General features: G+C 34.1%; 4 protein-coding genes and 1 long non-coding RNA gene across 6 annotated transcripts; 2 read left to right on the top strand and 3 right to left on the bottom strand.

Annotated features, from left to right (window-relative positions):
• Positions 1–2,346: 2,346 nt before the first annotated feature.
• LOC145610117 (uncharacterized) lies at positions 2,347–10,782 on the bottom strand. Its single transcript, XR_014106216.1, has 4 exons — positions 10,554–10,782; positions 9,748–9,847; positions 5,734–5,856; positions 2,347–2,674 (listed from the first exon to the last, which is right to left on the bottom strand). It is a non-coding gene; the product is annotated as an uncharacterized LOC145610117 (long non-coding RNA).
• Positions 6,115–7,080, top strand: LOC145610107 (non-specific lipid-transfer protein-like). Its single transcript, XM_081665374.1, has 2 exons — positions 6,115–6,562; positions 6,807–7,080. The coding sequence occupies exons 1-2, from the start codon at positions 6,216–6,218 to the stop codon at positions 6,814–6,816; spliced, it is 357 nt and encodes a 118-aa protein (XP_081521500.1). The 5' UTR covers positions 6,115–6,215; the 3' UTR covers positions 6,817–7,080.
• Positions 10,783–20,380: 9,598 nt separating the features above from the next.
• On the top strand, positions 20,381–21,133 carry LOC145610098 (non-specific lipid-transfer protein-like). Its single transcript, XM_081665362.1, has 2 exons — positions 20,381–20,850; positions 20,950–21,133. The coding sequence occupies exons 1-2, from the start codon at positions 20,480–20,482 to the stop codon at positions 20,957–20,959; spliced, it is 381 nt and encodes a 126-aa protein (XP_081521488.1). The 5' UTR covers positions 20,381–20,479; the 3' UTR covers positions 20,960–21,133.
• A 145-nt stretch (positions 21,134–21,278) lies between these two features.
• Positions 21,279–26,665, bottom strand: LOC145610087 (uncharacterized). Its single transcript, XM_081665353.1, has 8 exons — positions 25,769–26,665; positions 24,348–24,962; positions 23,992–24,141; positions 23,710–23,856; positions 23,168–23,491; positions 22,813–23,007; positions 22,441–22,646; positions 21,279–21,767 (listed from the first exon to the last, which is right to left on the bottom strand). Exons 1-7 carry the CDS (start codon positions 25,895–25,897, stop codon positions 22,467–22,469), a joined length of 1,740 nt encoding a protein of 579 aa, XP_081521479.1. The 5' UTR covers positions 25,898–26,665; the 3' UTR covers positions 21,279–21,767; positions 22,441–22,466.
• Positions 26,666–32,338: 5,673 nt separating this feature from the next.
• LOC145623679 (regulatory-associated protein of TOR 1-like) lies at positions 32,339–57,471 on the bottom strand. Of its 2 annotated transcripts, none has more exons than XM_081676530.1 (23): positions 57,209–57,471; positions 55,333–55,435; positions 49,723–49,805; positions 49,420–49,578; positions 49,220–49,336; positions 48,963–49,114; positions 47,355–47,509; positions 47,107–47,251; positions 44,734–44,812; positions 44,466–44,567; positions 43,431–43,514; positions 43,192–43,302; positions 42,690–43,043; positions 42,410–42,590; positions 39,932–40,477; positions 39,271–39,597; positions 39,050–39,173; positions 36,363–36,487; positions 36,096–36,241; positions 35,906–36,007; positions 34,325–34,410; positions 33,557–33,641; positions 32,339–33,170 (listed from the first exon to the last, which is right to left on the bottom strand). In XM_081676530.1, exons 1-23 carry the CDS (start codon positions 57,404–57,406, stop codon positions 32,832–32,834), a joined length of 3,903 nt encoding a protein of 1,300 aa, XP_081532656.1. In that variant the 5' UTR covers positions 57,407–57,471; the 3' UTR covers positions 32,339–32,831. The 2 variants fall into 2 exon arrangements, with proteins under 2 accessions (XP_081532656.1, XP_081532657.1); XM_081676531.1 differs by having other exon boundaries at positions 49,723–49,825; positions 57,209–57,350.
• Between the last annotated feature and the right edge of the window lie 4,109 nt (positions 57,472–61,580).

The raw sequence follows: 61,580 nt of genomic DNA, 5'->3' as shown, positions 1-61,580 counted from the left end.
CTCCAAAATTTTAAATCTCATATACGGATGAATTGACAGACTACACAATAACAGGGATGTAACTAACATTTGTGGCCAGAAATAAGAGACTAAGGCGGTAAAATTGGGTTTCATTGGCCTCTTTGACGTTAGACTCCAAGCTAAGCATACTAGTATTACACTACAACCTATCTAGAATGGAAATGTACCCTTGTCGTCCAAATTGAGTATGAAGTAGATATACATCGTAACTGAAATTCTATATTCACTGGTTTGCTTGACCATAATTTTTCCAATTACCATATCAAAAACGAACATAGTTCAAAACCTACAAACCTTAGTCCACAGATAACTTAAGGCTAAAAGAAGCGGACATCTACACATTGGATAGACTAAGTTTTTTTTCCATATAATAAAAGAAAACAATAATAAAAAGAACTTGGAACTTGACATTGATGCAGAAGGTTTATCATCATTTATAATGCATTGAAGTCTTAAAAGACTGAATTATATGAGCCAACTGGGACCACCAGAGCGTTAGAAGCCCTTGCATGTAAAGAAAATGAAATGGTCCAATAAATACTTCACACAGAAAACTTAAAAGAAACATATCTCAGTTCATCAGCTACTAAGCCTACTATAATTAATTAATTAAATACGAAGTAGAAATTTTCGTTTTAACTATTGTATGTAACAATTGACAGCTGATGGTAAGCAAAACTTTCTAAGCTTAGGATAGTCCAAACACAAATTTGATTGAAGTTTGAATGAGACATCAATTTGAATTTTTGAAACTGAAATAAGTCAAAATGTTAGAGGTTGGATTTGTGTGGGAATGTTTTAAATGGTAATTAGGCTTAATATTCCAATGTTTTACAAGTATCCAATTTTGACAATAAGCTACTCCGATCCCTCCGTTCCCCGACCTTGTAAGATAGTTATATTCACCATTTTGGGCATTCCAATTTGTTGGTTACCTTTCAATTTCTACCTAGATTAATATAATTATTTCATACATTTTCAATTCTCTCATACATACCCATTTTCTATGCACGCAACTATTCCATTTTACCAAAATCTATAACTACACCCAAAGCAACTATTTCTATTTTCTCCAAATGTAAAGATTTTTTCCGTATATGACATTAAGGGTGCGTTCTATTCACCTGATTTATACTTATCTAAACTTATCTGAATTTATCTGATCTTATCTGAATTTATCTAAACTTTTTGATAAATTGAACTTAGGTAGCGCTAATTAACTCTTACTCTATACTTATTAACCCTTATATGAACTTATGTGAAATTATTTTTCCAAAAATAAGTGGAAATAAAGTGAACAAAACTGGACCTAAGTCATTGTTTTCCACTATCTTATTTTCCTTAATGAATGCATAAAATCACCAAACGTAACGGCTGGAAACATTACCTTTTCGTCTCTAGATAGAAACCTCATCTGATCCAAAATCTTATCCAACTTAAATCTTTTTCCCCTAGTGTCATTTTATTCGGCACAAATTTTTATACGTGGCTCGTCACACCGTGTGCCCCCTATAAGTAACTCTCAATTGAGTAACCTCTATAAGTAACCTCTCACTGAGTGAGGTTCCCGTGAATGAGTAACCCTTATAAGTAACTCATGACCAACTGATTAACCCCTGAATAAGTAACTCCGACCTCAGAAAAAACACCGTTTATTCAAATTTTATTGGTTAAACTAGGGTTGTTTTTTTTTTTTTTTTTTTTGGATGTTTATCATTTTGTTTTTGGACAATGATATATTAAACCCTTAAGGAAAAGATTTCCTACAATAGAATAAAGTTGAAAATTTGACATAAAATCACGCGTATATCAGTGTAATTAATACATTCAAAATTAGAAATGTGAAAAGGAAAATGAGTAATATAAGGCCTTTAAAAATATATAAATTAGTTGTTTTGTACGTTGAACAAAAAAAGAGGAAATGAAAATTCATGGAAAGTTAGAAATGGAATGAAATATGTAATAATTGCAATTTGCAAATTCAAAGGAATTTTCAATGCCAATAAAATGTAGGAATTACACTACAAAGGTTCCTTGGTAACTCAAAATTCTCATGGATTAGCAAATACCTTGATAACAACTAAACGAATTTGTGCAATTCATAGAAAATTGAATGTATGAATTTAATTCCAATGAAATGCAATTAAAACCAATTGTTAGAACTTTTTTATATGTAGAACCAGGATTGTCAACTCTTCACTAAAATAATTAAAAAGATAAAAACTATTCCATATAATTAAAAAGAAAAAACTATGTATAACATTATGCTCATTGACTTTACAAATTATAGCACGAAAATATACAACAAAAAAACTTGTAACCATATCTAACCCAAATTTTATGTCATTAACGACACAAAAACAGCTCCATATCTTCAAGAAATCTATATACAGTCCAAATTATATAATATTTTATGTCAGACTTACACAATTAAATTAACTTGTAACTCAAGACTTGCTTTCGTACGCTTAAAAGCTTCACTAATATTCCAAAAAAAAATCACCGAAGTCTTACAAATTTAGGCCAACTTCGTAGAAGAATAATGAATCAGCCCATCAATGAAACAAGGACAGCACTTTTATCAACTGAACAAGTAACACGGGTATGCCACCAACTGTATTGGGCCAAATTTATACAAGTATCAACACTCCCTCTGTCCACGGAATAGATAATGGTTTATGATTAGATTTCTAAACATGTCATTATTTAGTTTAAATAATTCATGGAACACGTATATATATGGCTCGACTAAAAGCATACAATATACTTCTATAAATTTGTATAGTATACGCTTTAAAAGGGTTGAAACAATGTGACAACTAATTCCTAACAAAATAGTTGATCCTATAATATATCCAATAACTTTTATATAAAAGTTTGTTTAAGGGTTAAGGTTATACTCTCCTATCTAATTCCAATCAAAGATGATCTGAATCCAACACAAGCAACAAGAAACTACCAACTATTCCTTATTTCCTTGCTGAAGTTACCAATCAACAAGACCTGTTAAACTCTCCTATAAAAACAACCAACAAGGTACATATCAAAACATCAATTGCCAGAAAGATCCTTAGATATCTCCATATTCAGCAGATAATCCCTTCTCTATCTCTCTTCCCGAAAACCAACCAATGGCTAGCTCCGCGTTTATCAAGTTAGCTTGTGCAGTCTTAATGTGCATGGTGGTAATAGCACCTCATGCAGAGGCAGCTTTGACCTGTAGCACAGTGACCAAAGATATTGCACAATGCATTTCCTACTTAAAGGGCGGCGACAGCCCATCAGATGCTTGCTGCAGTGGGGTTAAGACCCTAAAGAGCTTGGCTTCCACCCCAGAAGACAAGAAAACTGCTTGCAACTGTCTGAAAACAGCAGCTGCCTCCGTGTCCGGTCTTGACGCAACGAAGGCAGCAGCTCTTCCAGGCAAATGTGGCGTCAGCATTCCTTATTCCATTAGCCCCCAGACTGACTGCTCTAAGTATGGTTCTAACTTTTATTTCTCTCTTCCATCCCTCATCTACTTTATAATAAATGACAACACCTCTAAGTAAAATGATATGTCAACAAATCGAATAAAATCCACTACATTTACAGTCTTATTATGAAAATTTTCAGTACTTTCGGCTAAGCTAATAGAAAGCAACTATGAAAGAGAACCTAGATACACTTAGAACATCATGTTCCCAAGTGATATGACACTCTCAAAAGACAAAATGGTCTCCAATTTTATACCCATCTTTGATTTTTTTGCTAAATTAATCAAGAGTTAAGATAGTTGTGGGTCGTGTCTCATGCCAAGTCCACATGTCTTGGGCTAGGCTAGACCCATGATTGAACCTAGTCACTACGTGTTGTGTGGTTCCAGAAACTCAAAAGAATGGCCCGTGCATCGTCTAAGCTCACGTGCCAACGTTCTATGTTTGCGTGTCAAATAAATCTAAACTCAACTTATTTTAGAGTGTCTTGTCATGCTGGTTTACAAAATGTGTTTATGTGTCATGTCGTGCCTACCACAGGATTTACTCAGGAGCATGACTGCATGTACAAAAAAATTTAGTTGAGAGATTTGGTGTTGATTTTCCCATTCAATATACTAACTTTCATGTTCCATATTTCTCATGCTGCAGGGTGAACTAGAAGGATGATATTCCAGCTAAAGTTATCAACATTACCTACCTATTTGCCAAGAAGCTTGAAAAATAAAGAGATGGAGTTCTATCTTGATCTACATGTCCATTTAATTTTATGTTTAATGCAGTACTTTACATTATACTTATAATTATCATTGTTGCCTATAAACTATTTACTTATTATAAATGAGAATATTGTGCACCCCATTTCTACATGACTACATGTGATATATCAACAAGTAAGTACATGAATCCAAGTATAACTCACTCTAACCAGAGTACCAGACACAGAAAACCCACTTTGGCTGAATAGAGATTTGTAAGAGGCTAAAAATTCCATCAATGTATCCAATCAACACGCCTACAAAATAGACAATTCTTGGTATGCCATCAGTTTTAAATGAGAGGTATTTACATTCATCCGGATTAAATCACAGAAAAATTTTAAGTAAAAATTTCAATAAGCAACTCTATGAAGCTTAAGGTACGATATTCCTTATAGTCCAAGCAGGCCAAAAATGCAACATTTTATTTTGATACATATATCAATTCAATTTTATGCTCTTGCATTCATTGAAACAGGTAAGAAAATGACCGCTATGACTATAAATAAGATTTTCGAGCATTAATTCTCCAGGCTATAAATCATTCATAATCAATGAGCCTACTCCAATGGTCCATTACTTCATGTGTGCTAAACGCCCTTGTCTTTGTTGACATGAATCTCTTCACAAAATTCACACCCACGGAAAAAAACTTACCCCAAACATGGATTAAAAAAAAAAAGGGTAACACTAAAGAAAATTCTAGCACAAGCTTGTAAAGGGGGCTCAAGAATCGGGTGGGCGAGCTTAAGGGCTTATGCAAAATGGGTTCATACTACAAGATCTTAAGTGGAACTTGGCACTGCAAATGTTTGGATGACCCTAATTTTCCAAGTTCCAACCATAGTAAGGGAGAGGCAGTATAAGCAATTTCTAAATGTAGCCTAGAATTAATCACAAAATAATGGTTGCTAACCATCAAGATCAATACATTATTGCCCACCTAACGGTTGACACCCATGTGCATGTTTGGCCAATTGGCTCATAAATTATACTCCTTTGGCCCTACGTCCTAATATAAATAGCATATTATTCTAACAATAACAATACATCAAAACTAATTATAATTTACTATATTTGAGTGTAATATTTCATTCAGTTACAGAAGAAAGCCTGATGTAGGTGATGTGGAAATTGAATAGAAGCCGTACTTCTAGGTGAGATGTTATTATGTGAGGATAGAGGTGGTTGGCAGAAACTTAGATAGGTAAAATTCTAAGAAAAGCAGAAAACAGTAAATCAAAATTTCAGCCAACGTATAAATCACTGTACTCTTCAATCAGTACATTCTTTACTTGCCCATCAGTAAGGAGCACAACAAAGTAGACAGAAAAGATAACAAACACGGGACATATGAACATCAAAGAGAATGTGTCTATGTCAAATGTGTTACGTTCCTCTTGTAGCAATGTGCAATGCAATAAGCATAATAATTTAACACTTTTCTTTTCTTTTCACGACAATTATAATTTACTCACCCAAGCGACTTTTTAAGCAAGTGATACTCGAATCGCAGATTAATTTGTGCTCATATAATGAAACTTCAAAGGAAGGAATTTGAGGCGCTCAATAAACCTGAAGTGATTGATCCCCTAGGGGTCCTGTCAAGCAAGAATACATTAAAGTTCCACATTTAAGCATCAGACATAAGATCTCAATTTCTCAACCAGATTGCACATTAGGGTTTTTCTGAAGTGAACAAACAGTTCAGCAAAGAAAATCAACCAGAAAATAGTAGCAATTAGAGCTGTCATTCAATACCAACTGCAATCAAGACTCAACTGCAATCCCCTGACCTAATTATTCCCCATTGAGAACTTCCCTGCTCTTTTTACTCTTCTATAAATAGACCAAATGGAGGGGTACATACCATCTACTTCCCATAAAACTCTTTACCTCTTTCTCTCTCTCCCTAAACCTCTATCTTAAATTTTGAGATCATTTTAGCAGCAGTCTGAATATGGCTAGCTCAGCTATCCTAAGGGTGTTATGTGCAGCTATTGTGTGCATAATGGTAATTGCACCATATGCAGAAGCCGCCATTAACTGTGGTATGGTCTCTCAGCACCTTGCACCATGCATTGGATTCCTAGAAAATGGTCAGGGACCAACAGCAGCTTGCTGTACTGGTGTTAGAGCCCTCAAAACTGAGGCTACCACAACCCAAGACAAAAGAACTGCTTGCAGATGCATGAAATCAGCTGCAACAGCCTTTCCTGCTATCAACCAAAAGAACGTAGCTGCACTTCCCAACAAATGTGGAGTCAGCATTCCAGGAGCTGTTGGCCCCCAAACAGACTGCTCTCAGTACAGCTCTTTCTTATTTCTGTTTTATTTCTTCCAAGTCAGACATACAGAGCTAATATAATCACTCCATTTAATAAAATTATCACGTCCAACACTTAACAATAATAACAAAATTTTTACTAGCTTACAGTCACAGAATATAGCATGCACTAAAAATAAAAAGGGTTCTTTCAAGGCTATGAGTAATTATCATTTGATTATTTTGATACATCTAACCTTTTTCCTTTCATTTGTTATGTTGCAGGGTTCAGTAGACCTAAAGTCTCCAGGAGTAGAGCACTTGCAAAACCAAACATAAACCTAATTGGGCTCTGAAATCATAACAAAAACAAGTTCACTAGTATTTCTCTTCAAGTACAGGCTTAGGGAAGCTTAGCTTTCAGCTTATCAAGTGATTGTTACACATACATTATGTATGTTATGTATATCTTGAGTGCCACATATCATCTTATATTCTATATTTCTATGTGACCGATAGAGAGGAAGATTAAAAATTTAAATAAAATATCTTTTTTTTTAAGTTCTTACTAAATGATTGCCTAAAACAAGTAACACTGCTGCAATCTGCATAACATTTCCAGAGGAAAGAATTATACAACTCTTTGACATGCTAAGATTGGAGCTGTCATGATTAAAAAGTCGAAACATCTTCCTAAATCCTAACATCAATACAGTCTTTAAAGGCAGAGTTAATACACTAACTATCAATAAGATACAAATTGATCTAAGATTGAGGGCCACAGAGCCCACAAGAACCCCTAGAGGCAGTTCTGTAATGACTATCTGTCATAGGCTTCATCGAATGCAAAAGAAACAAATGGATGATTTCAAATGGTTAACAGGATTCTAAGAAGAAATTCAGAACAGAATCCAATCTAAATAGCTCATGGTGAATTTAACACCATGGAAAACCCACTCATTAGTCATTACATCTCAAAACCAAAAAGGATACCCACTTCAAAGGCCGAGAAATTTCTCTGAACGCTTGTGATAAAACAAAAAATTACTTCTTACATTCTACATTTTAAAAGGAAAATATTCATGATAGTTTTGAGCAAAATGGATCTTAACACCCACAACAAAGGTCAAATATGATTCAACGCAGCATGGTCAGAATTAATGAGTGTACTCCACATAATATCTGAATTGATCCATCGGCTCCTCTCATTTGTCTAACGAATTGAGTACAGGCTTTGATACAGAAATTCATTGTGTTGCCTAACATCCATGAAAAATTGTTTCAACACATTTAATGGATTAGCTATAGGATATTGATCCTCCAAAATTCTTAGACCAGCTAAGAGAGGGTTGAAGAACCCATGTCGGAAGCTTCTAATGATTCCAATTACAATGTGTCAACAGAGTTCAGTGGAAAAAATTGTACGGAAATAGAAGAAATAAATTCTACAACTCTTATTCACTCCACTTTTCTGGTAATCATTAGAATTAGTAGGAAAACATTAAAAGGAATTAAAATACTTCAATTTACGAGATGGAAAAATAATGTGAGAGAAAATCTGAACCCCTTGATCAAAACTCTGATGAAAAGAAATACAGTCTTTATTTATTCGTGGTTTTCATTGTATGAAAGAAAAGGTGATCTTAAGTTCAAGCCTCTCCCATACTTCAATTTAATTTTCACTACAAATTCCCTTAATGAACCTTCTGCAGTTTTGCTACACTCAGTCATGGCTCCATCTTCTTTACCCCACCAAAACCACCATGTTCAAAGCTTATTGAATTCTTGTGCATATTTTTTTTTGATACAGCCATAAGTAGAGTCAATTCAGAAGCAAAAGATGCTTGGTTTAGGTCATGACATTCTATCAAATTCAGGTAAAAAGTATAAAAAGGGATTCCCATGTTTCATCTCCAGTGCAACCAAACTATTTAGGATAAGTAACAATTTCACCTTTAACATAAATTTCAATGACTTTTTACGGCTGCATCTCCAGCTTAACTAATATGCATATTTGTTCCCTCAATGAAATCTCCATGGACTCCTAGTCTCTCCACCATTATCAAACAGAAGATGGATCCTTTATCATATATCCATATTCCATACAACATCATTTGTCAGTTTGTCATTTAAACATTTCATCTCCACCAAACTAACAAGTGATCAAGGATGCACTTTCAGCTTCTTCAAAGGGTTTCAGGCCTCTCCACCATAATCAAATGGAACCACATGTAAGACCAGCAAGTCATTAAGAGACTATCTCGATGAAACCTGGCTGCCATGATTAAGACTAACAAGCAAAGGTTGGCTCAATTAGTAAACGTCTTACCTTAGTAACTAGAGGTCCTGGGTTCAATCTTACCAAATATGGTACTTACAGGTAGGAAATCCCTTACCTCCCCCTCTTTATATATCACTCCTCAACATATATGCTTCCATTACAATTCACTTATTCTTTCTTTTGGTACAACTAAACCACGAACCAATCTCAAGAGTTCCACAAGCATTGCAAATCCCTGACATTAAATGTTAATCCTACACAGTCAACCATCAAAAGCAGCAGGCTCACGAAAGTTATTTGGCATACTACGATCTAAATGGCACATGCATGCAGAGGCTCCTATAACGATGCTTTAGCACATTTGAAATGGAAATCGCATGAATGGAGATGACAGATCATCAGGTTTGCGTGTTTGCCACAGAATTTGTCTATCCACTCTATGTCACAGGGTGATGGTTCCATTAGAGACCTCACATTATAAAACATTGATAAGTTACAGCAAGTAACCGATGATTTTACCCTTCAACTAACTCTTCATGCCTCATGAACTCTGTGACTAGAATAGCTAGATAAGCAACCAACTATTTGGTGAATCCTGGCACATTCAGAGGGGTGCCACAGAGGTAGCCAATCCACTCCGTTATACAGAGTGAAAGTTCTAAAAAGGACCTCATACAGGTGAGTTTTGTCCTTGAAACTCAATAGACACTATGTACAATATAAGCAACGAACAATTTGGCAAACACTAGAACATAACACCAGCATGCACTCAGTTTTAGATGGAAGATCTAGGAAAAACCTATACTCGGATTCTTTAGCATCAACATATCTCAATTGTCAAAGCTTGCAAGAGAATAACATACTCATATCAAATACGCTCAATAATAAAATAACCAAATGAATGGCACAAGTTGTAAAATTGCAGTATCCAAAACTAGTTCATACCTGGAAAGAATCAACAATATCATCATCTCTTTTAACCCAGGCAGTGCTAAGTATTCAGTTGGCACCGTGCTCATCCAAAGCAAAAGTTAATTACAGGCATCTGGTAACAACAAGAGTCGCAGGACTTAATAAAAATAATCATATATCAATAAACAATAAAAAAAAATTGAACACATAACACAAAATCATGATATACAGCTCTAGTATCCCAAATTTCATGGTATCAACGCTCCGGTGGACAAAGTAGACACATCACACATGTATACATATAACATACTACCTCCGTTTCATATTATTTGCAACGATTAAGTACTTAAAAGCTGCAAGATGATGCTAACCACTCTAGCGCTCACATAAACTCCATAGAGAATTTTGCCATTACCAATAAAAACATGAATCCGAACATACAATGCAATGTCTCAGTAATTGATTCAAAAGCAATATAACGTACAATTCTACCACAAAATCGTATCAATTTTGCTTAATAATTCAAAATAACAAACACAATTTCAGATTGAAAGCATAAATTATCCAGTAAATTCTAAAACAACTAAAAAAGTTTGCAGGAAAGAAGCAAATTAGAGCCATACAAACTAATTTCATTGCATTTTCTGTGGCATTTGAACATATTTTCATCAGAATTTCCCAATTTTTTTTTACATAAAATCAACAAATTCAAAGAATTTAGAATTCAAGTGAAAGTAATTTCTAGTATAAGAAATTCATTTTGCATCAATCCTTCGCAAAACCTAAACATGATCAACAAAACAAACACCAAAAAAATCGAATTAATAAAGAAAAATTACTTGAAAAATAGCCGAATGTTGCTTGCTCCTGCAATTTGATGATGGAAACTGACTTCTCACGACATAAAATTCGGGTGACAGTTTTTTCAGGTAGCAAAAAAGGGACGTCAGATGACGATATTTTTTTAGTGTTTCTTCAAACTTTTGGCGCTTCAAAAACTTATACAGGTGAATTCCGCTTGAATTAGCAATCTCAACCCTAGGGAGATCTCACTTCCTTATAGGCTAGTGGGTAATAAACCCCCGGCCCCAATCAAGTTCGAAGGGCTAATATTTAGGGTCTGTTATGATTTACTGAAAATAATTGAATGAAATTGGAACTAAATTGAACTGAATAAAGCTGGAATATATTGTTTATGAAAGAAGGAAATTAGGAGTTGAATTCAACTGAATTGAAGTGAAATTAAGCTGAAGAGAACATGCCCTTAATTATCATTTATCAAGTCATTTTGTACACATTCGGGTGCATATAGAGTTATATGTGATCAAAAATGGTTTTTTTTTTACTCGTTTAGGTATTTTTTTTAATCCAAGCAATATATGTATTCAACACTAGTTTTGTGCCCCGTGTACCCGGGTTGTTTATGGACTTTTAAGATGAAAGAATATTATGATTCAATTTAATTGAAAATAGAATTCTGAATTAACTTTTTTTTACTACAAAGTCTATCTATATTTATCCAACGTGGTACGACACTTGGTGCGTGAAAAATTAAAACACTAAATGATGTTGTCTTGTGGCCTAATTATAAGTTTATTATTTGGTATTTTATCGAAAATATAACTCTAAACTAACAATCTTATTCTAAATTAACTTTTTATCTTATGAAGTCTATCCAATTATATCCAATGTGGTGCGACACTTGGCGATTTTCATGTATAAAGTCTATTAAAATCTATCCAAGGTGGCGTGACACTTGGCGAAAACTTGGAATGCCAAGTGTCACTATTTCGTGATCTGACTAAAAGTTTAGCTTTATATATTAGTTACTTCCTCCGTTTTCTTTTAGATGCAACTAACACACACTTTTTCACGCGGTATTTAAGAAATGTGGGGGTTCACATGATATAATACACTTTAAAATGGGATGAGTGGTTGTTAGGAGTGTAATTTAGTGGGACATGTGCTTTAAATAAGAGAAATAGTATAGTTTTTCCCTAAAGTAACTTTCCTTTTATAGTGTGTTGCAAGTATTGTGACATTTCCTTTTTAGGAAAGTGTTGCAAGTAAAAGAAAACAGAGGAAGTATATAATAGGTAGTGGGTAAAATTTTAGGTGGACATAGGCCGGTATGGGGGAGGGGGCAGTGGCGGATCCAGGAATTTGAAGTAGGGGTGGCACTAGAAATTACCAAATAAAAAAATTCCTAATAACTTGAGCCTCAAACTATTTTTAAGCTAATTATAACACATGTAGTTAGCTAGCATAAATCAAATTAATTTTTTTAACACAATGTATTGTATTATCATTCAAAAGTAACTACAAAATCTAAACAACGATTAATTTCCCAGGCCCATGAGGTTTTTACGGATAAATTATATACTCCATACTAGTTACAAAGTATCGAATACTCAATATGACAATCAAATCAATAAATAATAGTCAAAGTAATATAGAGTAAATAGTAATATTTATCAAAATACTCATGTTAATTATGAAATATTGGAAGTCATTTTAATATATATACGTAAATGTCAAGAATGGAAGGGAAAAAAAGCACCGATAATTTAAAAAATAAAACAAAGATATATACGTAAATGTCAAGAAGCTAAGGCAGGAAAGGGAAAAAAATCATAGATAATTTTAAAAAGAAGACAAATACTAGAGGCACAAAAGGGAAAATAATGTCAAAAAGGGAAGAGAAAAAAAAAGCATGGATAGTTTTTAAAAAATCCAAAGACTAAAAAAAACATTGATGAAAAAGAAAAATAAATACTATAGCCACAAAAGGGAAAAATGAATGTAAAACATTGATGAATGGAGAGAGATTCGACCCCTTAACCAACCAACATATAGCAAATCAATTGCACTCCTTAGTTACCATTGCAGCAACTTACCAATTCTTGAAACAAAATACAGTGTAAAATATATATACTTCATTAAAACAGGCTATTTTATAGAATTTTTTTTTTTTTTTAGGGGGAGGCACGTGCCCCCCCAGGTCCCAACGTGGGTCCGCCAATGGGAGGGGGTATGGGTATCTCTACCCGCACATCCCATTTGTTATCCATACACTTAATTGGTTTTGATAGAGGGAAATTCACCCAGAAAGAATAAATAGAAAATCATATTTACGAGTATTGTATTCCTATATTTGTTTCAAACTAATGTTATTCTCTCTATAAATACTTCCTTATTTTTTTATAAGATGCATCTCTTTATATAAAAGTTTCAACTTGGATGCATCACATTCCCTTTGTCAATAAGTTAACCTCTCTCATATCACATGGACCCTCTTTATTTTTTTTTATCTCCATCTCTCTCAACTCTAAAAGTTGCCTACAAGTTCGCAATTTCAAAAGTGATGCATCTAAAAAAACGGAGAAAGTAAATGTCACACTTAGACTTTTTTGCACTATTTACATTAACCAATGTTAGTGATCTAAACAAAAACAAAAAAAAAATTATGTGGGTATTTGTTAATTAGAATCGTCTCAATGTATTATTTTAGAATACCAATCTTCTATTATTTATAGATATTCAATTATATTTTTAGTTAAATTTTAGCATTGGCATACGTGTCTGTCAACTTGTGTATTCATTTTGAAACAGAGGGAGTATGCTATTGGAAAAGGATTAGATATTCCAGAGTATTTCTCTCAAAATCCCTTTTTTCCTTTTTTAACTTACTTCCTTTCATGAAACTAAATTAGAAAATTTAATATGTTTGTTGAATCATAATTTCTACAAATACCACATAATAACCTAATCATTAGGTATGTACAAATGAGAGTGAGGGATAGCTCAAGTGGTTAGAGCTCCCCTCCCGGTCCCAGGTGATCTTAGGATCGATTCTCATCACCCGCCCTTGTGGCTCTCTAAACACCAAAAAAAAAATTAGGTATGTACAAATCTCTTGTGATTTCTGTATTCCAATAGTGTCCCTTCTAGCCCTGATATAACCTACATTGAGAGGCTTACTCTGTATATTGATCTCCTTGTTTACTTTAGGTTTTTCCTCCTTTCTCAAATGAAATAGAGAACCTCTATTTATAGAGAGAGAGACACTAGGGTTAATTAGAGTTTAACCCATTTACAATAGTTTAACCCATTTTAATAGGTTTTCACTATTAAATAAACAAATTAGTTAAAAATAATTAAAATGGGCTAATTTAATTTATTTCACCCAAAATAATTAAGTTTAATAAATAATCAAATAAATAGGAGTCAATACTTTGACTTTTGACCCATATAATATCCGATGTGGCACTTATATAAAAATTTTAGTGCCTACACGTGTATCTAAGTATCTTCATTTAAAAGAATGTTTATTCTTATCTGACTAAATTATTCTTGTTTTATTTTGCCTAATAATTCATGTGTCCTCTCTTTACATGTATGATTTTATTTTAACATTATAATTAAATGTTTTTCCATCTATTTTCCTTTCCTTTTCTTCCTCTTTCCTTTTTCCATCTAGTTTCCTTTCCTTTAGTAGGTAAGAAAAAGAAAATAAACCAACTACTAATTCATCGAAAAACTTTTTAATTGCTTTCAATAAATGAATCACATCTTTAAAATGCTGGTTATTCTGTTTGGTTTAATTTCTTATTGGAAATTTAGGATCTCATAATCTCCGGAATAATCTAGAAAACCATATAGTTACTCAAAAAATTATTCATAAGTGGATTTCAAGCCAAATTAGTACTAACTCACACATTCTTGTTTCGGATAAAGTTTTTTTTTTATCAAAACGATCGTTGATCAAACCTGCTAACTCATCCCATGCCTAAGTGGAGCAAAAAATTAATAGTAATTGTTGTTTTGTTTTGGGTTTTATTAACAAAACAACGAAATAAAGCATCAAAATGTATATTGTTAGGGTATGAGCACACAGCGAAAATGTAAAATAGAAAGAGAAATTAAAGGTAAAATGTAAGATAAACAATAAAAGGAGACACGATTTTTAACGTGGGAAAAAATCTCTAAATAGAGGTAAAAAAACCCACGATGACGAGCACCAGAAAATTCCACTATAATAAAATGAGAGTACAAAGTTACCCCAATAATACGGTATTGAGATACAACTCTTACAATTAAACTCTCAAAATAAAAGAAAAGAAAATAGTGGAATAAATTACAACGAGGAGATTAACTAGGGAGACTAGTGTAAATGGATGAGTAATTTTGTGAGTGGGTAAATTTGTGTAATGGAGGTTGAATGTATATTGGTTGGATGTCTCAATATGAGCCAAACTCCAACTATTTATAGTTGGTTAAGTCGGTGGAAATGGATGCCCCAAAATGTATGAAGAATTCTCTAGATTTGCTTGCATGATAATATTACTTCTAGAAAGTTGACAATTTTCTAGAATAATCAACATAATTGTAGAATATTTGACATATTATAGAAGCAAGAAGAATTGTGTTAGGCTTCTTCAAAACTTGGTCCATATGAAATTTTGGGCCACATCTAACATATATTGGTTTAACTCTTTGTTACTCAACCTAAGAAGTGGATTTCAAGGAGATACATATCAATATATCATGCACTAGCTAGGCACGTAACTCCTGAGGAGGGAGAGGACCTTCAACAGTCATGGAAATCAACTCTTCACCTCTAAGGATGACAAGGCCAAGGGTACGACGTTCTTCTCTCTCTTTGCTAGGATTGGGTTTGCTAGCTTTTGTCGGAGGCAGCTTCCGAAACTCCTCACAATCGCCGAGGACAACATTCATGTGACGATCAAAGGCCATGAGTTTCCCGACGAGTTGACGCCCATCTTGCGTAGTGACCCGCATGCGATGATTAATATTCTGGCGCATCTTCGAACCCTTAGCCTTAGACATCGACATGTTGGTCGATTTTTCTAAGCTCTACGCACCAATATGACCTGCACATATGCCTCACATCCTTAGAATAGGAGCTGAATTGAACTGAAATTATTAGAGTTGAACTAAACTGAAAATAATCGTATCAGAACAGACCCTTAGTTATCTATGTAATACTAAATGCACTATCACATAATCACGTTCAACAAAGCAAAAGAAGAAAAAAAAACACAAACAATTAAGAGATCAAGGCTTAGGGTTTAGGCAAGCTCGACTCGAGCTTGAAGCTAAATGAGCCTCGAATAAAAAGCCTTAAAAATCTTCCTCGCCCTAAGCTGGTAGGCAGTAGGCTCAATTAGGGTCGAAAAATGCAACTCATAAACAACCAAATTTGAACCAATAATTATCAAATTAATATAAAAAAATCACATTAAATTGTTCTAGCTTAAAAATATCAACTTAATTATTGCACACATCAAAATTGCAGCGACAAATTTGCACGTTATATATTAATATTTCATATAGCTTTAGTAATAATGAACGATAGTTCAAGAATCCTCCTAATATGAGCCCTAATATTTTTTTTTAAAAACCCAAACCCTGAATTGACTATACTAATAATTAGATTAGAAATAATGGTATGAAACTAAACCCTAGATTGTGAAAAAACAACATACCTCAGAATCTGGTTCAATGGGATAGAGAAAGCTCAGAAGGCGCTTCAGTGGCTGTACGGCAGTACGCTTCAATGGAGGACTGAAGAGAGAGCGCCACGGTGCCAAAAAAACTACCAATGTACGTAGTTTGATTCATACTCCTTTCATTTTTTTTTTATAGTGTTTCCAATAAAACCCTGTTCTCTTCACCTTAAAAAAAATAATATTAAGTAAAAATGATTTTAGTTCAGTAAAAATAATTTCAGTTTAGTAAAATTAATTTAAGTTCAGTAAAGATAATTTAAATTCAGCAAATATAATTTTGTTTCAGTAAAAATAATTTCATTTCAGCAAAAATAAGGTGAAGAAAACGGGGCTTAATATTACACGGACTTACTTTAATTTTATTGCAAGTCGGTCCATTTAAAGGTTATTTTAACAATTTTTACGGTAACTTTAGTTCTAAAAGGGTAACTTTTAATTTATAATGAATTAGATTGTATTCTAATATGTAATACGAAGTATACAAATTAAAGATAACTTAAAAACATGTACTTTTAGGGTAACTTTTATCCGTCTTAGAATAAAATACTCTTTTTCGGCCTTAATCATGAATTTGTGTATACTTTTCTTTTGCGGCCTTTTTTTAATGTCACACTTTTTTTTTTTTTTTTTTGAACGGATAATGTCACACTTTCTATTAGAAAACAATTTCATTTAAATATTAATTAATTCTCTCACTTCGCATGATGTTCACTCATACTCAAAACTACTTTTATTTCTTTCCCTCTCACATCCCTGAATTTTCAATAACATATTAACTCCACTATTTTTCTTATAAAGTTTTAAAATCCCATATTCAAATCGATTAAGTTGCCTAAAACTATGTATTTCTATAGTGAAACACTTAAAAAGTAATCGGATTAAGTAAAAAAAAACCAAAAAAATAAAAGGATATGAATCAATACTTTGGCATACGCTCTTATTGACTACTCGGTCGTAGATATTAACATGGCGGTCCATACATGACCTATACGTCTCCTTAAGATCAGTGGTCACAAACTCACAACTCCCGAATTTATCAACATCCAAACAAAACTTCCATTCATAATACGTTAGCAATAGATTCAGAATTAGTTATGTATACAACGTTAATTACAACAAAATCTGCAAAAATTGACACGTAAATGCCCAAAATTTAGCAAAAATAATCCCTTAGCATTAAATTATAGCTTAACAACGTCCAACTACCTAGATCAACTCTATAAAACCATGCACGTAGTTACACTCATACTACACAACTTCATAGAAAAAAAAAATACAAAACAATCAACAAGAAAAAAAAAGAGTTGTGAAAATGGCTAGTGTAATGCTAAAGAAGTTGGTATGTTTCGTGATGGTTAGCATGGTGGTGCAAGCCCTTGTCATGCCGAATAGAGTCGAGGCGGCCTTGACAACATGTGGTGCTGTGACCAAGTACCTAGGACAATGCATGACGTTCTTGAGGGGCACGGCTGGGGGTGTACCGTCACCTAAGTGTTGTGCCGGAATTGCAGGTCTTAAGGCCGCGGCTCAAACCACGGCTGACCGTAGGATGGCTTGTAATTGTATGAAATCAACAGCATCTAAGACTAAAGGTCTAAACTATAACCTTGCTTCTAGACTTGCTTCTCTGTGTAGGGTTCCCGTCAGCTACTCCTTTAACCCTAAAATCAACTGCAACAGGTAATATACTTCGTATTACAATTTTTTTTTTTTTTTTTGCAATTTAATTTGTACTCCCAACTTGTTTTCGTATATAATAAATTTAACAAGTAAAATAAGCTATGTTTAAAATTATATCGATTTCAAAATGCTAATTCAATTTCAAATATAAAAACTTTTTTGACACAAATTTCAAATATTAATTAACTTGCACATATCACTTTATAGGATCATCAACAAAATAAATAAACACTCTACTAGGTAATACGAAGTAGATATTACTTGTGTAGTTGTGTCATAAGATGGACATTTTTTTATATACAACGAGATTTTAAACATACTCTACTATAGATTGATATTCAATTAAGTTATCAATCAATTTCTTAAAATTGACCCTGGATCAAAGGCATATTAATATTTCCTAACGAATGGAGTAATCAATAATCATAATTCAGTACGTCTTTTTTATTTTAGTACCGAAAAAAGTGAGTAATTTAAGGAGTATGTACCATTTTTTTTCATGTTTTGCAGCATACAGTGAAGCCTTGTGGAAGAATAACCAGGAAAGAATTAAGCAGGGAAATGAAAAATAAAGCAGTCTTGATCGATGTCTCATCATAGTGTTACTCTAGTTTTGTAACTCTAGATATGCATTCATGTATGAATGATGCATGTCTGGCTTATATGTATTTTCAATAATCTATTATGATGTGAAATCCTTATGATTTTATCTACATGAGAGGTTATTTTTCACTTTGTTACATCTAGTTTTGCTTAGATGTATCACTATATGATATAGTAGTATAAAGGACTTAATAAATCAGAATTTGAAGACAATAATTCAATTCTAAGTTTAATATGGGGAAATTCAATTTAATACCTAGCTCCTAAGATGGGGTTCAATAAGCTTGTGGGATGGACAAAGACTGTATCGCGATCTTAACTTCTGTTGCACATCAAATTCGGAGATTATATTGATGCACTGCTGTAGAGGCTGCAAAACTTGGCTGCAGACTAGTATGCCTAAGAACAATAATGCCAAAATAAAGGCATCAAAGAACTATGATCACATTGTTATTATGACAGTTACCCTTCAAAGTTCACAGCATATACCCCTTAAGCCCTCTCAGAAACTTTCCTCCAGTCTCAAAAATACTGCAGATCTGCAGCCTCCAATACATATTTTGATGCACCAGTTGATACAGTGCAAGGTGCAACCATACAATTAACATCTGCATGAACCTCTTCACTAGTTCACTCCAACAATGTGATTAAAAACTATTTTTATGAGGTGTACGAGTGTTACCTACATCCGAGATATACCATCATGACAGGTAAATTATCAACTCAAATATAGAGCTTCGGCCTTCCTTGCAAAACATTACGGAGTAACACAAAACCATGCGCCATCTCATTTCCATCTCTCTATATAATAATGGCTTAATTATATGATCATATTCCTTAAATAATTATCATTTTATCAATACACTACTTGTATACTCATTAATGACTAATAATGGCTGAATTATATGATCATATTCCTTAAATAATTATCAATACACTACTTGATATAGTACTCTCTGATTTACCAAGAATAGACCACTAGACCCAAATCCTTATTCAAGGACGGACTTCCTCTGCACCATAAAGGTTTTTTTTATCATGCATCACAAGTTCACAACTGCCTGCAATTACCTGTGCTTTGTTAAGAATGGCTATCGACTCATTGACCCCAAAAAAATGGCCAAGACCCTCAGACAAAATCTAAAGCTTTGATATGTACTACGAATGTTGAATTTCCTTTACTCATCAGGGTTTACAATCTTAATTACAAGATACTCCTCTTTTCCTTTTCAAGTTTTTTTTTTTTTCCTTTTGGTTTTTAGTTTACATAATTCTCATTTTTACACTTAACATAAAACTATTATAACAAAAAATGTAATGAAAGTAAAAATCAAGACGAATTTTATAAAATCACACGTATTACAATGCTAATAACGAAAAAGTATGAAGTGAGTAAACTAGAAAAAACACAGGGAGTATATGCTTGTATTTATCTTTATAGCTCTCTCAATGTTTCAAGTTTCAACACTTGGAATCATAAATCTACAATTTTTACTTTCACAAATTTCTACTTAATTGAAATAAGAAGTTACATCCAAAATTGGCAAACAAACAGAAAAGGTAACAACATCAACATTAGAAATTTTGTAATATTTCCATTAAAGCTAGGGGATTTTGACACCAAGCTTGCATTTCAAATTTTTTTGATGCGTCTTCTCAGTATTTTTCCGTTGAAATCAGCTAAGAATGCCGACTTCAAGATGTTAACTACAAGTTTCCTATATTCAAGTTCATCCAAAAAGTTTTATTCGACAGACAAGGACACCAATATGGATATACACACACAAAACAATTTCTCAGCATTAAATTTGATCAACCCTCAAGTCCCCAACCACATCAAACTAAGCCAATTTTCTATTATCATGCTGATGTATATATACACATACATTTCTAGCATCAATTTTTTAAACCAGTTCCAACAGCAAAATTTTGTACACTAACCAGAAAAAATGGCAGCTATCTCACTTCTCAAACTAGCCCGCGTCATTGTGGCCATCTGTATGGTATTGGGAGCCACCTCCCGTGCAACAGAAGCAGCTTTATCATGCAGTGGAGTTAGTGACACTCTGTCACCCTGCATGCCATACCTGAAGGGCAGTGGCCCTACCCAGGCAACTCCATCAGAAAGCTGCTGCGCTGGGGTAAGGTCACTCAAGGCCACAGCCGAACAAACAGGTGAGCACAGGGCCCTCTGTGAGTGTATGAAATCAACTGCAGCTAGCATCAAAGGACTCAACAGTGACCTTGCAGCTAAGCTTCCTGCACAGTGTGGGGTTAGCATGTCTTACACCTTCAGCCCCAACACTGACTGCACCAAAGTGTATGTTTCATGTCTCTAAACTCAAAGATTTCTTAAAAAATTTTGCTTGATTAGCTGTACAAGACATCTAATTTCTTTTGTTGTCTTATGTTAATGCAGAACGGGTTAGAGCTACAAGGAAGATGGAAAAAGTTTCACTAATAAAGTTCGTGGATGAGACTCTACCTAAGAGTCTCCTTGTTTCATTGTAGTGAAGTTTATATTTCTCTGTACTGGAGTTTGATGTCCTAGAAAACTTATTCTAACAATAAATTGCAGTTTGATGGAATCAAAATGATAAATTGACAACTTCACACAAATAAACCTTCTAAATCCCTGGCTGATGAAATTGTTCCACTTTACAAATAATGTAATGAGATTTTAGCCTTAAAAAACGGATTTCTTCAACTCTAAACTACGCATTATGTTATCAAGACCAAATAAGCATATCATAGTCCTCTTCAACTAACAAAGAGGCAAAGAGTGTAAATACGATCTCAAAATTGGCCCCAATTATTGTTCATAAAGACTCCAAATGATGACACAAATATAAATACACACATGAATATTAGAAAATTTTCTTCAAATTATATACACTAGCAATGCTACTGCAACTGCAGCTTATACAGACAAGGCTATGTAACAGAGTTTTTCTAGACTTTCATACATCGAGTTTATTTTCCTATAGATGATGTGAAGATAAAGGAATTTTCCTATAAGGACTACAACAGTCTCTAATTGTTTAACTCGTAAATTGGATCACACTCTATAAACTAGTACTTACAGCATGGGACTATAGTCACTATATAATGCAATCATACCAGTACACATAATTACTTATACCAGAGAGCAGAAATCAGATGTTGAATGTATGCACATTTATCCAATGATAAACAATCAGCTGATGCCCGCTTCTATGGCATAGGAATTGAATTCATCTGCCAAAACACAGTAATAAGATAATGAGGGGAAATGGTTCACATTGCTAAGCAGATGACAAAAAACTGACTACACTATAACTTTACCATTTAACTCCATAGCAGTTCATATATCAATGCACATCTTATCTTGTGCCCATAAATATTTGTTTATTCATAATCGTATTATAATATGCTGAGAATAACCTAAACCCTCTTGTATTCACATATGCAAGGAGAAGGAAAATAAGGAAGTTACTTATGATAAATGGAGAAGATTTCAGGAGTTTGTTGTGTGTGAGGGGAGGAGATTGCATAATTAGTTATGCTTTTTGCTAGAAGAATCTGTAGTAGCACTAATGCACTATTAGAAGTGGTTTAGTGGTTTAGTCTGTGTAATAAGGTATTCAGAAAGATAGTGAGGAAATACTTTGGGAGACTTCCTACCTCTTGGAGTAGGGAATTGTGTTGATTGGATTATCCTGACTTGATCAACACTACTATCAGTTGCCTTAATTGTGTGCTTTAATTTGATTCAGTGCCTAATCTATCTGATTCACAGCATAATGAACTACTATTAACTAATTGATGAAGAATAGCTGGCGGTGGCATTTAAAAAAAAAAAAAGAAGCAAGCCTGGGACTCAGCATTAGACACACAAGGATATTATTAGTGCATGACTTCATGATCTTACCGAAAACAAACAACTTCCGAAGCAGCCTAAACTCCACCAAAGTATTCATCAATAAGCCTTTCTATATTATCAGCAAGTGCAGGAGGAGCCCTCAAGCGTTGGTTATCTTCTTTCAGCTCAGCATTTTCCTTTCTTAGGTCTTCAATTATCTTCCTCATAACAGCATTTTCTCTCTTAAGTTTCTCATTCTCCAAAACATACTCTTCCTGTACATTATTAAAATTGTCAGTTAGAAGTTTGAAAAGTACCACATTAATTTGCTTTAAATTTACTTTGTTAAAATCATATTTCCAATCTATAACCTACTCCTTCAAAAGATGACAAATAAGATCATAGTACCAATATATAAATTGACAACTTAACAGTAATCACCTTAGCATTAAGGGATGTCTCTGCACTCTGGTCCTCTTGCAAACCATACGATGAGGAACATTCCGCATAATCTTCAGTCATCACTGACACATCCATTGACTGTCTAGAATCCTCTGGTAAGTCTTGATTATCATGCTTGCTTCTTTCTGCACCTTTGTCTGGCTTCTTATCCAATATAGCATGTTGGCTTAAACTCTGTTTAGCAAACAAATAAAAGATTACAATTTAGCAATAAAAGTCATTTCAGTAGAGCTAAAAACCTAACATCACAATTGTCCACCAGCTGCCAAAATTCAGATTTCCTCTACAATTCTCATAATCATGCACACATGGATATTTGTGCATGCTTAACAACCTTAGGTGGGAGACCAATTGCCGCAGATGTTGTGGCTCTTGTTCTAGTTGACAGAACCTCTTCTCTCTCGAATCCTTCTGATGATATTCCTGATATTCCAGAATTCTCTGGAATATCAGCTCGCTGATCATGCTTAGGTGGGAGCCCAATAGGCGCAGATGTTGTGGCTCTTGTTCTAGTTGACAGAACCTCTTCTCTCTCGCATTCTTCTGATGTTATTTCTGATATTCCAGAACTCTCTGGAATATCAGCTCGTTGATCATGCTTGCCTCTTGCCACCCCTCCCTCTGGTTTCTCATTTGACAAAGTCTTCTGGCTTAAACACTGCAGGGAAATTGACAAAAGAATCAAATTTCAGCCCAAAATGTATCATAAATTGAAATAAGTTTAATCCCACCCTGCCAGTATTGATCAGTAACATGATACGGAGTAGTATGTTTTCTTTATTCATACACATAAGCAGATAATATCCCTGAAAAATGTGTCTTTGCATTCCAATCAAATTCCAATCTAAGTTGCAGGCTAGTTTCATCATGTCTAACCTTTGATGGGACCTCTTTTGTCTTAGATGTTGTGATGTTTGTCCTAGTTGAGAGAATCTTTTCTCCTCCTGCAGCTTCTTCAGTAAGTAGCTCTCGTATGTAATCATTATTCATCTCAGTTGCTGTTGGTTGCAGCTTCAATATTACCTGAAGGTACAATGTTAACAATCTTAACACCAATGTGCCGTTGAAAGTAAAATACTAGTTCATGGAAGATTGAAACTTCTAAATAGTAGATATATAACAACTAGCAATGGCATAAACCAAATAGAATTTCCTCACCTGATTCTCTTCAACCTCATTGAACTTGGAAGTGAACCAATGCCTTGGGCTGTTACACCTACTACTTTCCCAACGGCAAGCTCGAGGGAAGTCCACCGAGCAACTAATCAGAATTGGACGCCCAATGTCTATATGTTCGTAGGACCAAATCTGCTTACATCAGAAAGTTGAAGACCAAATCCTCATTAGAACCAGAAAGTCTATGTGTGCAACTGCAAGTCAGATACTTAAAAAATGGACAATTCCAGTAGTTTGTAAAGCATATGATAATGTGTGTTATTAAAGCTTAACGGTAACATCACTAAAAGCATATGAATTCAAGCCGGCTATCCAGCATAAAGATGACAAGAACTTACTTGGAGAAGAATAAGGCAACCTTCAATGCTTTTTATTTGTTCCTCTTTCCTTCTAGATAACCAATTGAATAGGTCCTCAACAACAGCTCTACCCCAAGCATACTTGGACACTCCCTCAAGGTCTTTAAGAAAGGACAGATAGCGCGAGTCTAGTTTAGCATTTGAACTTGGGAAAAGAATCGTCCCAAACATAAATAGCAAGAAATTCCTTACAAAATCTTCACTGGCATCATCACCAAGGGATTGTAACCTTCCCTCAATTGCAGACATACTGATTTTTCGATTAATTATGGTAGCTCCATACTCCCTTTCCATTTCAGATAATGGATCTTCTTCACTCAAACTTACAGGATTACCAACAGTACGCAACCCCAAGATCAATGCAGCATCCATATCAGTAATGGTAAGCTCCTTATCATGAAGTACAAATGCCCTTTTCTCACTGTCCCAACGCTCCATCCATTCAACTAACAGATTTTTTCGGAGGGTATGATGAGGAACGCGTAGCAAATTCCCAAACCCAACTTTTTCAATAGCAGTTCTCTGATCATGTGTTAACTGTTCCACTTTCTTTACAAATGAGGACATCGAAAATTTGGTGGTAAAGTTCCCAGCCTGCCAACAATAATAAGAAGGGGCTTCATCTTGTTAAAATCATACAAAAAAAAGAAATTCAACACATCAAAAATCTTAGTTCTCAATCTATCTCAATACTTAAAACTACACATTTCCTCCTATAATATAACTAAGACAAATTTAACAAAGCCGTAAACTCAAATTATTTGTTCCAAGCTTCTAGGAGTTCTTCCTATTTTTTTAACAAAACCCACAAATCCTTAAGAATAAAACCTTTTTATTTTTTTTCTTTGTCATACATCCTTTGATCTTCAAACCATTGAACAGAGAACAGACTCACCCTTCTCACATTACGCGATTTTCATCATACACCCGGGTGTAATTTTAATTCGAAACATCATTCACATACTCATATTCCATTTAAAGTTAAGTAAAAGGCAACAAATCATAAATTTTTTTTAAACACCTTCCCCTTTCAATAACCTTTCTAAGTACCTAATTACTTTATTTTTCAACAAAAAGAAAAAACCTTTTGAATTTTACACATTCTGACATCACATTGTTACATGAGCTACTACATTTCAGCAAATTATTTTTTTTAAAAAAAATTAAGTAACATTCAAGACAAACTACTACTCATGTGAAAGTTCATAGGCCGCTTCGAGCCCGTGTTCAAATCCCGTCTACATCATTACCCTTTATCCGAATTCAAAGTACATAAACCAATTTCTAAACAGGATACACCCGAAACAACAAAACAAATTACATTACTGAATTACAATGCAAGAGTAAATTAATAACATATTCAGAATTATAAAAAAAAAAAAAAGGAAGAATTGATGTACCGGATTACGGGTTTCTTCGGATTGAGGAATAATGGAGGAAGATCTTCTGGTACTTATTTTGTTAGAGTCGAAATCAAGAGAACTGTGAATAGAAACCGCCATTGTTGATCTCCTTGTGCTGCGTCTCATGATTGCGAAGATGAATTGTTCTGAAAATGGAGGAGAGAGAAAATGTTGTGAAGATGAAAGAGGAGAGAGAATGAGGAAGAGGAAGAAGAAGAGTTAAGCTTGCGAGGGAAGCTTTGAGTGTGAGTGTGTGAGTGAAGGTAAAGAGGCGTCAAACGTTTTTAAAAAATAAATTTAAAAAAAAAAATATTATTATTGGGGAAATAAAATAAATAAATGGGTAAAGCGGGAAATGGATAATTTAGGGAGGATTATTTTGAATTGGAAAATTCTACATTATAACCCGCTACTTTTTGAAATTCTACGTTGTGCCCCTACTTTTTGAAACTTCTACCGTGTAACCCCAAGGTATAGTAAGTAACTCTGTTGTACCCTTGATGCTAAATCACCGTTAATATAGTTCCGTTAGACATAAAAATTTTATTTAATTAAATAAATAAATAAATGAAATATATTAAAAAAAAAAATCAAAACACCAAAACCACCCCATGGTCAGCCCGTTGCCACCGCCATCCCATCACCCTTCCCCCGGAGCGCCGGCCGCCTAGATTTCTTCCCCTCCCCCGACGTTCGCGTTGCCCCGACCACCTCCCCTTTCCCCTTTGAATCACCCACCACGAAGTTCAACAAAATCTCTCAAATTCCAACCCCCAAATCCCAAACCCTAACCCTAACTTTCAATTTCCGGCAGTAGGAGGCTAGAGCGGAGAGAGAGAAAAGGAACAACAGCGGAGGCTACGGCTGCGGTGAAGGGAGATGGCGGATCGTTGATTTCCGGCGATTGAAGGTTATTTAAGGTGTTTTTTCGAGGGGGAGGGGGAGGGGGAGGGGTTACAAGTGGTTTTATGGGGAAAGGGGAGGGTCATCGGGGCTGTGCAGTCACCGAGGGAGGGAAAGGGGGTCTGAGAGGCGTCCGACGTTCGAGGGGACGGGGGTAGGGCTGGCCGTGGGTTGCAGCGGCTGGTTGTGGGTGGTTGGATTGGTGATTTTGGTTTTTTTTTTCTTTTTAATTTTTTTTAATTTTTTTGGGATAACGGAACTTTATTAACGGACACTTAACGACAAGGATACAGCAGAGTTACCAATGAGACCTTAGGGTTACAGTGTAGAAGTTTCAAAAACCAGGGGCACAGCGTAGAATTTCAAAAAGTAGCGGGTTATAATGTAGAATTTCCCTTTTGAATTTAATGTCTTAAATAAGTGGTTATCATTGTGTTAAGATTCTTAATAATGATTTATTGAACAATATATCAACAAGCAATACTTTGATTGAAATACATGTTATGATGTCAATTGTCAATGCATAATTTTGAATATTAATATTTACAATTATAAAATTTTTAATAAATATTTTAATTTTAATATAAATAAATAAACACTAATCTAGAAACATTTTGCATGGCAACATATATATATATATATATATATATATATATATATATATATATATATATATATATATATATATATATATATATATATATATATATATATATTATGTGAGAATTTTTCTTATGTGAGAACACTCTTTATGTTCTAAATTTTTATTCGTATGTTCTAAATTTTAAATTTAATGTTCTAAACTTTTCCTTAGGTGTTCTAAATTAAATCAAATGTTCTAATTTAGTACTCACATGTTTTAAACCATAAATTAGTTAAGTTTAATATCATAAATTTGAAATAACTTGTTCCAAAATTTTAACTTATATGTTCTAAATTTTAAAATGTGTGTTCTAAGATTTTTAATTATATGTTCCAGATTTTAAAGCGTATGTTCTATTTTTTTACTCATATGTTCTAAATTTTTTACTCACACTTTCTATATTCTATATCAGTTTGTTCTAAATTTTTATTCACATGTTCATAATCTTAAATCAGATGTTCTAAATTTTACTCATATGTTTAAAATTTCATAAAGTATATTTTATAAATTTTTAATCACGTACTTGTTCTAATTCTTAAATCAAATGTTCTAAACATATTACTCACATAGATGTTCTAAATTATTACTTAGATGTTCTAAATTTTAATTTCAGACACATGTTCTAAATTTTTATTCGTATGTTCTAAACTTTTACTCACATGTTCTAAACTTAAAATCAATTCTCATATAAGTATGAATTCTCACATATGAACCTATTCTCACCGGATCCCTCCCCTATATATATATATATTGCAAAAGTTAAAGTGTTGCAATTATTATGAAACGAATGGAATATTCATTACACCATTCATTCCAAGATAAATGAATGGTACGGAGTATTTAGTGCACCAATTTGATTTTGATACCATATTATCTATATAGGAAAAATGCTTCAAGAAAAAATCTATATAGGAAAATACTATTATACTTTAGTACGGAGTAGTATTTAAAAACATAAATCGAAGTTGGCACATGTCATCCTTCTCTTTCACCTTTCTCTAAAATCATTCTATTTCTTTAACCCATTGCCTTGTATTTTCAATAAATTCTCTTTATCTCCTCATTTATTTCTCAATAACTCTTTCTACTTATTTTGTAATCTCTATTTTAATCAACTAATTAAATTTCTTAAACCTTTTCCTCTTCTCCCTCCATCTTTCAATTCAATTTATTCACATACATTTATCATTCAATTCATTGACCTTATCTTCCCTCTCTTCTAATACAAATACAAATTTTCAATAGCTTTTTTCACATCACTTAAGTTCCCAAAAAATATAAAAATTAGAGAAATAGCTCTCAAAATTCTAGCTAAATTTTCTACAACAATGAAGACGATGATTGAAAATGAAAATATTAAGGCGACAAAAAAGGATGACTTGAATTTATCTAGAAAAACAAAGAGTTTTGTGTAAGAATACTATGGAAATTTCGTACGATGATGTTAGTTGCATGTCATATGATTTTATTTTCAAGATATAAAGCGCACTATAAGAGAAATATATTGATAAAGAAGATTTTCATAACTTCATATTTGATGTAAAAATGTAAAATTATACTCCGTAATAAGTGTTTGGTATTTAGTTTTTTTTGTAATACAAAATGTATTGTTGATTAACGATCACATAAATAGAGATTCGACTTTACAATTTTAAGCCATTTTTTCAGCAATTATTACTACTTACTCATAAAATGTAATTAATGTCAAAACATGATGAACTGAATTCATTCAAGTGATTTGTAGGGTTTTAAATAAAACTAATAAATTAACCACTACCCGAACATAGAATGGGTCCAAAAAGTTTACATACAACACTTTAACCAAATATCTGTGTTATATATATTTGAACAAACATAGCCACGTGGGTAACAAGTTAGAATAGTCTTGATATATAGTTTTTCCATATCAAATTTTTATAATTTTAAATTATTATTGATAATTAATATAATTAGTCAAAATATTCTGTAATACTTGAATATTTTATAAATTTATACGTATAAATTAAGTTATTTTAATTATTAAGTAACCTTCCTTATCTACGTAGTTTATTTTTGGAAAGTTTGAAACCTTATTTTAAATCTTATAAAAGTCTTGTTTATAAACTATAAATACTTCTTATACCCTAATTATATTACGTTTGCCTCGGCTTACCCCAACTCTGTACTCTGCAAAAATTGAGTTTACTACTTTTGCCTTTAACATGACGATGCAAATTATCATCAATTGGATTTTCCAGAATCAAAGTCAACTCTTGTGTGTTGGTGCGCATGAATAAGCATCTCATATTCATGAGATTTTATTATACAATGTGAAAGAAAGTGTGATGTTCTCCTCGTCAAGCAAAACGAAGACTGTATGTCCGTGACGGTAATCACACTATCAATAATCTTGTAGTCGTATGTTTATATTTTGTCTAGTAATCACACGAATCTTATTTCTTGATTTTGTTTGATTATAAATTGTTAGTATTGATTGTACTTCGTATTGTTATATGTAAATTTTATTATTTGTGAATTATATATGATCATGATTTATATGTATATGATTAGTGTGTGGTATTATATGATTTAATTGTCGCATTGATTGATTGTGTTATTTTTAGGGGTTTTTAATGTTGTTATAGGGAGTATTGTTTTATCGAGATTTTAGGGTTGTTAATGCAAGGTATTATTTTTCGGTACTAGTTTTATTTCCCTAAGAGTTGAGATGTTTTTGAGTTGAATTATTATATTATTTGGGAACTCGTGCCATTGTGGAGTTATTATTATTAATTTGTGAATGGTTATTTGATCGATGTATGAGATCAAAAGGTTGAGAATTATTATTTTGTTATTGGTTTGAGGCTCAGCGTTATAAACCTTAGTCATTGGCATGTTGTTAAAGAGATAATGATCATGAGTTAGGAATGAAGTGCAATATTTATTTATTTATTTTTCTATGGTCCCCTACAGTGAAAATTGGCCCGTATGTGGTCTGGTGTAAGGTGTTTTCTGGTTATTGAGAGTATTCAAGTTTTTATACTTGTTGGTTTGTTATTCGAAGTACCCATGTCCAAGGCTAGGTATAGAACAACGAACATGGCACACTTATGGGTTATATGAGTTGATTGAGTAAAGGTTCGTATTATTATTCGAGGTTGAGTTGATAAAGGTTATTTTTCAGAGTACAATGTGTAATGTAGTTTCGAACTACATTGTTTAATTGATCTAGTAATGTTATTTATTATATTATACTCTATATTCTGATATGTGGTGATTAATCAGCTTTTGCTGCCGTGTGTGTTGTTTTGTTGTGCTACTTTTGTTTGCGGCCATGTCTTTTTCTTATGGTGGTCCTGCGGCGATCTATTTTGGAATTTGTCCTTAATGGTGAACAGTCAAGTTGTTTAAGCAGGTTGATCAAGTGATCGTAGTTAAAAGAGCTCAAGTGATCGATTAGTTTGTTTATAACAAGTTTATAAAGTTGTATAAATAGCTCACCTAGTTTATTGGGTTGTAATTATTGGGATTTTGTAAGCCTTAACACTTGACAGGTTGTCGAGTGTGGCGGTAATACCTCCGATTTAGGTGTATGCTTCCGCTATTTTATTTAAAGGTTGTTTATTTTTCCTTTATTTATTGTTTATTATTAACTAGTAAATCGGGGGTGTTACATATTCACACCAGTAAATGTGTCGGTCTAACTAGTTAAGATTAAGATCAAAATATGTACTTCCTCTATCACTTTAATCTTTACAATTAGATCATTTTTTCCTCACAATTTAATTCCAAATGTAAAGACTAAAAAAGTGACATACAATTGGAATAAATTTTAATGAAAATAAGGAAAGTAAGTTTTTATTTTTTATTTTTTTATTTTTTATTTTTATTATTATTATTATTGACATCTCGGGGAAACAAATATGCTGATAAAGAAAAGGAAAAATTGCCCGGAATAATCCGACCTTTTGCCCGTCCGCTGAAAATAATCCCACCTTTGGATTATTTTTTAATAATCCCACCTTTATACCCATTCCGCTATAAATGGTCCCATTTTACTTGGAACCGGTTGAGCAGGTAATTTTTTTTTTTTTTTTAAAAGTAGAATTTACACGTGTTGCTCCTTGATTAGTCAAAAAAATAAAAATAAAAAAATAGTAAAAAAAAACCACCACCGCCACCTAAGCCACCCCAATTCAGCCACCACCACCCAACCTAAGCCCTAGAACCACTATCCCACCCACACCTGAAACCACCAAGCTGACCGGAATCCCACCGAGCCAAGCCAACCTAAACCCAATTACCCATTAACCCAACCCCTTAACCACATTAACCATTTAACCTAACCCCTCCTCTGTGGACGACGACGACGACGCGGGTGGAAACGGTGGACGGGGGAGACGCGACGCGACCAGAATGGGATTGGATGGGGGAAGTCGGCGCGTTGGAGCTGGGTTTAAGGGAGTTGGTGGGTTTTTCGCGGACGGAGCCTGGGTTTAAGGGCTGGCTTTTCACGGGGGTAAGAGTGAGGGAGAGGATTGGTGGTTCATGGGAGGGGAGGGTAAGCCGGAGCCGCGTGAATGGGGTTGGACGATTGGGGGTTGGCTTGGTTTCGTGAGGATTCGAGGGTGGTTCATGTGGAGGTTCGTGAGGGAGGGAGGGGTTCGAGGGTGGTTCAGGGAAGGGGGTTCGATTGTGGTTCAAAGGAGGGGTGGCAGGGGAGGCCGGCGCGCCGGGATTGGTGGCAGGGGAGGCCGGCGCGCCGGATTGGTGGCAGGGGAGGTGGTTTGGGTGGTGGGTGGTTTCTAAATTAATTAATTATTTTTTATTTTTTTTTTAAAATTTTATTTTTTGGACTAATTGGGTGCCGACACGTGGCTAGTAACTTGCTATAACAAGTTAACTAACCGGTTGGGACCAATAAAAAAGATCGGGGGGTAAAGGTGGGATTATTAAAAAATAATCCAAAGGTGGGATTATTTTCAGCGGACGGGCAAAAGGTCGGATTATTGCGGGCAATTTTTCCTAAAGAAAATTCTACATTCACAATTTAAACAAATTCTATATATATACATAATGTTACGTATGGGTTTTCAACTTTTCTAGCATCTCCTATTTCCCTATACAACAAGCATTCTTAATCATATATATATATGCAACAACATCCCATATTCATTGTCCTAAAAATAAAAATTGAAAGGAAAACATTACAAAACCCCTCCCTTTACAAAAAATTGTAAAAACAGGTCATAATAACAAATGATGGCATTTACATATGTACACCGTTGTTGCCTATAAAGCTAGCTTATTAGCTAGCCAAAGCCTCCTTGGAATTAATGGACTCTTCTCCATCCGGCTTGATATTTACACGGGGGCTTATGAATGTGCAGCAGAAGAACCAAACTCCAAAAGCCAACCTCCACGACTCCATTATACTCTGTATGAGATCATAATGGCACGACTAATGCAGCACCACTACCAGTATCTTCAACATAGATCTCAATCATGTCCCCATGTTTTGTTTTGTACACATGTTCATCTTATAGGATTATTGTCATCAGCATATAAGGAAACAAAAGAATTGGCAGCACTAGCAGCGAGTAGCACTTGATAGGGATGGAAAGTAAGACAGCTTATCGATCCACTCTTCTGAGCCATGAATGATGGATGACATCGAATGGTGCCTAGTTGCTCACCTTCTAAACTGAAGATTTTAATAAGCTGCTTTGAAGAAGCACTGGCTACAATTGGAGCATGCCGATGAACAGCTAAGGCTGCGAGAGTGCCCCTGTGGGCATCAATAGTGAGGTATGCATCGCTGTGATTTCTAATATCTAAGAACTGAATATCACCAGCCTGAGATGCACTGACAATCTGGAAAAAGAACAGTGAAAAAACACGTGGTTAGGCAGCACTGTGTAATTTACAGAGTTTTTTCACCAAAAAACTTGGATTTACAACAGTATGTATTTACTACCTCTGTTACATTTTGTTCTTTACACTTCTACATATACCTTTTTCCGCAATAATTGTTTTTTTTTGAAAATTATTTTATCCTTCCTTACCCTACTTGATCAATCACTTGCCATTAAATGGCCAAATTTTTATGCTTTGCCACATGTTTCCCACTTTGTTAATCTCTCTTAGTTCTTACCTTTACGTGCAAGTAGTACCAATTAGGAATGGTAGTACTAATTACCACTTTTATCTAATTTATTCTATTTTGCAGCCACATAAACAATTATTTGGCAAGTACTCACCTTGCCTAAATCTAGCCCTGGTTGAAAGCCGATTCCCAGAACTCTTTCAATTCTCTGGATATGCGGGCGAGCAGCACAAACAAGCCTAGGAAGGAGAAAAACAACATTTAGAAAAAAGTCAAAGAAGGTGGGTTACATATATCTTTAGACTTTAGCTATGAAAAGAGGTTTGGGAGAAGAGACTCTTAATTTCACCTAACATATATAGAGTAAAGAATATCAAGAGCAGCAGAAATAAATGTTAAAGTATTCTCATGCTTGAAATTTACATCTAGCTTCGAAAATTACATTTCATTTATTCATTTATTGGATTTGATAAGATATGAGCGTGGTACACAAGGAAAAGCTTTAAAATTAGTGAAATAATCGATAAAGAGAGAAGATTCAACCAGTCCCTTCCATTAGCTCTAGTGAATATCTAAACTTTAACGTAATCGTTTTTTTTACTATACAACCCCTTCAGTCATTCATCGTCTTTTTTTAGTTCTTACCACATGTACTAAATAACAGTATTGGTCATAGTAAACCATAATACAGCTATCCAAACTAAATTTCAAGGGCCAATCTGCAAGACTGCAATTAATACTATTTAAGTCTTCCACATAGTTGCAACACTGTTAACATGTCCGATGCACTAATCAAGTCAATTCAAACCCAAGAAAAGCACAAGTATGACAGGGAAAGCTAGCAATATGTATAGCTTCGACTACATACAATGCAATTCATAAGAAAAAAAAAAGACATAAGAAGACCCCTAAATCAGCTCACATTTCAGGTGTTCTAATGTCAAAGATTCTGACTGAGCCATCAGCGAACCCAGCAGCAAACTGACCACCATGAACTTGAGAAGCAGCCTGCAAACCCATTTTAGAGTGTTAACCAGACAATAGAATCTGATCAAACAGCAGCTAATCATAAAGAGTATGGTAGGTTAATCATAAAGAAGAAACAGCTATGTATTTGTGATTAAACAAAGAACAAAAACTAACCCTTTGGGAATTTATTTCACAGGTGTTTCACTTAAAGCTCCCCTTTAGTGAGGTTCAAGATTAAAACAAAAAAAAAAAATAGTTTTGGGAAGAGGTTTGGAGAGGAGAGCTACCGTTCAATGTTTATTTCCCTTGATCATTCCATGTCTACTTGGCATAATGGCCCCATGTCTGGATTTTATTGCGGAACTGCTTGAAATTTACATTTCCAAGGGCCTCCACTTGAGTAAGAGATAGAAGAGCTTCCTTCTTTTATTGAGATTTTCAACATTCAATTGAATACAGAAAAGGATCCGAGGGTATGGATTGGAGACTCTTTCAGGACCAAAACATGTACTTTCTCTGTTTAACACAGCCTCCTCACTTTCTAATTTCCTTGATGAGGGAAGCCATACATATTTTTGCATTTACCTTATTATCTAGATTCTCCAGTTGTAATAGTGCACTGCACCTGAATATGTCTCTTATGCAATTTTTTTTTTTTTTTTTTTTTTTCTGGTCTTTTTATTGTAAAACTCTCTGAAGTGCCTATTGGCCACTCTGTATGTATGGTCACAGGTAGTCTTATGGGATCAGTCAATGAGAATAAGCAATTTCCACTCTCTTTATATCTATTCCTTTTGACATTTCTGCCAAATTTCTGATGACATATCTGATTTGGAAGGCAAAAGTAAGTGCTAGTAAGTCATATATTCATATTATTTCCTTCACTATGAAATGGCAATCACCTTTGGATTTCTTCGTATCAAGAATCTTGGGTTTGCCCTTTAATGGAGATGAATTGGCTACAAATTCGTTCTCAAGGTTTGTTAAGGACAAGGACAAAGTAGCTTATCTAGCAAATTTATGGGCTAAAGCTGCAGGGACATTAAAGAGCTAATTGATTGGAGAAATTATGATAAACTGGCATAATCTGTAGTTAAATATTTTGATTTAAGGACAGACTTCTCTCTTTTACTCATTTTTTCAGCAAATAATTACTCCCCCGTTCAATTTTAATGGTTACAATTTCCATTTGGATGATCCAAAAATGGTTACACTTAACCTATTTTTACATATCCTTACTCTTTGGGTCGACAAGGTTTTCTTTTTCACCATTGTTTTTCTTTCCAAATCCCACTTTTTCCATAACTCTCTTGCAGTTCCATTATTTTTCTTGGTTAAAAAAGTGAACTAGTTAAGTGTAACCATAAAAGTGTATATTTTTCTCATAAAAAATATATTAAAAAATAAAAATAAAAATAATAGAGTAAGATAAGAATTGAATGAATAAACGAAACACTAAAGATTAGAACTCAAACATCAATACAAATGCAACAGGTAACTACTTTTTTGCAGGAGTAGGGATCAGAAGAGATACCAGTGCTGATATACTGTTATCAGGGGATGAAGGAATGGAGTGCAAAAGTTGTTCTTTGTCAAGATCCCAGACCTTAATTGAAGGTACATCCCCAGCCACAAACTAAAGAAAAGTAGATGGAAATATTTTAGAGTTTAGACTAATTATCAATTTGTATAAAATTCAAATGGCTTAGTTAACAAGTGCTTACTAAGTATCCAGATTGTTGTTGCCAATCCACATTAGCATTCAAATTACAAATAGTAGGTCCATGAACAGGCAGAGAAGAGAAGGCAGTCACAAGCTTCTGTTTCCCCATTTCCATGTAGTCTTTCCATATTCGAACATTTCCATCACCTTCATGAGGAAGACATGAGTTAAATTCACCCTTGGCGCTAATATGGTGTGACTTTATTGTAATGTGTGAGAATTTTCAGACTCAGTGAAAAGTAAAGAAACATAGACGAGGAACATTTACCAGAAGCAACAAGAAGCAAGCTATCATCAAGTTCATTCAAAAGGCAGAGCTTAGAAATTCCAGAGTCGTGAAATTCATGATTGTCAAAAGTATTCAAAAGGGCAGGTTCCTCGTAGTTCCAAACCCTGAGAGAAACAAAAAGTGGAAAGTCACATGTAGGTGAGCAAATAATACTTAATAAAAGATCAGCTGTATTCAACCAGCTGATAGGATGATAAAGCATCCCAAAAAAAATTAAAGGGGAACCAATACCCAAAAAAAAAAAAAAAAGGGTATATATGCACTTAATCTGGTGTAAAACTATAAGAAGAAACAAGCAAATGAGATTGACTAAACTAATTTTGCTAGAAAAGATAATAATGCTTCAATATTCAAATCAAGGTCACCCAATTTGCTAATATGAGATCCAGTACAAGTTTGTATCTCTCTGCTTTTGTTAAATTGAGCCAAAAGTTACCAATTCACTAGTATAAATTGCCTTCGTCGGCTCCCGGTAAGCAAGTGTGTGGCAAAATAGCCAATTGGGTAACACAGGTTCAAAGTTTTTTCATCAACTTTAAATGCAAAGCCTCTCTATCTTTGCCCAATTTGTCCAAAAGCCCACTTGCACAATATGTGCAGACCACCAAACCAATTGCAATAACTATAACCCAAAAGATACAAACTGAGACACAAACCAATAACAGAAAAGAAAATTACCATGAACAAGCCTAAAAAATAAGCCGGCTGCTGAAAGCATAGTGTCAAGAGGTGTATTGTGGTGTATTTGACATTTAAATACCAGATGTAAGCAAACAGGCAGCATTTGCAAGACAGTTCAGCTAAGTTTCCCACTTTATGCTCTACAAACCCTCCGAATATTATAGACTATTGAACCCCAACTCATCAATCATAAAAATTTGAGCGTAAACCCAAAAAGCAATCACCTAAGAAATACTCGCTTCATTTCAAATAAGTGCATTACTTTGACTAACACACATGCCAATGCAAAATTTTGACCATTAATATCTTTAATTGCATATTACCAAAAATTATACTCCCTCCATTCCATAATTATCGCAACATTAAGCATTGCACAAAGATTTAAGAAATTTTAAAGGTGGGGACCAAAGGGGAATTTTATAACATAAAGTATAGTTAGTGGAGATATATTTATTTGCTAGTAGAAGAGAGATATAATAATAATAATTAGGAGAAAAAAAAAGTAGTGCAAGTGGGGTTGGTAGAAGAGAGAAATAATACGAATTAATATAATTGTGCAAGTAGGGTGAGTAGTAGAGAGATATAAATAGTTGGTCTTTACCAAGTAACAAAATGTTGCAATTATTAAAAAATGGATGCAAGAGAAAGTGTTGCGATTATTACGAAATGGAGGGAGTAAAAGAGTTGATATTATGAATATATGCATTGTGACTGAATGACTAATCTAATAGCACTTTGCAAAATAACAATTACATCATATACATGGTCAAAGTTAGTGTAATAGTGCAAAAGGCAAAGTGATACACTCAATCTGAAACAGAGGAGGCAAACTCTACAATAAAAACTTCTAGAAAGCAATTGTTCCATTTGTATACGCCCTCCTTTTTCTTTTTCTTTTCTTTTTTTTTTTTTTTTTTTTTTTTACGTCTTTCACTTTGACCGACATAGAGTTTTAAGGTAAGTTAACTGACATTAATATATTAAGATGTAAGTGGGGTTGAGGCATTAAAAAACTATAAGATAGTGGAGTTAAAAGTTTATTGAAAAGAAGGGATGTAAGAGGGAAAAAAAAGTTGTAGCAGGTTAGAATTGAGATCATGAGAGGAAAGAGATATAATATTAAAAATATAGAGTGTAATAGTTTTTCAAAAACGAAAATGGAAGTTTAATACTTACAACAATGGCCGCTATTAATAAGTGTAACACTTAAAAAACGGAGAGAGTGACAGCTTGTTCACTTAAATTGAGAGCATCACATGTATTGATGTATAAATTACACGCATTCAGAACTGTGTCACACAGAGATGGGAAGCAAGGGCACTTAGTGCACAAAAATAGCACAATTACATCAACCCTTGATCTTCAATATCGCCAACTATTTTGTCTATAATCTTCCAGAAAGAACCGGTATCAAACTTTCCTACAGCCAGAACTACAGAAGTGGATTTGATGGTTTACAGTAAGAAGCAAACCACAACAACCCCCTCACAGAAACCTCTACACTACTAAATATCAATGTGAGGAAACTAATCACAAATTACAACATATTCTGCTGAACTATTGAAAGAGAAACACATTCAGAAGTCTCAGCAATGGAATAAACATCAGATATTTCACTACTTTACATTCTATGTACCCAGAAGGCCAGAACCTAACAAAAAAAATAGACTTTAAAATAGAATCTATTTAAATGCAAAAACCTACAAACTATAACCTTCTAGATGTTGACCGTAAGCATTTTAATAATAAGCATAAACAACCACTACTCCCTCCGTCCTGTCCTTTTATAAGAAGCTTGTATTCTTTTTTGGGATAACCCCACATGTATATTCGTACTCCAAATGAACTTTCTTAATTCCCAAGAAAAAAACCAAATAGGCTTCTAATAAAAGGGCGGGCGGGGGGGGGGGGGGGGGGGGGGGACTAAATTCTCAAGATACAACTAAGGAATTGGAAAGTAAATAAATTAACAAACATTTTCATACCTAATATGTTTCTTCTCATCCGCTGCAATCACAACAGGAGAGAAAGGTTGTAATAAGGTGGTTTTTGTACCATTTTCAAACTTCGTATCCCAGCTTGCAATCTGATTATATAGTTTGCTAACTGCTGCAAACCAAATTTTTAAAATAAAGGATCAACATGTCAATCAACGACAATCAGAAGAAGTTCAGATCACAATCAACACAAAACAAAGCCAACTTACAATAATTCTGGCATTTCACTATGAGGTCTGAGGTTGATCTTCCTTTTGCTTCCCTCTTAGCTAATAATTCTTCAGCATCATCTGGTGGCGTACGAAGAGGTTTTGAGAAGTGCCCATAGCTCCAATTATATATGTTTGACCGAGGAAGAAGACTGCACTCAGTATTAGCATCAGACCCACCATAACCTAGTGGATCTGCCAAACCTAAAGCTGGAGAGTTGAGCAAGTGTGGTCGAAACTCCGAGGAATAAACTCTTCTTATTCTCGTCAAGTAACTCGCTTTAGGAATACTAATAGGTGTAGTTCTGAAAGTTAATGGAAAATGACCTGTAAAGCCACCACAAAGTCAGCTCAGTATAAAAAATCTTAGCAAAATACCAACTAAATCTGAAATTCTGAATACAGAAATTGTCCAAGGAAGATACTGAAACAACAGCACCAAATATTGTCGCTAACACATTATGAAAATTAATCAGGGTGTACGTTTGTTAGCACAACAGAAAATATCCCAGGAAGAAATTACACTGTAGCTTCAGAGTAAACAGCCAATGATACAATCGGTCAACAGCAACAAATATTGTCGAATACATTATTAAAATTAATCAGGGTGTATGTTTTTCAGCATATAAGGTGATTCATACCAGATCTCATATCAACATACCTGAATTCATATCAAACCATGATGATGATCGAGCTAGTCCAGAAAGCCGCACAGCAGCAGAAATGATAGGCTCACTTGGCCGAGCATTGCTAGTGGAGGGCACGATGGGTCTTGCAACCTGTTCAATGCCAATGATAGAGAGAACTCTCCGCCCAAGTCTTGCAATGCGAGGAGATGGGTCCTTTGCTAATGTACACATGGATAATATGCAATCCATATAAACACTAGTATCAAGAGGTCTAGATCTAACATGGTTCAGTATTCCATTGCCGACACCATCATTTGATGCACCAGAATCAGAATATTGAGATGAATCATCTAAAAGAGGAGACCCATGCATTATTCCAGTAGTAGCCAGTGGATTACTTGTGGAGACTCTCCCATCTCGAACAGTTAGAGTACTGTCACCCCCAATCCTCAACATACCAATTTGAGAAGTAATAATACTTCCCGGAGTACTGACCCCAGTGTTTGGCTGGGATTTCCAATACATGGCAGCAACAGCTTTGAGATGCTTGTTATGGCCAAAAGCAAACCGAGCTAGAGCTGATCAAATAGCACAGGGAAACAGTTAAAGGCAATTTAAAAGTTGAAAGGGAACAAAATATTCATATTATAAGGATGCACATGTGGCAAGGTAGACAGACTAGACACAGCTTTCACCAACATGAAAATTCCTGATAAATCAAAATATGTTTCCTCAATTATAAGCGTAACAGACTAGTTTCATTAACGGTAGTCTAATACAAAATGTCATAGAACATTGTCGTCCTACAGACCTACACCGCATCTAGTTAATAAACTTTCACCTCAAATATCAATAAATATCAATAAATTCAGAAGGCATAACACATTAACAATCCAAAGAGATGTAGAGAGTTAGATTCAGTGGTGTCCAAGCGTCCGACTCGGCTATTTATTGAAAAAATTCCATGATTTTGAACTAAAAGTGAAGTGTCGGAGGGTCCGACACGGGTACGTAAGGCGAAATGAAGAGTCCGTGTAACATAGTCTCACATATTTGCCTGTCTTCTCTTCAACTTTTATTTTATTTTATTAATTCATTTATTTATCTTGCGGAGGAGCCATGGAAGGGCCGTGGGACAAAATTAATGTTTGGTAGTACCACTCTTACCCTTAAAATTATACATTTTTCAATACAAGAAGCAACCTTAGAAGGGCATATTATAAGTGCAACATTTGCTGGTTGTTCATGTGGTTAATGATGCTAAATACATTATTGTTGGTGTGAGAAAAACTAAATTTTGAGGATGATTAATTTAAAAAAAAGCAATGAAAGATCATTGAAAGAGAAAAGGAATGGGTAGTGATTAATCATGATGGAAGAGAGATATTTTTTAGGGGATGTTAGTCAAGCTTCCACCAATCCAACATCAAACAACTATGACTTAAATTAATTTTTCTTTTTTTGAAATTGCCACATCAGGGAATAAATAGCAATAGATGCAACCATTGAGATTTCCGAAACTTTTTAGTTACTAAATATTGTACAAAATTTAGGGTCACCATTGAAGCTGACATAATGGTGTTGAAATTTTGAACAAGGAAACAGACCTACTCCAATCAAATACTACCTCCGTTTCATATTTTTGCAACTTTTGCCAAAAATGGATGCTATACATTATTTGCAACTAATGTTTTCTTTCCTTTTTAGATTGTCATTTCTCTCTGTCTCTCTCCTCATCACATGCAATCCTAATTTTCTCTCTCTATCTTACACTCACAAACAAATTTTGCAAAAAATGTGAAACAGAGGTAGGGCCTGTTCTCATTGACTGAACTCAGCTGAACTGAACTGAACCGGGCTGAATATTTTATAAGAGAAGGAAATTAGGAGCGGAGCTGAGCTGAACTGAATTGAATTTCAACATATGAGAACAGGCCCGTAGTATATAGAAAAATTTGATATTTTAGCACAATATAGGCATGAGCATGCATAATTTGGATGGAATTTTCAAATACTGAATATGTAGTTACAAACTAAGGGATAGCTTTTATCTAGTGATATACAAATCAGGCATAATAAATTAATTCATAGTTGATAAGTTATTGAGATTTTAACTTAAACATTCAAGAATTCAACACAATTAGTTAAAATGGGTTAGGTTAATGTCCAGGGTTTTCAGCACAATTATAATACTAATTTGACACGACACAACCCATTTAACAACCGTAGTCATCATTGAAAATTTCCAATATTTAATATTGCCCCTGTTCTTTTAGTTGCACAATTTGGACTTTTATACAATTCAACCCCCCCCCCCCTCTCCACGACAAAATTTGTAAATTATACGTAAAAAGATGGTAAGCCATTAGGTTTTTTTTTTAAAAAAAATTTAATATATACTTTCACAGTATCAAATTCTTTATAATTTTCCAAAAAGGTGATAAGGATATAAATGTTTTAACTCCAAGTTGTGCAATTAAAAAAATGAACAGAGGAAGTGTACCACTTACCTACTGCAACCTCAGCCCTGACAAGAGGACTTCCATCTGAAACAACACTTAAAAGGTTTCTGATAATAGTAATTTCAGCTTTTAGCTTTTCATCATCATCACACTCATCCCCTCCATCTGTAGAAGAGTTAAAACCAACACCAAGAAAAGTTCCCAATACAAATACAGCAGAGGCTCTAACCTGAAAAGTAGGCATTGTTTGCTTTCATACATGGGAGAAGATAATAATTTAACTTTTTTAACAAAACACATTTATTGCTATAAAGTACAATAGGCAAACCTCAGATTGGGGCTTAGACAGTAGAGAGGATGATATCACAGCAGCACCTGCCTGTAAACCTAGTAATTGAGCCTCTGTAAAACCCTCCCACATCTTTCCCAGACAGAGACAAAGCCACTGAAGAAATAAAGGTTCAGACTGAGCATTGTTTGGAGTTGAATCTTGAAGGTGCTTAAGGCACACATCAAGTAAACCAGATTCAATACAAGCCTTTTGCCCCTCTTTATGCCCATCAACAATGACGGCTAAAACAAATGCAGCCATAGCACGCTGCTCAGGAAAGGCTTCCAAGCTGTCAAGAAATCTAATAAAATATGTATAGCCTCCAACTTTCACTAGATCAACCTGACATGACTGACATTCAAGCAAAAAAATATCTTTAGAAAGAACCCGATATGAATGGATAACTTCATACAGCACCTTCAAATGTGTGAAGACAAAAGCAAATTGACAGCGGACTACTGGAATAGTACATAATAAAACACTATGTTTCGTATTTTACCTTATCATGAGCAAGAATCTTACTCCAAATGAAAACAAGAGTTTGTTGTAGTTCAGGTGCTGCAGTTGGCAACAGCTTAAGCAGAGTTGGGAAGTTACCAATAGACAATGCCTACAGGAAGCAGAAACTCCTTATTGCCAAACTTGCTGTGAGCATAAGCCATAAGAGGAGCAACAGGTCCCAAAAATAAATAAGTAAAAGGAGTGTCAAAAGCAAATGTGCTAGTAATGAATAACTACCAAGTCAACAGCCCAGGGACCCATATCAAGGAATCTCGCAAGAAGCTCCAGCGCCCGGAAACGATGACATTGACTAAATAGGGCCTACATCAAACAATGAAATTAGTCACTATAGTCAAGCCAAATGCGATGGTCAAACTACAAATAAGGTAATGACCAAAAAGGTACAGTAGTTTTAACTTGTATGAAATGAGAGCATATATAAATAGTAGACTCCACTCTCCACTCCTAGCACACCCAAGAAACCTCTTCTTTTTTTTTCTTTTTTTTTTTTTTTTGGCCATAATCCGAGCAAACATATCTAGTAAACTGTGACAAGGAGAGGGACTTAGGGAGAATTGCAATAAATCCATGACCAAACGCAGATATTGCAATCAAGATACAGGCTTGGTAATCAACTCTATCCAACTTGTCTTTTTCTAATGAAATCTTATATTAAAAAATATGATCTCATGGTCGAAAAGTGATTAGCCTCTTTGAACTCATTAGTACATCAATTAAGAAGACCAAAATATTCACCCACCCACACATCCATAGTTGGCCTTGAACCAACCCAAGCCTACATCATAAGAATAATGCATAATCTGGCTACCACTTAAATCCTAACAAACACATGCTTTCACTTGTCAGTTAGACCCCAACACTGCCTTTGAAAAAACAATTACGGAGTATGGTTTTGTAGCAGATAGCTGTACTAAATTCCTCATAACGCAGTCAAAGCTTATCCAAAAGTGTAACTGCAGTAGAAAGAGCACCAAGAGCAGAGACATTAGGTTGTATCTTCAATTTATAGACAAGTTAATTTAAACCTAAAATCCCTTTCCTAAAGTCAAAAGGGGGCTTTCACTCAGAAGGCCGTTCAGTTCTGTCCCTTCACTTGCATTGTAAACCTCGGAGTATTAAGTCAAAACTGAAAACACCTCAATAACATCATATCCAACACTTCCCAAAAAAGAAAAAAAAGAAAAAAAAAAAGAAAAGAAAATACGATACTCATGAGAGAGAGAAAGAGAGAGGGTTACGTATTTTCTACACCTGAAGAACAATAGCCAACTGCTCTGGTGGCTTCTTTTGCTCAGATCCATGCGCAAGCCATACTTCAAATGCTGTCAGCTGCTCAGGGAAGAAAGGGCTAGGCTGAAAGAAATAATCACATTATTACTAATTAACTCGTGACAAATTTATGTGAAAACAGATTCCCAGAGTCCTCCAGGATACTAGGGTCATGTTTCTAAACATCGTTCATCTCAGCTTAAAGTGAGAGATCCATATTAAATGGACAACAAGCACAAAAGGCACACACCTGGAACTCTGTAGTTGGATCATGAATCAGTGATGAAAGTTGAGAAAGACAAATTTCGGCAGCCATGTCCCATGCATCCCTACAGTCAATTTTAAAGAAAAACATTAACAAACTTGGTGTGAGAAAGAATTGCTCGAGCATGGGTTGCAATTACTTACCAAATCCCATTTTGACTTTTACAATTTTAACAAACAGAATTGTTCAGAAGGTAAGCAATAAAAGGCCAAGTAGGTACCAGTTCTTATGAAAAGACTGCGTAATACAATTTTGTGGATGACTATACGGAAAAATCACTTTTGGTTCATGTAGCCGACCCCGGTTATGGGATTGAGGCTTTGATTGATTGATTGATAGGTACCAGTTTTTATGAAAAGACTGCTTTGTACAATTTTACTCCTTTATCCCTTCATTGCTCCATTTGACTTTACATTGTGTTCAACATACATCTTTGTTTGTTGACACCAACATTTCTAGGCGTAAAAATAATATAAACTTTAAAATTTTTATAATATAAGTTGTACAGAAGTTTGACAAGATACCACTTGAATATAAGTCTATAATATTTGTAATAGATTAATGTAATTGATTAGCAGATGAAAAAATAGTGTCAAACAACAGTTAAGACTTTAAAATAGAGATGTATTTACAGAAACACCACACTAAACTATAACAAAAAGTCTACTCCTCGTCTATTCAGTAGCTCTAACAGAGACTCTAAACACAATGTCTCTAAAGAGTCATTACTCTTAGTACCTTAAGCAAAGATAATACTATTTCTACAACACCAAATTGAATAGATGATTTCTGTAAGAAGCAACAGGTACAAGAGAGTAAAGCAAAACTACTAATATAATTTCTTCTTGACGATTTTCGTTGCTCGCTGTATTTCAGCATCAAAATTATTACATTCCTTGAAAATTCTAACAGTTGCAAACACTTCCTCCAAACAGCACGAAAAAAATTGACAAATCAAACAGATGGTGAAAAGTCTTCCACACATCACATCAGCTGCAAATTATTCTACAGTCAATCTATTTTTAGCGGTAAGATGATCTTATATTGTAAAGACAACCACAGCATAAATAAACACTCCAAGGACTAGTCTCGCTACAAATAAGCTTCCTCCAGGGAACTTTTTCATGGATAGCTTTAATAAAACAATCTCTCCTTACATAACAGTAGTCAATCCTCCACATTGATCAATATAAGTTCTGCATTGCAAGATCTTCTTTGAAATGCAGAAGCAAGTACTTAGAATATTAAAAGGGAACCAGATCTCTTCCCCTTAATATAGTAAGTGTTTACCAGATAGTGAGAATTTTTAATCAAGTTTTTTAAGTTCGACCTCCAAAATGGAATTGGGGCAATCTTATGGGGATAGAGGGAGCAATGCATATAAAATACAGGTAACACGAAAAAAAAAAAAAAAAAAAAAAAAAAAAAAAAAAAAAAAAAAACACCATAAATTTATCTTTCTTCAGCTCTTCAATCCTTTACAGCTTTGCATCTCTTCATAAGTTCAAGGGTTAATAGGGTTTTAGAAAAGTGAGAAATATTCAGGTAAATCTTCATCCATTCACTTTCATCTCTTCCAACCTTTCACATAACTTCTTCTACATCTCCATCAGCCTAGATATAAATTTGTTAGCTACTACTTCACTACATCAAAGAAAAGCAACCTCTCCAGTCTCCAGTCTCTGTCAAGCCAAACTACCCGAAATTTGTCATGATTAGGAATTTTCCACGACTTTGATGAACCCCTAAGATCACTACATACATAGGTATACACAGGTGGACATGGTGGTACTCTGAAGTCTCAACCTCCTATCAAGCCTATTAACTCACTATGTTAGCTAAATTATTTTCTGCATCATCTATATAAGCCTTTTAAACAAAGGTCGTGTGAGGTCATTATACTTTTCTACTTTTTCTCTCTTTTTCTATAACATGAACTTTTTATATTAGTATGTGAGATCATGAAATCCTTGAACTTCACTCTCTAAGCCCCAGACCAAAGGCTTAACATCTCAACTCATGGTCTCGACCCCCTGTCGCTTGGATATAGATTTAACCCAAGGCAAAGCCACCACATGATTATTAGCAACATTTCTCATGGCATGAACATTAAATTCTGTTTTGAGAGGTGGATTCTCTCCCAATTTAACTTAACTGAGCAAACCCAAACTACTCAAAACATGACTTACCCCTCCCTAATCTTATCCAATTATCCAATTTTTTTTGACAACAAACTCCCTAACTTGTTTCCAAAGCTACACATAAATAACTTATAATGAAACTGCCTCAACTGCCCTTCCCCTTACATCAGTTCCTTGCAGATGAATGGTGCTGGAAAGCTCAAGTTTATATACTTACCACATATGATGCTGATGAGTTGGCGGCAACATTGGGTACGAAATTGGAGAGCAGTTGGCTGAACGCATTATTCTCTCTGCTAGTAAGAAGTTACGGAACAGACTGGCAACTAACTGATCTTGTCTGAATAACCTCTGAAAAAGATCTGTCACATGAAAAACATATCAAGAATCCCAAATTTTTAACCAAAACACAATCACACATCACAAAAAAATCCAAAAAAATCCAAATTTTTAACCAGCTTTTACCACGTGGGAGAACATTCCATGCAATTGTGTCAGTCACTGCTGTAAATATCCAATTAAGCTCACCAAGAAGTGTCTTACGATCACTTAGACAACCAGGAATATTGTCTATGAGTGAATGATCAAGAGATTCGTGAAGCAAGGATCGTGTGCAGAGCCTGATAAACAAATTCAAACAAAATAAATGAGTCACTACAGAAATGTGACATGACAAGCAAGAATATAAGATTGTTATTAGGATTGAAGCATGAAAAACTCTATAGGCATCATTATAATCCCAATTATTCGAGATACATATAACACTACAATTAAAAGCATATGAAGTTTACAAGGGATAAATTTTTGGACCCCAGATCATCTAGACATAGGAGACCTATTAAATACTATGAAGTTATGTTCTAAACTTCATCCATCCTACTATTTGGCCCTACATAAGCAGTCTTTTCTTCACCAAATTGATTGACGACATTGACACAGCTTGCTTCTACACAGTTCGGTGTAGCAAGAGTCAAAAGTTTGCCCTATACCCAGCACTGTTCCTTTTCTCACACACATAAGCCACAGACACGCTGACAGAAACCAAAGTAATTCAAAAATAAAATAAAATAAAAAACATAAAAAACTTCAATTAGCATGAAAAAATATCATGTTCGAGATCATATTCAGGTTTAGGACTCAGTTATGTATATAAGAATTAGACACAGTAAATTCGAAATTCAATTTTACATGAACATGTTTAAGAGCAGTCCATAATTTTAAGAATGCGCTTATAAAAAGGACAATCTACATTATAAAAAGAAATTCTGTTAAAAATTAATCCATTGCCTTTTACAGTATCAATCTTCTTTTAAAGTTTAATCAGAAAATAGTTCTTACAGGATTGACAGCCTACATATTATTTAGAGAAAGTAAACAATTAAAGATATTCAAGGCGAAGAAAAGCAAAACAGAAAGCAAGAAACGCTTAGTAAAAGTCACTCATGTACTTGATAGCCATTCTCTCCTATCTAAAACTGAAACCCTGCCTGATTATTACATAGACATAGCAGAGAAGCAGAGCTACCGCGACCATCCACCAAAATTCAACCACTTCTCTAATCGTTCTCAGACAACCACCCATCCATCAGCGATAAGGATACCAAAATGAGGTATGCCTCTCTCCAGCGTTTCGTTCCATTTCCATGCAAAGTAATGGTTCAAGCCCTTCAAGGTTTAGGTCTAGGTTCTCCATAGTAAACTCTGCTATGCAAGAGAGTATTGATTTGCTTGCTGAAGTCAGAATTTTGAAACAGAAAATATGGATTAACTGAGACCTCCCAGACCTCAGCATTACATGTCCACACACGGGTGAAGCTGCACTGTCATATGACAAGTCCATGCATCACAAAAGGGAAAATTTGGCTTGAGTGACCCTACTAGATTGACATATTCTTTCACACCAATATAAACGTTAGCGAGGGCAAAAGAGGCACTGCCAGATAAATCATTTTCTAACAAAACCAAATATATATTTTTTTTAAGTGAATCAATTAAATATCACATATCTCTAATGAGTAAACAGGTAGGTAGTTGGCAACCTTGACTTAAATAAAAAGTAAGAAAGATAATTACCATCTCAAGGCCATCTGCACAGGTGTTGTGAGGCAAGAAGTGAAAAGATCAGCAGGAAATTCAGCGCTCTGAGGAAGGGTCTCATGAGCTTCACAAGCTGCAAGCAAGATGCAATCCTTTGCAGCACCAGAGGAAATAGAAGCATTGATAAGCTGTCAAAAATCAAAACTAACAATATCATCTACCAACAATTTACTTTTAGGGTCATCAGGAAAAGGGCATTTTAAGCACCAATAAAAAGGTCTATACTACTATACCTCTATGAAAGCATTAACTATATTTCCAGCAGCAGAACAATCAAACACATAGATTGAAGGTGATTTTAGCCAGGAATCCAATTCAGTGACTCGCAAGCGGATATACTGTGTATAACTCTGCATAATTGCAAATTGAAGCAAAGAGTCAACTCCAAGAGTTAAAGCTAAGAGGGAAGTGGGACACTCAAGAAGCAATTTACCCTATTTAAGAGCCACATTACACCATCACTAGTTGGTTTTGGTACTCCATGTCCATTGTAGTGAAACAAAATTCTCTTTTTCTTCGCAAAGCTACGATAAATATTACAAAATCTCTCCACTTCTTCTACAGTCGGATCAAGCTTGTACTTATACTGAGCCTGTGAAGAAACCAGAAAATTAATATCGAGCAAAATCATTCCAAAAACCAGCCAGGAGAGGGAATGAATATTGATAACAAAAAATAATTTTAAAAAATAGAAAAAAACAAAAGTGTGCTACGGCAAGGTATAGTAAGTAATCACCTTGGGTTGCCATCTTTCATATTGCAACTTAAGGGCCTTTCCAATGGCTTCCAGTGCTTTTTGAGGTGGCAAGGCCAATGGGTCTGACACCATAGAGCACAGGCTAGAATGAGTAAAAAGAATTATTATACATATAACAAGAGCAGACAACAAAGCAGCAGCAACAGAGAGAACACAAAAGCCTCAAAACAACAAAGCATAATATCACATTAAAGAAGAAGAGATCAGGAAGTATATGAAAGAACCTACTAAAAATATAGTCATCAAGATTCAAGAACAAACAATTCATTCACCAAAAATACCTAATCAATCTTTCATGGATTCTTGCTTAATAATTGTTTTTGCTTTGCTTAATTTGATTACGCTTGAGTTGATCTTTCCAGCTAAGTGATAGAAGCCATGTTTATACCATGATAATTTTTGCTTTTAACATCACAAATTTGTAGATAAGGGTATGAGTCATTATAATTGAGAAGTATTTTTTTTGTTTAATTCATGTAATTGGCCAATAACATGAGTTAAATATCTACCAACATACCCATACTTTCCTTTTTGTTGAAAGATAATACTACCTTCGTTTAATATTATCTGCAACCTTTTCCAAACACAGATGTTAGACATTGTCTACAACAAAATAAAACTTTCCTTTTCTAGTAAATTTTTTAAATGCATTTACCAAATACCCTTACTTAAATTCAATGAACACATTAAATAAATATAAAACACTTATTATTAATTAATTAAAGTTAATGGTTCTCACCCAATTCACCCCAAACTAATTAGGGCCATTTGGTGGGGTTAATAATCAAAGGGAAAGGGAATAAGCGGGCCTCATTCCCTTTGTTGGTGTTTGTTTGTCACTTTTAATCATTCCACTTGCCCATTTTTATTCTTGAGTTTACCCAAAATTACTCTACATTGATTCCCCAGCCCCCTAGCCTTTTCCATTCTCTTTCCTTAGCCACCATGCCTATACCAGCAACCACCCTTCTACCCGACCCCCACCACCCATCCACCTCGCCACCCTTCCCCCGGCCATCAATGTCCCTTCTCCGCCACTCGCAGACCTTTGGTAAGCTCGCATCTCCCTCGAAAATCTTCCCTCGCCCCTCATCGGGACTCACTTCCACTGTTCGCACCTCCCCCCGGAAATTGTCTCACCTCCCCCATCCCTCGAAAACCTTCCCCGACCCCTCATCACCATCGCTGCCCCTGTTTCGATCGAGCGAAGTTCGAATTGAAGAAAAATGAGAATTCGTTGGATTTCTTAATTGGGGTTTTCTAGGGTTTGGAGGGTATTGATGATGGATAATTATGGTTTATGACCTTAAAGTTGACAGCAATGGCTAGAGGAGAATGAAGGAAAGGTGAAAGTAATTAGGCAAAGGTTTTGTGCGATGGGCTCCGAGAGATTCCGAAAAGGTGGTGGTTAGGCGGTGAGGTGGCGGAACAAGTGGGAAAGTGAAGGAAAAATGGGCTGTGTGGTGATGCTGGTGGTGGTGCTGTGGAGGTGGTAAATCTGGTGATTCCCTTTGTTTTTTTTGAAACAAACAACATACTACATGGAATGGTTTTTCATTCCATTCTCTTTCATTCCCTTCGTTCATTTCATTCCGTTTACCCGGTGCGAACCAGCCGGCCCCTTAATATAACCTTTTCAATTCACCCTATTCAACTAAAATCATCTTTCAACTCAATATCATTTCTCTTTCTCTCCTCTAACCACCACCTTCAATGGAAAACACCACCACCTATAATGGCAACCACCACCACCGATCTCTACTCTCTCTCCCTTTATCCACCCACATATTTCTCCTCTCTTTCTTCATCTCCCTTCGTCATCTCCTTCTCTTTGCATCTGCCTCCCCCTTTATCTCCTCTATTTTTGTTTCATCATTTCCACTAAAGCTCTTGAGGTTTGTATGGTAAAATAAAGTTCTAGTTGATGATGAGAAGAAAATAAATTGTCTTTTTTTTTTTTATCCTTTTCGTACATATTTTAAGGTTGTTGGCTTTTTTATTTTATTTTTTTGTGTGTGTGGATAGGGAAGGGGTTTATGGTGGTGATTTATCCGGTGGAGGTAGTCGGTTGTTTTTGTTGGTGGAAGTAGTTTTGGGATGAGGTTCAGTGGTGGCGATGAGGGTGGGTATAAGGCTTGGGGTATGGGTGAGGTTTCAGGAAGAGTTAATTTGGTTATAGGTGGTTGGGAGGGTGTTTATAAGGTGGCTAAGGTTGACGACGATGATTTACGGGGGCAAGGTGGGGCCAGTGTGGGTTTTGGGTGTAAATGTTGGGGTGGTAAGAGTGAACGTCAAGATATTGGTGGTGGTGGTGGTGGTGGGGTGGGTAACGCGATTTCGGTGACTAGGTTGGATGGGGTGGCCGTTTTAGTAGGTGGCTAAGTGGCTTTGTGAGGCAGGCGTTCTGGGTGTTGGGATGGGTGGCTTAATTAAATCATCCAACTTTCTCCTCCTAGCCTTACTCATCTACCCTTCCTTTTGCTAATCTACTTTTATGAAATTTTTTCTTGGAAATTGTGTAACCAAATTTGTTGCAGATAATACGAAACGGAGGAAGTATAAGGTGCGCACAAAAGTCCTTGGAGCCTAGGTTCAAGGCGGAGGCACAAACAAGTCTAAAATAAGAATTTTAGGTAAAAGGGTCATGTTTCCAGTAGCTAGGGTTCTTCGAATGGAGTTGTTGATACACTCGATACAGCAGTTTACCTCTCCTCCAATATTAAGGCGCCTATACCTTTGCATCCTAGGAAAAAGTGTACATATACGAGACTTTTGTAGGCATTTGTTAAATCATAAGGGTTAATACAAGATTATAGAATTAACAAATACTTTAATTACATAGTTTAAATATAATCATGGTTTAACAACAAAGCCTCGCCATTTCACATTGTAAAGCATATTTTATTAGCCTAGCAAAAATTGTCCATATCAACAAAGGTTGTTTCAAAAACCCGCAATCTTATCCAAATTAAATGTTCCCCATATCACCCGAACATTATATCTTGTATATTAGTCAAAAGTTACTTCTTATTTAAATATACATTGAAAGAATCCCCAATCTCTCATCATTAAGGACTCTAACCTTCTACTAATCTACTCTAACTACTTAATATCAATATTGTACAATTATTTTAAATTCAATAGCGTGCAACAGTGACACGATCCGCGTTCAACTCATCAAATCCGTTCATATGACATCGCAACAATTCCCACAATCACAAATAAGACCACATTTTGAACCATGCTTATAATTTAACTGAATTACACCATAGAATTGCTATAAGCTACGTTCACCGGACTCAGCCGAATTCCCAAAGTGTCCGTGTCGACACGACACGACGCGGATACGGACACGAAATTCGTGTCAGATTCAGTAGTGTGCACTCGGACACTTCAGAGAGAGGCTGAAACCCCATTGTTGGTCGGAGTTTTGTGATGGACTCCATTGTTGCCGGCGTGTAGCAACCACATGAATGCATGATAAAGAAATAGAGAGTGAAAGACTGAGGAGTGAGGGCTGATAAAGTGATAAGAACGAGGTTTTGTGGTAAGTGGGAGTGTGGGACAGCTATATTGATAAAGAAAAAGGGTGGACAGCCGTGTGATGCTCTTCATTTTGGTTATATTTTATTTTTTAACCACTCAACCTATTTTTTTACTTAAAATATTTTGATTTGGTAGAAAGTTGTAGTTACTGACGACATTTATTAGTTTTTTAACTACTCAACCTCTTCACTTTTAACTTTTAACTTTTTTTTACTTATTTCACTTTTTTTTACTTATAATATTTTTTTTGCACAAAATGAAAGTGTCGTGTCCCCGCACCCATGTCCAAATACAGGACAGAGTCCCCGTGTCCTAAAATTTTGGAAATTGACGAATCAAACACTCGGACACGTGTCCGTGTCCGACACACGTACCCGAGTCCATGTAACATAGGCTATAAGCATGGTACAAACACCTTAAGACTCGTAAAAAATGACAACAACTTCTTTTACTTTAAAGTTTTAGTTTAGCTAACAAATTAACCAAATCATTATTTGTTTACAAAAATAGCTTATGATAATTGAATAAAAATTAACAGGATTTCCTCTCCTAGTAGATTGACCCCTAATTTGCTTAGTCTCTGCTAACATAGGACAACGAGCACTTGTTGTATTGTATAATTTTAATTCATCATAAACCCATTCATGGATTTTGAAGGTTCTCTTTTTCCCTTCGTTAAACACCATACATCAGTAAGACGACCTTTTCAAAGTTTCATGACATGGAGAAATGGCAGCAACTTACAGCTAAAAACTTTTCAAACAATCTTTTACTTCTTATTATCTTCATCAGATATTTCAATAAATATATTCATTCTGCCATTATCATTTAGGTCCCATAATTATATAATCAAAACTATGCCATATTGCCATCTTCAATGTAACATTTGAAACTTAGTATGATGTAATGTTGCTAAGAAATTTACAACTACATACTAATCAAATAATCAAGGAGACTATTTTCTCATTAAAATAATTATAAAAAATAATAATAATAATAAAAAAAAAAAAAACCATAAAGATGCTAAACAAGCTTGCTTGACCCTAAAAGAGTTCCCAAATTTTCAGTAGTGAAATTATATAGAGTAAGTTCATTTACCAGCAAAATATTATTAAGAATAGTTCTCTTGCCTAAATATATGAAAGTAACGGACAACTTAACTCAAAAAACATTAGGAACATCTCATCTCCAAATCCATTGAATTGTCATTACCAATAAAGGGAATTTAGCCATAAGGTTCTTCAGGTTCACAATGAGCCAGGGATCAATCAATCAATCAATCAATCAATCAAAGCCTTAATCCCAAAAGTGGGGTCGGCTAACATGAACCAAATATGATTATTCCGTGTAGTCATCAACATAAATCTTTCTCCTCCATCCCTTACGATCCAAAACTTCATCCTCACGTAAATCCATGCACTTCATATCCTTCCTCACTCCTTCCAACCAAGTCATTTTTGGTCTCCCTCTTCCTCGTTTAATCCCTCCATGATCCCACTCTTCCACTCTTCGCACCGGTGCACCCACGGGTCTCCGTCTTACATGTCCAAACCAACGCAGACGATTTTCCCTTAATTTATCTGCAATGTCTGCCACACCAGGGATCAAAATCCAATAATTAGAGCAAGTTTAGCCCCAAGTCGGTGACATCATCAATTTGAATCTTAAGACATATGCTTAAGACTTTTCCCATTTTTCTTCAAAAATCTCAAGTAAGTCTCAAGTTGAGTCTTGAAATTCCAAGACTCAACTTAATACTTGAGATTGGGACCCACTTCACCCACCTCTCTTTTATTTTATATATCCCTTTTTTATTTTTACACTTTTCTACATATAATATGTCAAATATTTAACTCTTAAAGTGATAAATTTGTGTAAGTTAGTGAGTATTAACAAGAATTTGATGACATCATTTTCAATGGGGACCACCAAAAATGATGTCGCATCCAAGTCTCAAGACTTGGGGCTAAACTTGCTCTTAGTCTAGCCAAATCTAAGTAACATATGTTACAATTAAATAAACATGAAAGAAGTTACACGTACCTATCCAGCACTCCAACCTCGCACATGGAGATATCTTAATAACATCAGGTGGGTCACAATTGATATTTAGACATAGAACAAGAGCTGCCATTACCGTCGACGTCTGCAAAAATATATCGGTATTGTAAGAGATGGATCTACTGACAAACTATAAAGTGGTAAGCATTGAACAACCACATCTCATCCTAGGAAAAATCAGAGTCATGATAGAAGGAATAAAGAATGTCAGCACTGCACATTTAAAGTCAATATACATGTATATCTGATTCAAAATCAAATTCTGAGAAATTTCTGTGACCTAAAACATGAAAGTATAATAATAAAAAAAATAAAAAATAAAAAAGGTAATGTTTGAGTAAATATTCAACAGCCAACCCGATGATTGGCAACTAGGATCAATTTCAAAGTGATGAATTTCCAAGTACTAAATGAGCAAAAAGTCAGAAACCATATTATGAGCATAAATTTCTATGCTGATACTTCAAGATTGACATAAAACCTAAGCCATTATGAATGATAAGAACAAGCCAAGCCCTTGTCCATGCATAAATTCCTGAGCCAGCAGTTAAGGTCAGCCATCCTTATCCTGCTCTTTGTTTACTTGTATCCACAAAAGCAATATCCAAAAACACAAAATCTAGCTTTCTCATTAGTTTCTTCACCTGTATGATGTCTGCTTTCCAGAAGATATCTCCCAATGGCTAAAGCACTAGCAAATCACCTCTTCTCCAATCTTCACCCAATCTCTCAAGTCTATGTCGAATTGACCAAAAAAGGCAACTCTTTCCATTCCGATACATGGAACCAAACATCATAGGAAACTACTAACCAAGTGACCAGGGAAGAATGAACTACTGGACACATTATCTTACCAACAAACAATACCAGAGTGCATTTCCAGGAGAGCTCAGAGAATTTTCCAATTTCAGATGATTAATACTTTGGAGTATTTCCAAGCTGGCAAGCTCTTTATAGGCTAAAAAATCAATTTCTATAGTTGTCTTCTTAACAGCAAATTATAGACATTAAACATTTAAGTACTTAATGAGTCTAAAAGATTCAACAATCTGTGGTTTTCAATATAGTTCATCTCTCCATTTAATTATTTATATCATTTTTCACACAAATCCATACAGCACTGTTAGATTCTCCCAGTTTCTGAATCTAATGCACTCCATTGTACATAGTAGTCATACCACATTGCATTCTCGATGAATACTGCATGAGTAATGTTCACTCTTGACAAATTTGATTAACTGAAGATAATCTCAACACAAGCAAGGTTCACTCTTCACAAATTTGATTAATTGATGATAATCTCAACACGAGCAAGGTTCATCATCCACAAATATGACATATGGACTTCCTAAAAGTATCACACACAACTAAGACTCTAAGAGTATATCATGTAATCCACTAATTCGAAAAAATTGAAGCTCAAGAACTCGTTATCCAACAACAGATTTCTAAAATCTCAAAGAAATATACCCAAATTCTACCCAATTATTAAAACAAAATCAACATTCACAGATATTCATACATTATACAATTACCCAATTCACATATAATTCTATTCACACAAGATGAAAGCAGCAATTACAGCTAAAACAAAGCTACTCAACACTGATATCAAAGTATCAAACCCCGTCTACATCATTGTCCTTACGCCTCTTTCCGCACCCAAAAAAATCAAATAAAGCAAAGCAACTCAACACTCGGAATCAAACCCGTCTACATCATTGTCCTTACGCCTCTCTCCACACCCAAAATGGGATCAAACCCCGTCTACATCATTGTCCTTGTGGCTCTCTCGAAATAAATTGAAACAACAACAACCAAAAGAAAGATGATCTAGGAATATAAATAGAAATCTTACTCGATCCTTAAGCCGCCATTTTGAAACAAACCCACTATCAGAGGGAACAGAATCCTCGTAAAACTCAATACTTGGAGGAAAATACATCGTACCACCGGCGCCACTGACGCTGGCGGTGTCGGAAACTTCCTCGGCACGACTTCGATACAACCGGAAATCGGCAACAGAGGCACTCGAGCTCATGGAGTGAAGGTCCATTTTCTTGGTTTAGTCCTAACATGATTTAAGGTTTTATTAACCCAACATACTTCGTATTAGCCACCAAATTTGACTCTCTTTAAAAATACGGAGTATATATACATTAAAATTGACTTGATAGTCGAGTAGTCGACTCCGTTAGGAAATTATTCTTTGGGTTTATAAAAAGTAGGTTTAGGTCTTTAGGATATAGCTCTATTTGGTAACAGAATAGCAAAAGCATAATTACAATGTTTTATGGATAAATACATTTTAGAACATGTTTAGTATTCACTAGATGAATTCCGTGCGATGCACGGTTTGTTAGATTTTTTATTTTTATTTTTTTTATATTTATGTGCTAAAATTTGTTATATATTTAGATAAAACTAGATATAAGCCCGTGCAATGCACGGTTCTAGTAAATCATTTTATTTAATTTAAAATTTTGTATATTTATGAAGACCATTCATTAGATATATGGATAATATTCTTAATATCATAAGATAATTTTATAATTTTAACACTTAAGTTATCTGTTGTTGATCTTAAACCTTATTAATTAATTTTGCTTATGTGACAATTTAAATTTTTAATTAAAAAATGACAAATCTTGTTTTTTTTATGAGGATGACCTAGTTTGTCATGGTGAGAAACAAATGACATTTTCGTAAATAAACCAAAAATTCTATTCAATTTTATTCAACTGTGGAGCCCACAATAATGAAAAAGTTGTTGATTTATTCACGAAAATTCCCCCATGAGAAATGAATTTCGTTTCTCACCATGAGAAACAGGGAATTTTCCATTTTTTATTGATTAAAATAAGTCTTTTTCCTATGAGATTTTTTTTTATATACTCGTTATGTTTAAAATGTTAGTCTAATTTATAATCTTTTAGCTATTTAAAATTATGGGGAATTATATAGATTTAGATTTATTCGTCTACATTATTAAAATCAAACTTTTATAATATTTGCTAGGGAGGGATTAAAGATATTTACGATAAAAAATTTGAATCCATATATGTAAAAAAAAAAGATAATTATTACTTAGTTTTTTTTTAAAAAAAAAAAAGAAGATAATCATTTGTTTTTTTTATTTTAATAATATAAATTTTAATTATTCACTATTCGTTGTTTTTACCTATATATCTTATTTGTCACTTTTGCTTAGGTGGCGAGTAAATTTTTTAATTCTAAAATAAATTATTAATCTAATTTTTCATTGGACAAAATAATACATTTTCTTATGTGGCGAGCCGAATGCTCTCGAAATATGCCTACTTTATTTATATATACTAGATGAAAGCCCGTGCGATGCACGGTTTTTTTTATATATAAATCTCAAGAAAATATATTTTCGAATAGATTCTAATGTTTTTTTTAATTATATGATTTATTTTACTATCTAATAATTTCAGACAAAAAACACATAATATTTTAATTAAAGTGTTATTGCCTATTACAAAAAGTTTTTTTTTTAATGTAATTTATAATTTGACTTTTTTTTTTATTGTTGTTTTGTATTTTATTGTGGTTGTTAATTATATGACTACTGAATTTAAAAATATGAATAATTGTAAATATGATATCTTTCAAATTTTTTTTTGTAAATGTGATATTTTATCAATTACATATTGGGATAAAATCTTTAATATGAAAAGATATTTTTTTATTTTTAAATGATAAAAATCCTAAATCATTATTCGTTGTTTTTTAAAAGATAAAAATATTAAAAAATAATAAAATCATGTATACTATTTATCTTCTATTTAGATAAAATCACCACCTTCGTTCACACCCACATCGCTTCCATATAATCAAAATGGATAAATAAAACATGTTAGCAAAAATAAAATTCATATAAAATTAATCCTTATAGTCTTATAAAATAAATCAATATATATATCTACCGGGAAGTGAAAAATTGTTGTGAAATTGATCTAAAAATTTTAATTGTACAAAATCAAATCTAGATCTATACATTGAATTTTATCATCATCCTCAATCGCCCGAACAATAATATTTTAAAAAATTAAATCATTATTTTGTTGTTGTGCGATATTGCTTCTTATTTGTAACGATTGAAAAATATCTAATGGCCTGAACTTTTCTTTCAATTTATTTTGGACGAAATTGTATAAAGTTGGCTTTAATTGAGGCATGAACGCAATGTAATTAAAAATAAAAATTAAGTTAATTTGAAGGCTTGATTATGCTACCAAAATCACAAAAAAATTGTTTTAATCATAAAATTAATTAATAAAAACTAAAAAGGTCTATAAAAAATTTAAAAAATGTAAACGATTTATAAAGATATAATACCTCTTCGCACTTTGATTTTCCAATAATTTTTGATTGAATTTAATTCTCTGATTTAATTAGATCTACATGTAAAAATAAAATTCAATAAACAAAACATAAACATATAATCATTAAGTTTTCCAAATAAACACAATGTAAGCAATAATCACAATATTGCTAAATTCCATTTAACACATGGAATTTAAAAAATTAAACTAATTAAGAATTACACAACCACTGATGACCTAAAACGGACACAAAATTCGCTTGATTTGGTTTTGTATTGATATGAGATTTTATGTGTGTCGTAGAATGCGTCAATTTATAGTGGTAGGGATCACAAATTTTAATTTAATTACAATTAAATAATAATTTTTATTTCTTATCATAAACACTATAAAGATTATCTTAAGATGATTTTTTTAAGAGATAAATTTTAGTTTTTTAAATAAATTAAATCCTCATAAATCATTATTCGTTGTTTTTACCTAAGTGACAAATTTCTTAAATCTCATTCGTCGCTTTTATTTAGGTGGCAAGTGAATTTTTTAATTCTAAAATAAAATAGAATTCTAATTTTTAATTGGTCAAAAATATACCTTTGCTTATGTGGCGCGCCGAATGCTCTTCAAAAATGCCTACTTTATTTATATATATTAGATTAGAGTTCTAATATGAAAAGATAAAATTTTATATTTAATTAATTTAAAGTTAAAAATATGATTCGCCAATTTTGCCTACGTGTAATTAAAATTATTTAATTCTAAAAGAAATTAATAATCTCGTATTTAATTGGCTACTACTAAAATTTATTATCCTACATGGCGCGCTGAAAAAACTAAATCCGACGTGGCTCTCTAAAAACTCGGGAAAAAACTCTCCTTTATACATATACTAGTTTTGTGCCCGTACGATTTCCGGGTTGTTTATTGAATTTAAAGATAGATTTTTAATCTATGTGTCAAATTTAAAATATACTATTGATACGTTTATTGATGTGCTTTTGTGACGATTTGCTATCTAGTATACATGTTATGATTAATACTAATGTTGGTGGAAATGTTCGATTTAATACATTACAAAAAAAAAACAAATAATAAATTAAATAAGATAAATGTTCAAAGCCCGTTGGGTTGACCCGAACCCAAAACTTTGGGCAAGGGTTGAACATTTCTTGACTTGTAACATATAGTGACCCAATCCGAGATGACTCACGACCCGACCCTAATTGACAGGTCTATGTAGTAATAAAATTCTATTAATTGTGAAGTATATTATTTAAAACCGATTAGTATATATTATAAATAAATGTTTTACGCTTTAAACTAATTCCTTCGCTCCCAAAAAAATATTATGACATAAAAAATAAATTTATATGATAATTTTTTAGAACTATAATCTAATTATTTTTTTGAATAACATTATAATATAATTCAATTTGTATCTCTAAAATATTGGTATTTTATCGAAAATAAAATTATGAACTTAAAATTTTATCCTAAAATGCTATCCAAATAGAATTCTAAATTAACTTTTTTTATAAAAAATCTTATGAAGTCTATTTAAATCTATCCAACGTGACAGGATACTTGGCGAAAAGTTGGAATGCCAAGTGTCGCAACATCGTGACCTGGCTAAAAGTTTAGCTTTATATATTAGTTAAGTTATATGACTAGTTTTTTGCCCCGTGCGATGCCCGGGTTGTTTTTTAAATTTTGAAATAAATTTTTAACCTATATGTCAAATTTCAAAATATATCTTTAGTACGAAATTAGTTAGGAATTGATATGCTTTTATAACGATTTAAACTATGTAGTAGGCATGTAAATGACTAATAATTATATTGGTATTTTATGAGAGTGAGGGATAGCTCAAGTGGTTAGAGCTTC

Source organism: Chenopodium album, chromosome 3 (assembly GCF_948465745.1).
Source record: "Chenopodium album chromosome 3, dcCheAlbu1.1, whole genome shotgun sequence".
Lineage (NCBI taxonomy): Eukaryota > Viridiplantae > Streptophyta > Magnoliopsida > Caryophyllales > Amaranthaceae > Chenopodium > Chenopodium album.
Note: the sequence above shows the minus strand (reverse complement) of the source record. Positions and strands in the feature narration are given on the sequence as shown.

Coding starts and splice junctions, on each gene's coding strand:
- LOC145610107 (XM_081665374.1), top strand. CDS start 6,216: ATGGCTAGCTCAGCTATCCTAAGGGTGTTATGTGCAGCTATTGTGTGC.
- LOC145610098 (XM_081665362.1), top strand. CDS start 20,480: ATGGCAGCTATCTCACTTCTCAAACTAGCCCGCGTCATTGTGGCCATC.
- LOC145610087 (XM_081665353.1), bottom strand. CDS start 25,897: ATGAGACGCAGCACAAGGAGATCAACAATGGCGGTTTCTATTCACAGT. Junction 24,963..25,768: donor CCGAAGAAACCCGTAATCCG/GTACATCAATTC, acceptor TATTGTTGGCAG/GCTGGGAACTTTACCACCAA. Junction 23,857..23,991: donor ATGAGGTTGAAGAGAATCAG/GTGAGGAAATTC, acceptor TTGTACCTTCAG/GTAATATTGAAGCTGCAACC.
- LOC145623679 (XM_081676530.1), bottom strand. CDS start 57,406: ATGGACCTTCACTCCATGAGCTCGAGTGCCTCTGTTGCCGATTTCCGG. Junction 49,115..49,219: donor TAGTTAATGCTTTCATAGAG/GTATAGTAGTAT, acceptor GATTTTTGACAG/CTTATCAATGCTTCTATTTC. Junction 39,174..39,270: donor AGTGAAATGCCAGAATTATT/GTAAGTTGGCTT, acceptor TTTGGTTTGCAG/CAGTTAGCAAACTATATAAT.